This window comes from Bos javanicus, chromosome 5 (assembly GCF_032452875.1).
Source record: "Bos javanicus breed banteng chromosome 5, ARS-OSU_banteng_1.0, whole genome shotgun sequence".
Lineage (NCBI taxonomy): Eukaryota > Metazoa > Chordata > Mammalia > Artiodactyla > Bovidae > Bos > Bos javanicus.
Window position 1 is genome coordinate 76,276,967 of NC_083872.1, and position 70,795 is coordinate 76,347,761.

Below are 70,795 nucleotides of genomic sequence, written 5' to 3' on the forward strand. Positions count from 1 at the left end.
ACGCTTAGTCCTTGGAAGGAAAGTTATGACCAACCTAGATAGCATATTCAAAAGCAGAGACATTACTTTGCCAACAAAGGTTCATCTAGTCAGGGCTATGGTTTTTCCTGTGGTCATGTATGGATGTGAGAGTTGGACTGTGAAGAAGGCTGAGCGCCGAAGAATTGATGCTTTGGAACTGTGGTGTTGGAGAAGACTCTTGAGAGTCCGTTGGACTGCAAGGAGATCCAACCAGTCCATTCTAAAGGAGATCAGTCCTGGGATTTCTTTGGAAGGAATGATGCTAAAGCTGAAACTCCAGTACTTTGGCCACCTCATGTGAAGAGTTGACTCATTGGAAAAGACTCTGATGCTAAGAGGGATTGGGGGCAGGAGGAGAAGGGGACGACAGAGGATGAGATGGCTGGATGGCATCACTGACTCGATGGACGTGAGTCTGGGTGAACTCCAGGAGTTGGTGATGGACAGGGAGGCCTGGCGTGCTGCGATTCATGGGGTCGCAAAGAGTCGGACACGACTGAGTAACTGATCTGATCTGATCTGATCAAATGCATTCAACTTTAAAATTGTTAAATCTTCATAAAAATGTTAACCTTTTATTAGAATAGCAGCCAACATTTTCTAAGTCTTCCTTGTATTCTAATATCTGGCACTGATATGGAACTTAGTAAATTTTTAACAGAAATAAGAATTTTTAAGTTAAAAAACCAAAACAAAGCAATGGGATGAAGTTGCCCTGGGTGTGTCTCTGGCAGGCCCCCTAGAGGCAGCACTAGGAACTGATTTGAGTGGAGCCTCACTCTGCCCTGGTCAGCCCCAGGCTCAGCATCACAATCAAGAAATGTCGGAAAGGGGCGTCCAGGGAAGTCCCTGGCCATCTAGTATATAAGATTCTGCACTTCCACTGCAGGGGGCATGGGTTCAAATCCTGGTCAGGGCACCAAGATCCCACACGCCACGCTGCTGCTAAGTCGCTTCAGTCGTGTCCGACTCTGTGTGACCCCACAGACAGCAGCCCACCAGGCTCCCCCATCCCTGGGATTCTCCAGGCAAGAACACTGGAGTGGGCGCGGTGTGGCCAAAAAAATTTTTTTTTAATTTAAAAAGTAAAAAAAAAGAAAAATGAAAAGGAGGGGTGACTAGCTCCAGGCAGTCCCCATTGATGGTATCTGACCCCCCGCCTGGCATGGTCCTCCCAGAATGACTGGGCTCTGGAGTCAAATTCCTTGAGTTTTGGTTCAAACAGCCGCTGAGGGCTGTTTGCTACCCTCGGCCCCAACCCAGCTTCCTCTGCCGATTGCTTCAGGCCACTTTCCACTTCCAGTCATCTCCCTCCTTTCTGCTAGAGGAGCCTAGAACAGGCCCAGCAGCCTCTAGGGGGCAAGTCCAGGGCACAGGGAGGGGATTTTTGCTTGGGAGTTTCCCCACAAAGCCCTGGACGCAGAGCGCGGACCCCTTTCTTCATCAAGTACTCTCCTTCTGCCCCTGGATCAGGTTTTGTATCCCAGACACATCCAGGACCGAGCACAGCCAGGCCACTCTTGCTCCCCAGCCCTCAGGCCCCAGAGCCCTCCCCTCATACCCTGAGACCACCCTTCGATTGATGGATCACTGAGAACTACCCCTCTAGTCCTGGTTCCCCGGCCAGGTCACCCTCCTCCTCCTCTCGTTCACACATCTGCTCCTGGGGTGCTGTCTTGATCTTTCTCTTACACCCCCTGGAGTCATCTCAGCCCTCTCTGGGTTCTATCACTGTCCCCAAAATACGACTCGTGGATCTCGCTCCCCTGCCCACTGTAGGGGCTACCCCCACCCCCCACAGACGGCCCACTGGTCCCTGCAACTCCACAGCTTTCCACATCTCCCATCCCATTACAACACAACTATCCTAAACTGGAGCCTAGACAGCATCATGGTTAAGCTTTTAAAATTTTTTGTAATTTTAATATTTTGACATTATCTCTGAATGAGTAATAACATTCACATGGTCTAAAACCTAAAAGGCACACAAGAACTGACCATGACAAGTCACAAATAAGCCTATCTTCTAGCCCAGCCACTCAGTCTCCTCCTAGAAAACCACCTTCATTGCTAATTTCCTTTGTGTCCTTCCGGAAGTACCCCAACAGAAAAAGGCGTTCGTTATTTCCTTTATGTCAACCGCAAAGGGAGCACACGATGCCTGTTGTCTCACACGTAGCTGGTTTCCATTTATTATTTACCTTCAAGTTTGTTCCACATTTGCCGATAAAGAGCTTCCTCATTCACTTTTGCCGCTGAACAGAAGTCCATTGTTTCACATGCTGGAATTGATCTGATTACTTCCTACTGAAGGATGGCTTGGTTTTCCTCAGCCCGTTTCTCCTCCAGCTGTGCTGCCGTGTATTACAGCGTGCACACACCGTTTGGTCAGGTGTGAGTGTCTGAAGACTGCTGGGTGCTAGAGCTGTCGTTTGTCTCAAATCCCCTCCTGGGCTGTGTCAGCCATCCTCCCACCAGCGGGGCATGAAAGTTCTTTTCTCCTCATTCTCATCAACAGTCTTCTAGGTGACTTTCTTACGTTTGATATTCCAAGAAGCCAAAAAAAGAGAAAGCAATGGCATCTTAATTTGCATTTGTTTTAACATGAGCGAGCGGGCATTTTTTCATAGTGTTGAAAGCCATCTGCATTTCCCTTTTCTGGGCACTGTGTTTTCATGCCCTTTGCCCATTTTCTTATTCTGGCTTGGTCTTTTTCATTGATTTTCATTTTAGGAAAATTAATTCTTTGTCACATGGGTTACAACCACATTTACCCAGATTGTCACCATGTTATTAATAGTGGCTTGAACCAAGCAGACTTCTTCAGAAGCATGTCATTCATCTCTCTGTCTTTTCTTGTCTGGCTTCTAGTTTCTTTGTAATTCTTAGAAAGGCCTCTGCCATCCTGAAATTGCATTTCTAGAGCCTTCTATGATTTCTCCTTGCTGTCATGATCTCGGTTTTACGTTTGGCTAGTTGACACATCTGATACTATCACACTGTACCATATAAGGTACCACTCCTACCTTATTCTTTCCAAATGGCTACCCCCCTTTTTTCTTTTTCTTTTTTTGGCTGTGCTGGGTCTTCACTGCGGCATGCAGGCTTCTCTTTGCAGAACACAAGCTCCAGAGCACGCAGGCTCAATAGTTGTGGCTCACAGGCTTAGTTGTCCCAGCATGTGGGATCTTAGTTCCTCGACCAGGGATTGAACCCATGTCCCCTGCATTGGAAGGCAGATTCTTAACCACTGAACCACCAGGAAAGTCCTAGATGGCTGCCCCTTGACCAACACCATCTACCCCAAGAGTGTACCTTCTCCTCGCTGCCTGAAGCGACCTTCATCTCATGCTACCTTCATACATGGGTTTAGCTAGCCTTGAACTGAGCAGCATTTCTGGGCTTTCCCTCCTCTCTGTCCAGCATCCAGGGCCTTGAGGGTTCTCCCTCCTGAATAGTTCCACCTCCTTCTCTCACAGCCCATCTCACAGCCTGGCTCAGAACTCACCGTTTCTCTCCAGAGGTGTTCCGATGTGTCAGTATCAGTGCTGGGGGAGGTTTCCAACATGTCAGTGGGATCCTGTTTTCCCAGAGAAGGCACACTCCCATCTGGTTAGGGCAGGAAGGTCTCGATGCTTGTCCCCATCCACCTTCACCCTCTATCACCACCAGGCCAGACCCCAGAGGCCCTCCATTGCCCGCTCAGAGTGGTCTTGCACCTGCCATTCTTCCTCCCAGAAATCTGTGCTCCTCCTCCTGCCAGGCCAGATGTTACTTCTCCCCAAGACTCCGCATTGGGTGTACCACCCCCAGCTCCCACCACTCACCTCTCCACTCCTCAGCACAGCCCCTACCTTCACCCTGAGCAGGTAGGAGCAGAGACCACCCCCATCCTCCAGTCAGCCTTCCTGTCAGCCTTCAGGCCCCACATGAACCACACAGGACAAACCAAGGCACAGAGACTCCCTGGCTCCAGCGGCCAGAGGCCAGGAGTCTTGGGGCAGCTTCTACTCCATCCACTCTTAGTGTGCCCTCCTCCCACACGGACCCCCAGCCATTTAACCCCGTCACTCTCACCTTTTCCCTTGTGCCCTTGCTACGGTCAGTTGTCCAGCTCTGCCTGCTCTCATGTGGGTGAGCTGGAGCCCTAACCCTAAGCAGGGAGAGGGAGGGAAGACACCTTCAACAGGACCTGGCCTGGGGGGTGGGAGGACACTCCCGGACTACGGGTCACCTGTGCCACTCCAGGCTGACATGCGCTATTCAGTGCATACTCAACAACTTGTCCTGGGCACCGGGCCCTGGGGATATGGCAGTGGAAAAGGCCAAGACTCTGCCCAGGAGAGCTCAGAGCCGGCAGGGACACGGACTATAAAGAATATAACAAATAGAATGAAATACAGGTGGTGAAAGTGCCCTGAAAAAATAACAAAGGAGGCTGGGGAGAAGAGAATGACACAGAAGGGCAGAGGCAGACTTAGTGTGACTAGAAACCAGGCTGAGTTCTCAAAGATCGAAGGCTGAGCACTGCAGGAGGGACCTGCCAAGGGCAAAGGTGGGGAGGAGCTCGAAGTGTTCTCAGGCGCAGCAAAAAGGCCCGTGGAGCTTGAATGAAGTGCACTAGGCCAAGTGGCCAGCAGGCCTACAGGTGCCAGGCACCACTGTGCACTCAATCTGTGAACAGGGAAGCCACAGGAGCCACATCAATATGGCACCCTCTGGTGGCCATGTGAGGAATAGACCATTGTGGAACAAGGGCAGAAGCTGGGAGACCCTGTCATCACAGAAATGTCCAGGGGAGAGGGGACTGAGGCTAGGACCACCAAAGTAGTGGTGGAGGAGGTACAAAGTGGCTGGACCCAAGATATGCTGTGTGGTCTACAGGCTGATGGAGTCAAGGATGATGCCAGTTTCATTCTTAGCAACTTGGCAGGTAGACGTGCCGTTTAACCAGGAGGGGGTGATGGTGGGAGGAGAGGGTTTGCAGGATAGGAATTCAGGCTTCCGTTCTGGAAATTTCGGTTGAGAAGACTGTTGGACATGAGAGTGTCAAGTATGGAGTTGGATGATGTGTCTGGAGCCAGGGAAGGAGCCAGACTAGAAATATAAGCATGACTGGGACGACCCAGAGGGATGGTATGGGGAGGGAGGAGGGAGGAGGGTTCAGGATGGATTTTCTTTTAAAAATTTAGGAAAAAATAATTAATAAAAAAAAATTCATTGAGAACAAAAAAAAAAAAACAAAACAAAAGAAATATAAGCATGGAAAATCCCTCTTACCGTATACTTGTCACTGAGTATGAAATATCTTGGGAGGGGGAGAGATTCTGTCCCCTTTCCAGGCTTTTCCAGATCCACCCTCACCCAGCTTCGGCCTCCTGCCCTGGCCCCCTTCTCATCCTCCCCTCCACACCCCAGACAGCAGCTCATTCTCAGATTGCTCTTCCTGCCCAAGTTACCCAAAGCACCCTTAATTTCTCCCTACTTTGTTCTTCCAACCACACACTGGCTGCCTGCCTACCTCCCTACCCTCCAGCCCCTACCTAGCCCATTCATGGGCTGCACACAGTGGTTGGAGAAAGCCCATTGGGGCAAACTCCAGCTTCAGTCTTGGCAAGGCACTGAGGTCTCAGCCATCCTCTTACTGAGCCCTTGAGGGCGCTCTTTCACACACGCCCCAGGCCCTCTGACCATCACCTATTCAGGAACCACAAACCTTCTCCTTCAGTAGACCTCAACTCCCATCTCACTCTAACCCAGCCAGAGATGGGTCCTCCTCCAACTTCCTTCTCCCCTGACTCACGGACCTGGAGTCAGCTGTGTGGTCACGCCCACCCCCTTCACTAGCTGGAGAGCCGTGAGCACATGGCCAGTAATGTGCGAGCCAAAAACACTCCTAAGTGTCTGGGAGGCTGAGGCCACTGGGCCAGGTTTCCCGTTCATCATCTGTCCCTCTCCTCTCCTCTAGGATGCTGCTCTGTTCTTTCTGCAACATCTCCAACTGCTTTTCCACATTCACCCCTTCCCATACCGAGCCGCCCATCTTACAGAGGAACAGTCCTGGGAATTCGTCTGTGTTCCCCCAAGCTTCTACCCACCTATCCAAGCCATCTCTTGGCTTACCTCTTAGGAAACCCCTCACCCACTGCAATCTGGTTTTTCTGTGGCACAACTGTAGCAGGATCAGACCCAGATGTCAATACACAAAGATGAGGGGTCCAGGGACTAGGCCTAGAAGGGCTGGAGACTAGGGACCCCAGTGGAGATTGGCCTGTATCTATGTATTAGGCCATGTTCTTCGAAGGCACCAATGGAGCTCCAAAACGGATTGCCCCTCACCACCATTGAAAACACTCTCTTAAAGGTCATTTGGGACTTCCAGATTCCTAGACCCAAGGGCCACTTCTTGATCCTGAATCAGTCATATTTTTGTGCAGGAACTAAAACCACCCTAGTTATCTTCAGTAGAGAGGGATTTAAGGTGGAGAGTTTGGTGCTTTAAAAATCACAGGAAGTACTCTGTGAGTGGGTGGGCCTCCAGGAACGACTCCTAGAACACCACAGAACTGACCAAGAGGAGCTGCAGCCAAGGCCACGAGCAGGACAGAAAAGCACAGTGAGGGAAGGGTAAGAGAAGGCAAGTGAGCTCACCCAGGGCTCCATTACAGGCTCCGTTCTCCTAGCCTGACTGCATCACTCGGCTGCACTCCCTGCCCTTTTAAGCATACTTGCTTTGCATTTGCTTGGCTTCCTTTGCCCGAGGTCCAGGTGTCTACAGAGTCCACTCTGCTGCAGGTAACAGAAACCCAGCAGCAGGGGTTTGATCAGGTCAGTCAGTCAGTTCAGTCGCTCAGTCGTGTCTGACTCTTTGCGGCCCCATGGACCGCAGCACGGGCCTCCCTGTCAATCACCAACTCCCGGAGTTTACTCAAACTCATGTCCACTGAGTCAGTGATGCCATCCAACCATCTCATCCTCTGGCATCCCCTTCTCCTCCAGCCTTCAGTCTTTCCCAGCATCAGGGTCTTTTCAAATGTGTTAGTTCAATCAGGCAGGGGGCCTTATAGCCTATTCAGCAAAACAGGAGGAGGCCACCCAGGCCTGAAGCAGCAGTCAGTCTTGTGATGCCTGGGTTCTGCTGGTGTCTTGATACCATCATCCTTGGCACTTGTCCTGCATCTCCAGCTTGTTGCTGTGTATCTGCCAGATGGTGGCCACACACTCACCCCCCTGCCCCAGCCTCACAGTCACATTTCAAGCAGCAAGAAGGCGGAAGGGCAAAGGACCCCAAATTGCATTCTCTTAATGAGAATTTCTTTTTACTCAGGAAGGAGCACTCTTCCCCAGGGACTTCCTTATTGGTCATAAAGTGTCACATGGCCACCTTTGGCTGTAAGGGAGGCTCAGAAATAATAATTTAGCTTTCCAGACTTTGTCGCAGAGGAAGGAAAGGAGAAGATGGATTGGGAATAGTGTTGAGTGAGACAATTTTTAATGTTTGCCATAGCCAAAAAGGGAATTATTAATGGTTATCCAGGCTTCAGGCAAGGATGGATCCAGAAGCTCATATCATGTTGTTCGTGGGGCCATGCTCAGTCGTATCTCTTTTTGACCATTTGGACTGTAGCCTGTCAGTTTCCTCTCTCCATGGGATTTTCCAGGCAAGAATACTGGAGTGAGCTTTTCTGCCTCCAGGGGATCTTCCTGACCCAAGGATTGAACCCACATCTTCTGTGTCTCCTGCATTGGCAGGTGGGTTCTTTACCACTGCATCACCTGGAAGCCCTTATAAGATGTCATCCAGACTCAGTCTCTCTTGCTCTGCATCTCCCACTCACCATCCTCTGCTTTGGCTTAATTCTCAGGCTTCTTCTGGTGGTACAGGAGGCTGCAGATCTGTATCATTTACCCAGCTAGAAATCACACCTGAAAGTTTTGTTTTCTCCTTGTTCTGGCAGAAGTCCCAGGATTGAATCTCACTGGCCCTACTTCAGTCATGGGACTCCTGCTGAACCAGTCACCACAGCCAGGGGATGGAATATTATTAGCTGCACCTGGGTCATGCCTTCTCCACCTGCTTCCTGGAGCTACAGATGAGGTCAGCCTCATAAATCACCTGGACTGAAAGTGGAGGTGTGCTGGTCCCAAAAGAAAGCTAAGACCCTCTCTGGCTAAGGAAGAGCAGATGCCAGGTAAACATGAACAGCTGATGTCTCTAACTCCTGCCCTCGCCTTCCCTGACCTCTCTCCTGCAGGCCTTCTGCCTGTCTAACCTCATTCTCATCTCTGGGGCCCTCATCCAGCTTGGAACCTTTAGCACAGTGCTCCAAGGGGATCTGAGCTCAGTCCTATTCTCACTCCAAAGCCACCGTGACCTCATGCAGTTCCGTGACCCTGTGGTCATCTACATGGTGATGATGCCCAGACGCATACAGCAAGCTAGATCTCGCTGTGGAGTTCCAGATGTGTCAACCCACGATACTATGTCATGTATAAACACATATAATATACACGTACATTTGTAATATGTAAATACATACCACAAATACACATAACATAAAAATCACCGTCTTAACCGTCTTGAAGTGTACAGTTCCGTGGTATTAAATGCACTCATAATGTGCATCCAGCAACCACCCATAGCTCTTTTCACCTTGTAAAACTGAAACTCTGTCCCCATTAAACAGTGACTCCCCACCCCCTCCCCCAACCCCTAGCAACTGCTGTCCTACTTTCTGTCTCTATGATCTTTACTACTCAAAGGACCTCATATAAGTGGAATCATACAGTATTTGTCCCTTTGGGACTTTTTTCACTTAGCATAATGTCTTCAAGTTCCATGTTGCGTGGATGGAGCTTGCAGACATTCTTCATTTTGCAGAATTACTTCAAAAAATTCTTCATTTTGCAGAATTTCCTCTTCTTTAAGGCTGAATCATATTCCATCACATGTATAGACCACATTTTGCTTATCCATGCAACCATCAATGGCTACATGGGTTGCTTCCACATTTCAGCTATTGTGAATAATGCTGCCACAAATGTGGGTACATTTGAGGCTCTGTTTTCAATCCTTTGGGGTCTATACACAGAAGTGGAATTTCTGGATCAAATGGTAATTCCATTTTTAATTTCTTGAGGACCACCCTGTCATTTTCTACAGCAATTGTACCATTTTACGTTCCCACCAACCGTGCACAAGGGATCCAATTTCTCCACATCCTTACCATCCTTACCTTACTTGTTTCCTGTTTGTCTGCTTTTGTAAAACAATAGTCATCCTAATGGATATAAGATTGTATCTCACTGTAGTTCTATATTTCTCTGGTGATCAATGATGTTGAGCATCTTATTATGTGTTTATTGACCATTTGTATATCTTCTTTGGAAAAAATGTGTGTTCAAGTCATTTGCCCATTTTTTAATTGGGCTGTATGTTTATCTCTTGTTGAGTTTTAGAAGTTCAGTATATATTCTGTATACTAATCCCTTATCCTAAAGGAAATCAACCCTGAATATTCATTGGAAGGACTGATGCCGAAGCTGAAGTTCCAATACTTTGGCCACCTGATGCGAAGAGACAGCTCATTGGAAAAGACCCTGATGCTGGAAAAGATTGAAGGCAGGAGGAGAAGGGGACAACAGAGGATAAAATGGTTGGATGGCATCACTGATTCAATGGACATGAGTTTGAGCAAACTCCAGGACATGGTGAAGGACAGGGAAGCCTGGTGCGCTGCAGTATATGGGGTCACAGAATCGGACTTGACTTAGCAACTGAACAACAATAATCCTTTATCAGATATGTGATTTGCAAATATTTTCTCCCATTCCCTGGGTTGCATTTTTACTCTGTTGATAGTGTGTTTCTGCGCTAATTTTTAAAATTTTCATGAACTCCAATTTATGTATTTTTTTCCTTTTGTCACCTGTGCTTTTGATGTCTTATCCAAGAAATCATTGCCAAATCCAATGCCATGAAAACTCTGTTCTATGTTTTCTTTAAAGAAGTTTCTTGTTGTACATCTTACATTTAGGCCTTTGGTCCATTTTGAGTTAATGTTTGTAGATGGTATTAGGTAAGGGACCAGCTTCATTCTCTTGCATGTGGATATCCAGATTTCCCAGCACCTGTTGTTGAAAATCATACTTTTCTCTATTGAATGGTCTGGGCCTCTTTGTTGAAAATCATTTCTGTCTGTCTACTTTTAATCTGTTTTATCAAGTCCTTTTTTTAAAAAAAAATATAACTGTCAGAGCAACCTTTCTAAACTGTAAATTAGAGGTAGTCTTGGCTCCCAGCTCTTCACATCTGGTTGTGTGATCCACGGGGGACTCAGCCTCACTCATCTATGAAACAAGATCACAATGGCTGTCTCAAAGGGATGTGGTGAGGAGCTCTGGAGACAAAAGACATGAACACCCTCTATGGTGTCTGGCACAAGAGAGGTTTCCTACCAAGGGTGGTTCCTTCCTGATTTATTATCAGTCTGGTAAGATAAGAAATATATGCTGTGTTCTGGCATGCAAAACCTCCCACAGTCTAGCGACCATTTTCCTTTGAAAGCTCATCTCCCCGGCCCCTACTAAAGCCACAAGCACAGATTCTCTCACCTAACAGCGTGCGTTCCGACCTACAGATGCGCCTAGAGGTCACCTGCTCAGCCTCACCTCTGTGGTCCGCATATGCTCTTCCCACCACTCGATCCCCCTCCTTCTTCTGCCTTCTCTCCTCCAAGCCAGTCCACATAACCTCCCCTCTGGTCCCTTCACTGGTTATCCCCACCCAGAATCCATAATGACCTGCGTACCTGTTCCAAGAACTCATCACGTGCCCATAGAACCATCAGGGGATGGACTGCCCCATCTGACTGGCTGTCCAGGGCTCGGCTGGACCTCACTCTGTCTTGAGCAGAGGCAGTGACATGAAAAGACAGATGTGGCCATTGTGGGATCTCACATCCCTACCACTCACAGACCCTGGGACCCTGGACAATACACTTCACCCTGGGGACCTCAGTTTCTCCTCTGTAAAATGAGGATAATCATAACTATTTCACTGAACGTTTGTAAACATCGGAGATCAACGGATTGTTTAATGATGTATTCAAATATTACTGGAATGATTTTTAAATGTAAAACTCTATCAAATGGGACCTGTAGATGTTGAATGGACACCTAGGTCACCCAGGATGGGAAGCCAGGATGCAGATGCAGGCTGTCTAAATGCAGAATGCAAGTTCTCAACCACCCTGGCAGATGGACAGGTGGTGAAGGGATGGAGGAAAGAACGGCTGGTGGATGATGGATGGAGGCCGGGAGGGTGGGCCAGTCACTGGATGGAGTCAAGAGGCCGCCTGTGAGGCTTTTCCAGCTGAAGTCCAGCCTCCCCCCACTTACCCCCACTATTCCCCAAAAGGGGCTGGACTAAGGTGAGACACTTTGAGGCAGTCATCTCTGGTGCAGAATCTAAAGGGAAGCCAAAGTCACTAATCAGATAAATTAACCTTTAGGTGATAGCTTTGGAAATCAAGTGCCAAAAAGTCATGGTGAACAAAATATCAAAGTAATGTTAATTTTTTACCTTTGAAATAAAGATCAAATCTCACCCAGCAGTTGTATGACCTTGTCTGTCTCCCTTGGTCCTGGCCTTACCTACCACCCCAGCACCTCCTTACCCCTCACCCATCTCCCCCAAGACATCATTTCACTACCATCCCCATCCCCACCCTGAGCCAGCCTGGAGAGTCAGGGAGGGAAGTGATGGAGAATGAAAGAGAAGGCAGGTTGGGGGCGACTCTGCCACGCTATTCCCAGCGCCCAGCCCTGAGCCCCACACAGACCCCCTCAGAGGAGCTCCAGGCCATGGCTTCTCTGAGTGGTATCCCCTCAGCCACCACAGGGTGGAGCCCGTGGGCTGGTTTTGGTCTCAGAGGAACCAGAGGAAGAGGGAAGGGAAGAGGGTGGTCAGAACATTCTGGGTCCCCCATGGCTGGGTGTTGGCTGCTTTTTGTGGATTCTTTCATGAAATTCCTCACACCTTCCCTCGAGGGAGGTGCTGACATGATCCTAGGTTTTAGAGAGAAGGAAAAAGAGGCCCAGGAAGGGAAAGTGGGCCATAGCTGGTGGGGATCTGGCCATGTCTGCCAGGCTCCAACCACTTACTGGGAGCCCAGAGCCCTTGAGCCTCGAAGAGCGCACTCTGGGTTGGTCTTGGGAGGGCAAACGGGCCCATTCTATAGAGTTGGAGACTGGGGCTGATGTGACTAAGGCCTTTAGCTCCTGTCACACAGCCAAGGGGGACAGAGGAAGCAAGGGAAGCTTGACTGCCTGGCATCATCCCATGCCTTCCACCCCCTGCCCAGAGTGACCCCCAGCCGTGAGGCCCCCTGTCCTGGCCTGCAGACCCAGGCCCAGAGAGAAAGTTCTAGCAGGTGGGGGTCAGAAGTCTTTGTCCGTCCCTACTCAGTGACGATTTTAGCCAATTCACATGCCCCATCGGTCCCAGGACCATCTCAGGGCCCTGTGGGCCTGGGGTCATGTGAAGAAACCAAACGGGGCCTCCTCACAGCACTCCCAACAGCCTGGTGACCCGAACAGCAGGGTCTGAGGGGCAACCAAGGCAATCGGACAGGAGATAAAGAATAAAAAGCCTCGCCACCATTTTTTCCTCTATAACCATAAGGGGCCTTTGAGCAGAACATTCTGGGATTTCAGGATTGCAGGCCCATTGCCATCACAAACTGATCTATATCACCATCCCTGGACATGAGTCCTATGGCCCAGCCTGGCCTAGGGGCCTGGCTTCCTGATGACCGAAGGTTCTGGTTACCAGAGCTGCCATGATCATATGGGGATGACCAACCTCAGAGAGAAATAATGGCTCTCATTTCATCCCAGGGCCCCATTGGGAGCATTACCATCTCTGAAACCACGGTTAGCAGATGGAGAAGAGTTGCCGGCTGGCCACCTGCCTTTTGGTTAGAAGGGACTTTACAGTTGTAAAACGTAGAAGGTCGGGGATCAAAAAGTCCTGAGAACAGATTTGGTCAAACCCTGACACCCACCCCAGCCATTTATTCATTCAACAAATTCTTAACATCACCATGTTCCTCAGGCTAATGAATTAGAACCAGCCTCCTAGAGTTTATGATCCAGCAATGAAAACAAATATTACTGTCCTGAAGGCAAAAGGGAGCCAACTAAATGTTCTTAGGCAGAAGAGTGACGTGACCAGATTTATGTCTTAGAAAAATCAGTCTGAGTACTATGAGGGCAAAGGGTCAGGGTAAGGGTGGGGCGAGGCTTGAGGCCAAAGGACCTACTTGGCCTGTCACAAGAGGAAGGACAATGGTGGCCAGAATAGGGAGGTGGCAGCGAGGAGGCAGGACTCCTGAATAGGGAGTCCATGGCTCTGAGAGTCATTCCAGACACCAGGCTCTAGGGAACATTGATTGTCCTGGCAGGGAGGAGGGAAGAGAAGGGGTCAAAATTGACACTTGGGATCCCACCTGAGTGACTGGGGATGGAGTGGGAGCAGGAAAGCAGTACTGCCCTTTGCTGAGCTGGAAAACATGCAAGGAGCCAGTTTTGAGACCCACTGAGCTGAGAAAGCACCCAAATGGAGCTGTCAAGTGGGAAACTGGAAATGTAGGTCAGGAGTCAGAACAGAGCGGAATGTCGGTGTGGGGGTGCAGGCCTTGAACGATAAAGAAAAGGTTGCTAGCCTGCTACACACCACTGTGTCCATGTCTGCAGGGCCCAATGTGTTGATTGGCATGAGGAAGAGTGGCAGCTGGTGTTTTCCAAAGAGGGCACCACCGATCTCCCATCCACATACCTTCTCCCAGTGTGACCCTGTGACCGTGGTGGAAGTGACGCTGAGAGACTTCCAAGGCCAGCTCATAAAAGGCTCTTCCATGAGCCACACCCCTTGGCTCCCAAAGCTACTGGCTACCCTGGAACTGCCGTGTTGGAGGGGCCGTGTGGAGAGGCCACAGAGAGCAAGAGAGAGATGCCAAGGAGTTCTAGATGTTCAAGCCCACAGACCTGTCACCAAACATGCAAGACAGAGAGTCGCCAGATATCCCAGGGCCAGTCTTGGGCTGCCCCAGTTGATACCAACTGGGGTAGAGACCAGCTGTCCCCACTGAGCCCTGCCTACATTACAGATGTGTGAGCAAAATCAACGTCTTTTAGATCCACCAGGAAGTTTTGGAGTGATTTGTTTCATAGCAGAGCAGATTGGTGCTTCATAAATATGTATGGACAAACACTTCAGGACACGTGGAGAAAGAGAGCCTGCAGAGGAGACTGAGAGATGGTCAGGAGGTCAGAAGGGATCAGAGAGTGTGAGTGAGCGGCCCAAAGATACACAGCAGGCTGGTGGCCAAAACTTTAAGTTTGGTCTCCCCTGACCACTACACTTGAGTAGTGGTTTTGCCTGAGATTTTTATTCCATCTTCTTCCCTTTCTTTCATGTTGAGAATCTATATCTCCCAGACTCCCATGTATACAAAAATCCAGGAATATGAAAGTAGAAAATCAGGTTCAGGAGAAAAGAAGAAGGCAAATATGGCAAATGATGCTAAAATTGAGCTTCAGATTTGCCTGAGTTTCCTGGCAGCTGGAGTAAAAAGGGAAACAGGGCAAGTTACTCAGTTCTCCTTACTGGAAAGGCGGAAACAGGTGAGTTCCTCGGTGAGTTGCATTTTCCTAACACCCTGCTAGAAGAAAGCTCTGTGTACTCTTGATGTAAGGACCACTGAGTGACATCATGCCTTCAACAGCAAACACAGAAGTGGTTTCCTTATTTCCTGTAATAACCACTTTGCTAAAGGCTGACCCCAGAGCTCTGAAGCCCGGAATATACGCTGACATCATTTCAGAGAGGAGGACAACGTCTCCCTTGCTGAGGTCTCAAGCATCTGAACATATGTTGATTTTTACATTTTTATTTATTTTTGGCTATGCTGGGTCTTCACTGCTGCTTGAGGGATTTCTCTAGCTGCAGCAAGCAGCGGCTCCTCTCCAGTTGTGGTGTGCGGGCTTCTCATTGAGGTGAATTCTCTTGCTGCAGAGCACAGGCTCAGTAGATGTGGTGCACAGGCTTATTTCCCCCATGGCATGTGGGATCTTCCCAGACCAGTGATTGCAGAAAAGGGGACTGGGGGACCCTCGAGGACATGTGTAAACTGAACGTTTTATTAAAGCTCTATAATCAGACTTTTGAGAAAAAATAAGACTGTGGTAAACCGAGGCTGACTCAAATTTACATACTGAAGTACTGGGTTTCCATCTTTTGAAGACTGACAGAAACTTATTTTTGAGGAGCGGCCTCCAAAATAAGAACTGATATCCCAGGGAGATGACCCAACCTCAACCAGAGTAACCCAAAAGTCAGAATCAAACTTCGGGCTGAATCCCTGCCTGCTGGTGGCGAACAGGGGGCGAGGTGGGGGTGAGACATCTCTGAGCCAGGGAGCTGAGGGACCTGGGGGCCTCCTCTGGCCGCCCCCTCAGCTGCCCTCCACTCTGGTACATCCTCTCCTCCTTCCTGGGACCCTCTCCAGTCACAAACACCCTGAGTCCCTAGCCTGGCTCAAGTAAAGTCACTCCCTTCTTTAAAGTGCCCTCCTCCTCCCACCAGCAGACCCTACTCTCACTCTTTCCTCTCCAGCAACCCCACACTGCCTCCACTTCCTCAGCTCCCCTGCCTGCTGCCCTTGCCTGGCTGCTTCCCACTCGAGCCACCCAGCCATAATGCAATGGACACTCAGGGACCTTCAACTCTGCCGCCTGACTCTGCTGGGGACACCCTCATCTCAGGGTCTCTGACCACATCCAGGTTTCCTTCTGTCTCTCCAGCTGCTGCTCTTCCATCCCCATGGTGACCTCTCCCTCCAAGGCCCCACAGGCCAACACCTTGGTTCCTACTAACAGTCCCTCCCTGGCTGGGAGAGCCCATCAACTACCTAGATGCTGCAGATACCAGGGGCTCTGTTTACCAGGATCCCTGGCATTCCAGGTGCAAGCATGGGTCTGCCCTGGCCACAGGGGATGAACAGAGCCCTGGTGGGCACAGTCGAGTAAATATGAGATGCTTGGAGCTGCTGCAGCCATCTGGTGACCACAAGGGAGAGAGGACACGGGGATACAAGGCCTCTGGCTTGTCTCAGACCTCAGCCCCATCCCACCCCACAATGCAGCCACCCAGGCCCACTGGAGACCTTCTGCTTCTTTCCTGTCCCCGCTCCAGTGAGCTTGGGAGGAGGGTTCACCTGGGTCACCTTCTGCATGTGCATTATACACACAGTGCCCTTGGTTTGTGCACGTGTGTGTTCCTGTGCCCAGCAGAAACTTCTGTCCCCAAACTGCTGCAGCCCAAAAGGAGAAATCAGAGAAAATTATGAAGGATTGGAAAGGGGAAGTGGGAGTCAGGGAACCGCCAAGTGGAGGGCAGAGGCCTAGGAAGAGGAAGAGGTTCAGGGGAGGCAGAGAGCTCAGGCAAAACCAGATCCAGGCCTGGATTCATCCCAAGCCCCACTCTCCATTTCACCTCAAGCCTCCAAGCCTTGGCTTGTGCTGTTTCTTCAACATCCTTCCTTCACCTTCTCTGAAGCACAGACTCTTGCTTGAACTTCCAGAGGATTCTTTCCTTCTGTGTACACATACCAAGACTCCAGACCAGCATCCCTGCTCTGGGAAGCCCTCACTGAGTGGTGTGGCAGTGATTGGTCCAGGGATGGGCACATGACCTAGGCCTAGCCAATCAAAGTCATTCCCTGAAAATCTTTTCAGGTACGTCCTCTTTCTGAACTCAAAGGTGACTTGATATGAACCTGGAGCTTTTGGTGGCCAGATCAGCTGCCCCATGGAAAAAACTCATGAGACAGAAACAGCTAAGACAGACAGAGAATGAGGGAAAGACAGAGAGAGAACAAGGATATTTTGAATTTCTGGCCCAAAGCCAATCACATCCCTGACTCTCCAGGAACTGAGTCAGTATATTCCAGTTGAATCCAGACTGAGTTATGCTTACTTACAAACAAAAGATGCTTGAATTCTGCATTATCCTCACTCTTTTTAATGACTCACACTGACCCATCATCTGGGCACAAAATAATGTATTAAGCGTTTAGTCCCTGATTTGCATTTTGACTCATCCCCAATTCCCTGATTATCAGTGATACTGGGAGGAGCCTCTGTGAGCTCACTCACCCATTTCCACATATGTGCAGTTATCTCACTAGAGCCACTTTCTAGATGTGACCTTGAATATGAAAGTGTGCTTCACTGCCCATACACCTATCCATCCAACCCTGTCTTTGGCTGAGCCATGGACCCTCCCACAAGTCTAGGTTCCTCTGTCCCTCTGTCCTACAGGCTCCCAGGAAGTCTTGTGGTCAAACCTAGATGAGGAGTGATAGGTCTGGTGGAAATCAGGCTTGTTTGGTGAGCCCATGGACTTCGAGAGCCCTGCTGCTCAGGTCTCACAGGGCAGACCCCTGGCAGCCCCCAAATGCAGGACTGCCCCACCCACCAGACCAATGCTATCTCCAGCTACGAGTCATGAGAAAAATGAGAAGTCAGAGAAAATTGTGCAGGGGAGGGACTTCAGAGATGACTCATCCCAGATACTCACCCTACCCACTGCATCCCACCTAGTCCAGCTGACTTAACCATGTGCCCCATGAAGGCCAAGATTTTTGTCATGTGCCAGTGCCAAAAACAGCACAACACATAGCAAGTCTTTGATAAACACCAACTGAATGAGTGGACAAATGGATGGATGGGTGGGTGGGTGGATGGTGGATGGATAGATGGTGGGTGGATGATTGGATGGATGGGTGGGTAGATGAATGAATGGATGGATGGATGGGTGGATGGGTGGATGGATGGATGGATATATGGATGGATGGATGGAGGGTGGGTAGATGGGTGTGTAGGTGGGTGGATGGATGGGTGGGTGGGTGGCTGGCTGGATGGGTGGTTGGATGGTGCATCAGTGGGAGGATAGAACACTCTAACTGTACAGCATAAAGGGTTTCAAGGGCAGGTTCTGCCCCTTCCTCAGTCTAAGTCCCCTCCCTCTTCAGGTCTCAGTTACCTTATATGTAAAATGAGGTCATTGAATTAAACCACCTCTAAGCTCCTTCCAGGTCTCTTTCCCTGAGCCAACTGTGTTCAAATGAGGAATTCTGAGTGTTGTGGCAAACAAAGGTGTTATCCACATAGTTTTGCTACAATTTGATTCAACTGCTTTTTGTCTCTCCCTTAAGGTGTGGACAGGCTGCTGAATTTCTTTCTAAATGTTCAAAATGATGCTCGCATAAATTCAGAGTGGCAGTGAAGTCAGCACAGGGCTTGAATCTGAGTTTTGCCTCTTCCTGGCTGCATGACCTTGGACAATTAACTTAACCTCTCTGAGCTCAGTTTCCCCCTGTATAAAACAGGGATTGTATCACACTTCAGTGAGTTGTAAAAAGGATTAAATGAGGTGATGTGCACTTGGCACATCGCCTGACAGGTAGTGAGCCTTCTAGAAATGGTTGTGGTGGTTGTTTGGGGATTGTTGTGTGTTGTCCCATAACCAACTATGAACCTTCACCTAGTGTACATGAAGGAAACAGAGACTCCTAACATCAGGTCAGAAAGAGCTTCAGGAACAGCCCTTTAAGGGAAGCCCTTCTCATCTTCACTCTTCTTCCTAATCTCATATTCAAGCATAACAGCTAGAGATCATGCAGCCACTTTGGACCATGAGGAAACCCCAAGGACAGAAGCAGTAAGTTAGAAGGAGCCTGCATCACTGATTACCAGGCCTCCATGAGGGTAGTCCTGTATTACCTACCTTGGGCTTCTTTCTTGTAAAAGATATATACCGCTGCTGCTGCTGCTGCTAAGTTGCTTCAGTCGTGTCTGACTCTGTGAGACTCCAGAGATGGCAGCCCACCAGGCTCCCCCATCCCTGGGATTCTCCAGGCAAGAACACTGGAGTGGGTTGCCACTTCCTTCTCCAATGCATGAAAGTGAAAAGTGAAAGTGAAGTCGCTCAGTCGTGTCTGACTCTTAGCAGCCCCATGGACTGCAGCCCACCAGGCTCCTCCATCCACGGGATTTTCCAGGCAAGAGTACTGGAGTGGGGTGCCATTGCTATACCTCTAGTTTCTTTAAACCATTGTTATTTGGGTTTTCTGTTTCATGTAAACAAACTTAGTCTTATCTGTCCCCACTTTGCCGATGACTAAAAACAAGGCTCAAAACAAGGGAGAAGTTCACACAAGTGGCAGATGTTGAGTCAGGATTTGAGTCCATGTCTCCATAGCTCCCCTACTCTTGGCTCTACCAAACCCTTTGCCACTCATAGTAAGAGTACCTGAGATGCAAGAGACGTGGGTTCAATCCCTGTGTCAGGAAGATCCCTTGGAGTAGGAAATGGCACCCCACTCCAGTACTCCAGCCTGGGAAATGCCATGGACTGAGGAGCCCGAGAGTCAGACATGACTGAGCGACTGAGCACACACACTCCACCATTTCCCCTTTTGTAGCCATATGTTTGTTTTCTGTGTCTATGAGTCTTCTTCTGTTTTGTAAATGAGTCCATTTGTAGCAATTTTTTTAGATTCTACATATAAGTGATTGCATATGGCATTAGTCTTTCTCTGACTTACTCCATTTAGTATGATAATCTCTAGGTCCATCCATGTTGCTATAAATGGCATTATTTCATCCTTTTTTATGGCTGAGTAATATTCCTCTGTGTGTGTGTGTGTGTGTGTGTGTGTATCACATCTTCTTTATCCATTCATCTGTTGATGGACACTTGTATTGTTTCGATACCTTAACTACTGTAATAATACAAGCAGGTCTTTTAAAGGATAACATTTTCAGCCCCATTGTTAACACTTTTCTGCGCAGAGAACGGTACCTTTCTCCCCATTTCTCTTTTTGAAGTGACCCAGGAAATTTTTTTTTGTGCCTGAGGCCCAGATTTGTTGAGAAAGTTCTAGTTTACCATGAATATAATTCAAAAAGTTTTCTGAGAGACAACCTTGAGTTAGGCAAGAACCAGTGGGCAAGGGGTTATGGCATGGGGGCAGCTTTGAAGAGTCCTGAGAGTTCTAGACCAGTAGTGAAAAGGCCCAGCCACTGGTCCTGAGCTGGCCACTCACTCAAATTCCAACTTGGTCAAGCATCTCCCAGAAAGGAGCCCCAGCTTTCTCTTTTCCGCATGTCTCCATCCTCAACAGGCCACCCAGGGTAGCTGGGCCACAAGGTTTCTTAAAACCTTGCCTCGAAAATCATGTAACATCACTTTTGCCACATTCTAGTGGTTGAAGAAAGACATAGCCCAGCCTAGATTCAAGGGGAAGAGAAGCAGACACCGCCTCCTAATGGGAAGAACGGCAGTGTCACAATGCAAAGGGGTGTAGAGACAGCAAATGGTGGAAATCTTAGCCAGCTTTCACATCAACCAGGCCGTCTCAACTGTGTGCCCTTCACTCATCCATTCACTCATCCATCCATCCATTCATTGTATCCATGACCACCTACTAGGCTCCCAGCATTTCCCAGACATGGAATACAGAGGGGACCTTGTTGTCATGGGGCCTCAAGACTGATGGGGAAACAGATAAGTAAGCCAACATGTGCCACAAAGTTACAAGGAATGAGTGTTTATAGATCTTTATTTACACCGTAATTTTTTCTGATAAAGGATTGAATCAGCCTGCCCAAAAAGGCACATGCAATAAAATTATGCATTTTAACCCCTAAAGAAAACTGAAACCAAAGGGAGAAAGAAGATAGTGTTTACTGAATAGCCAAGCACCTCACACATATTCTCTCCCTCCATCTTTTTCACAAGCTGAGGAGAGGATTAGTATACCCCTTTTATAGTTAGGTAAACCGAGGTTCCCACCCAAGACGAGCAGGTCATGGTGGAGAGGTCTGACAGAATGTGGTCCACTGGAGAAGGGAATGGCAAACCACTTCAGTATTCTTGCCTTGAGAACCCCATGAACAGTATGAAAAGGCAAAATGATAGGATACTGAAAGAGGAACTCCCCAGGTCAGTAGGTGCCCAATATGCTACTGGAGATCAGTGGAGACGATGGATATGAGTTTGAGTGAACTCCAGGAGTTGGTGATGGACAGGGAGGCTTGGCATGCTGCGATCGTGGGGTTGCAAAGAGTTGGACACGACTGAGCAACTGAACTGAACTGAAACTGAGGTTCATGGTAGACAAATGACTCACTCAAGTTCACAAGGGTCCTGAATGGCAGGGCTAAGTCTCACTGCTGAGTCTGGCCTCAAAGTCTGCGTGCGACAACAGAACAGCTGTAAAAGAGCTTTGGATTTGGTGGAGCTTCCTAGTAGCCTGGGGGAAAAGGGAAACTGAACATATTGCCCAGTGGATAACTAGATGAGAAAAACCTAGGTATTTCATTGAGGGGAAGCAAAGCCCTGCTTAGCATTGAATTAATTTTTCTTTGCTCAAGAAAGAGTTGGTGAAAGAGAGTTTATGGGGTGGAATTAATGGGGCTCAGCTTGGACCATCTAAGTTGGATGATCCTTTAAAAAAAAATGTATATATTTGGCTGTGCTAGGTCTTAGTTGCTGCTCACAGAATCTTTGTTCTTCATTGGAGCATGCAGAATCTTTAGTTGCAGCATGTGGGATCTAGTTCCCTGGCCAGGGATTGAACCCGGGCCCCCTGCATTGGGAGTGTGGAATCTTAGCCACTGGACCACCAGGGAAACCCCCTGAATGGCCCCTAAGTTTATAGGCAGGGAGGTTCTGTTCTCCAGTAATCATCTTCGTCTGTGTGTGTTTCTCTGTGTCACTGTCTTTCTCTTTTTACCCACCCTCTCATCCCTCTTTCTGTCTCCCTTTGCCTCTATTCCTCCCTTGCCTACACTCGAAATGCAAAGAATCCCCACCACTCAAACTCCGCTGGTTTTAGGAAGTGCTACTACGTCAAGAGCCTGCGCACTAGACCCCAGCAAGACAGGACTTCCTCCCCAGGCTGTGCTGGGCGGAGCAAACGGGAAGGGGCCTGGTGTGTCTGAGGTGACACATCCCTGCCTGAGCAGCCCGAGTGGCAGCGGGGTCAGCGGGCTGCAGGAGTGCAGGCCACTCTCCCCCGGGGGCTTCAGAATGGACTTGTGCCACCCAGGTAAGCACCTGGGCTGACCTGTCTGGGCCTCAGTTTCCTATTCTGTAGAATGGGGGTAATAGTGCCTGCCTCACAGGAAGCAGCATGTATAAATAGATATAACACAGGTGGGACATGCAGAAACAGGCGACAGACGTTGATGAGCTCAGGCTAGGTGCCAAGCTGTGTTGTAAGTACTGGGAGTCCAGCAAACAAAGCAGGCATGGCCCCTGCCCTAATGAGCTTACACTCCAGAGAAGGAGACAGACAGTAAATATATAAATGTGCTATCAGATGGTGAGAAGCAGGATGAAGAACAGTAAAGTGAGATAAGGAAGATGGGAGAGAGTGGCCAAGAAGGCCTCAAGAGGAGGCACTGTTTGAGCAGAGACTTGTAGCAGAGAAAGGAGTGATCCATGTGGGTTTCTGGGAAAAGAACTTTCCAGGCAAAGGAATCGTCAGTGCAAAGGCCCTGAGGTGGGATTGAGAAAGGTGGTTTGTGCTGAAGATGATGATGTTGCTGAGGAGGATAACTGTCTGGGTGACATAATAACCCTGCAGCCCGTTTGGCCTCTGGTGGGTGACGATGGCCTTTGGGGAGGCTAAGGACACCAGCTTTGCCAGGGAAGGGACTGGCAGGGGATGAGCAGCAGGGGCTGTGGCTGAGAGTCTGCCTGGTAAGCAGGCAAGGAGGCTGGGCAGCTGGGATGAGAGCAGGACCAGGCTGTGTTGTGTTGTGTATCTGTGATGCAGAAAGGACTGGGACTAAGCCTCTGTGCCCTGCATCTCAGAATGTTCCAGCATGGCCTGGAACTCCAGAAGACATAGGCTGCCTGGAGCTGTCCATTTCCCCAGGTCCAGATGACATGAACCCTGTTAGCAACAGAACCCTTTCTTCAAACAAAACCTAAGACAGAGCATTCTGACCCCACCCACTGGGACTCCCCTTGCCCCAAGGGTTCTGGGGAACACAGTTAGAGAACCACTGATCTGTTTCAACCGCCCTCATTTACTTGTGTGCTCAGTTGCTAAGTCATGTCTGAGTCTTTTGTGACCCCATGGACTGTAGTCCGCCAGGCTCCTCTCTGTCAATGGGATTTTCCCAGGCAAGAATACTGGAGTGGGCTACCATTTCCTCCTCCAGGGGATCTTCCAACCCAGGGATTGAACCCATGTCTCCTGAGTCTCCTGCATTGGCAGGCGGTTCTTTACCCCTGAGCCACCTGGGAAGCCCTCATTTACAAATGGAACAAAAGGAGGGACACAGTCTTGCTGAGGTGACTCCACACCCCCTGGCTGCCTGTTCAGCACTCTCACCACAACCGCTGTGCTTCTCCTGGGGGCTTTTGGGGCCAGGTGGCAACTAGGGGGGCAAGAGGAGCCCCAGGAGGAGCAGTGCCAGGCTCAAGGTCACTCAGCAAGGGTGACAGAAGACAGTGAAGTAATTCCCGCCCCCCAACTACCTGTCTTTGCACCATTATTCTTGGGGTCTTCAGATACAAAAATCTTTAGGATGGTTTGTCCCCACCATGCAAGGAGGTTGTCCTCAGGAGACTGAAGCTCACAGAGGTGAACTGGAGGACAGGATGGAATTGCCCAAAGTCAGGCAGCCAATAAGTGGCAGAATAGGGACAAGATCTGAGAGGAGCGAGAGCCCCAGTTTAGCCTGGGCTGTGGGGGAGGTGCGGGAGGGGTGGGGCCTCCCAGGGAGGCCAAGGGGTGAGTCTCTGCTTCAGGCTGGTCCCGGGAGGACAGGGATCCAGCGGAGTCACTGCAGGCAGTCTCTTGGGAGATCTGAGGATTCCATTGATCAGTTCGCCTATTCATTCATTCATACAATAAGCAGTCCTCTGGTGTGCAGGTCCTGGGCTGTGTGATGCTGGAGACAGCAATGACCAGGCCACAAGCCCAGCCCTGAGGGAGCTGCTGGTCTGGGATGTGGGGCAGGGGAAGAAAAAATCCTGCAGGACAGTGACCCAGGGCAGATGTGCAGAGGGGCACAGACCTGCAGCCTGGGAGGGAGACACTTTCCACCCAGGGCAAGGGAGATCTGGGAGGACTTCCTGGAGAAAATGAAGGGAAGGAAGGTCATTTCTCTGCTATCCAAACTGGGTCTTTATTGGAGCTCCTTCACAACGTGGTGACTTTCCCTCTCTGAGCTCAGGTGTGTCATTTCTAAGTGGGCACCGTCATCCCAGCAAGACCTAGGAAAGCGACCTGATTCAGGTCCCACCTCTGCACCAACCTGCCAGTGGTCACAATGGGCCTCTTCCTTCTGTGGGTTTCAGTTTCCTCACTTGTACAATGGACGGGATGGTGGTGAAGGGGCTGCCTCCCTACCTCCAGCTGTGGGTGTCTGATACCCGCAGGTCTCCTCCCCCGGGTCTGCTGAAATGCTGAGCGGTCTGGGCAACAAAGCCCCGGTGTGACCAAAGGCAGCCGTGGGGCTGGTGCAGCAAGACTGCAGGTTAAAAATAGAGGCAGCTGGGCTGGGGGAGGAAGCCACACGATGCGATGGGCGCACAGGGCCTGGGGGGCTGGGGCGAGTGTAGCTAGTTGGCCGCCCCCCACCCCAGATCCCCTTGCTGGATTCTGAGGAGCCTCTGCCTTCAAGGCCCCTGGATCGCACCCCCTCCTGCCCTAGAAAGGGGAAGCTGGTCCAGCTGTCCTGGAAGTGGGGCTATGAGCAGATTTCTAAAAATATGCTGGGAAAGAGGAAGGACAAAGGGGAAGTAGAGAGGAGCTGGGGAGCTGGCTGGGGCGGCACCTGGGCACACTCAGCCGGCCTGGGCCTGGGGCGCAAGAGGTGGGGCAGGGGTAGGGTGAACAGCCCAGCTTGATGAGGGGGAGTCGTTGGCGAAGGCGGCCTTCTAGAGGTGTGGATTTACAGCCCAGTGAGGAGTAAACAGATCTCATGGCAGCGGCAGTTGTTACTAATATTTTAATATTCTTGTATTTTTTATCATTATTATCACTATTTTTATTATTGTTAAAAATCCATCTCCCACGAGCCGCACCAGTGCCTGAAACTTCATCATCACTTGAATTGGAATCAGCAGTGACCCCTCTCAGGCTGTGCCCTGGTCACCCTCTCTGAACCTCAGTGCCCTCAGCTCTGAAATGGGGAGAAATCCCCAGTTTTAAGCAAACAGGTGAAGGGTCGGAAGGCCCCTGTCCACCATGTGAGGAGAGCAGCAGGTTCGGGGTGGTCAGCACTGTTTCGGGGTTGGAGGAGGGTTAGATGTACTTGGCCAGCTGCCAGCTGTTTGGGTCAGGACCTGACAGAAGGGGACAGTGGCCTGAGAGGGTTCAGGAACACACCTGCCAAACCATGAAAGGAGCTACATGAATAAAAAGGCAGGACTTCCTGGCGGTCCAGTAGTTAAGACTCTGCACTTCCAAAGCAGGAAGCACGGGTTCGATCCCTGGTTGGGGAACTGAGATCCCACTTTTTGGCCACGTGGCCAAAAAGTTTAAATCATTAAAATAAAATTGAGCCTTAAAAGAAAAAAATTTTTAATAAATAACCTCTCACTACCCCCTTGTCATTCCACTCTCCCAGGTAGAAAAAAATAGCACTTTCCCCAGCTCTATGATGTTGGCCTCGTTTTATTTTTTTACCCCAAAAGAGAAGGGGGCTCAGACTGTGGACATCACCCTGCACCTTGTCTTCATCCTCCTTGGTGGTCAGCAGTTCTGGGTAGAAGATCCACACTTAGCATCTTGTGGGGGTTTTGACGATCTGTACAGAGATGCCTGGCTGCAGAAGATGGGTGTCAAGATGGGTATCAAAGCTGTGGCCTCAGAGCCCCAGATGGGCCAGGGTGTGAGCCACAACTCTGCCACCTTCCAGCTGTGTCCCCTTGGGCACGTCACTTTACCTCTCTGAGCCCCTGGTGCCTCATCTATAGAATGAGATTTAGAAATACCTGACTCCAGAGTCGGGGTCAGGATCAAACAAGATAGTGGATGGCAAGAGCCTGGAGTGCCCAGGGCCTGCAACACAGTAGGTGCTCAACCAGCATGTCTTTCCTTTGCCAGCAGCTTGGCTTGTTCATAGAGCAAGATCCCAGATTTGCTGCAGGGATAGAGGGGGTTGGTGGTGCACAGATGGAGCACAGGAGGGCCCCAGACGATATGGAGAGAATGAGTAGGAACTGCTAGGCAGGGAGGAGAAGGAAGGGCATTCCTGACCCAAGGAACAGAATGTGCAAAGGCCTGTGGAGGGAAAGAGCAGCCAGGAGGCCCTCAGGCCAAGGGCAGGGGTGGGTGCAGTGTGAGATGAGCATCGGCCAGGTAAAACTTGGGGTCTTCTTTGTAATTTTGATTGTTTGGCTATGCCAGATATTAGTTGCTGCATGAGGGATGTTCAGCTGCAGCATGCGAACGCTTCATTGCAGCATATGGGATCTAGTTCCCTAACCAGGGATCAAACCTGGGCCCCCTGCATTGGGAGTGCGGAGTCTTAGCCACTGGACAATGGGGACATCATGGGAGACTGGATGGGAGGGACAGAGTGGAGGCAGGGAGGCTTCAGGAGGCTCTGAGTTATCTGGAGAGAGTAGCCCAAGGTCTGGGTGAGGATGGAGGCTGTGGAAACAGAAAGAAGATAAACAGGGCTTGGTGATGAAGGAGACACAAGGCTGAGAGTGAGGTATGTGTCAAGGTGCCTCCTGGGGTTCTGGCCAGGGTATCTGAGGGGCCATTCCCACAGCTTCAGAACTCAGGAAGAAGGCCAGGTTGAGGGGACATTCTAGGAGTTCTGCTTCAGTTGCAGTGACAAACGAGCTGATGGTCAGGACACAAGAGGGGTGGAAGGGTCTGAAGCTCAGGGCAAAGAGTTGGAGCTGAGGGTATGGGTGTGATTCCTTGACCCAGAAGGAGAGGGGGTAATAATGAGACCCCACAGGAAGAGAGGAGACGTCAGCCTGGGCCCCAGATATGGGATCTCCTTGGCTCATCCTTGACCATCTACCTTGGGGAGCATCCGCAGAAACATGGAATTCCTACCTGGCTTCTATCCAACAAGCAGCCAGTCGGGAATTTACTTGGCCTCCACCAGCAGGTATACCCTGGGCGAGAAACGGGCCTTCAGGATAAACCCCTGCCAACGGGAAAACAATGAAAAGCAAACAAACACAAAAGTTTGATCTTTCACTCCAAAGTCAACTAGAAGTGACTGGGTTTTTCCACTGTGGAATTCAGCCTCCCTCCACTCCTGACAGAGGAGTTCCAGGTCCCAGTCTCTAGCACCGCCTCCCCTGCTATGGCCCTGCTCCAGTCCCCGTGAAGATGGCCCCTCACTCTGTCCATCCCTGCATGTTTCCAAAGGCATGCAGAATCTACCTCTCCTGGGATGGAGGCTTAGGTGTGGGAAAACCAGGGTTCTGATGCCAGCACTGCCACTTCCTGGCTGTGTGACTCAGAGCAAGTCACTTCACCTGTCTGAGTCTCAGTGTCTTAAACTGAGAAAGATCCATTTAGAGGTTAATGAGACGCTTACTTTGTCCCTTGGTATAAGTGCTACCTCCCCTCACCTCCACTTCACTCCCACTTGGAAACCAGGATCTCTAGACCTCATAGTTGCAGGGAGAGAAAGGAAAACTCCCAAGTGGGTCACTAGAAGGATGGTACCACTCCTGGTTCCTGAATCCCAGTAGATTACCTCCTGGGAACAAAGCACCATCTAATGGTCGTTGATTTAAGGTGTGTAGTACATCTTCAAGGATGGTGCCCCATCCGAGCAGTTTAACACCTGCAACTGACAGCTCAGCTGCATCTTCAACAGGCTGCTCTGTCACTCCATCAGGCCAGCATCTTCCAGTGGTAAAATGCGTGAGAGCACCATTGAGTCCTTAGGCCGCATGCTCCTCCCACGCCTTCTTCAGTGTAAAGAGGGCGCCTTAGTCCAGTGGGATGTTTTGCTGTATTCTGGGTCAGCAGATTGAGCCCCTGGATAGTGGTGCTGGCCCAGGCTCTGTGGGCAGGAAAAGCCACCATAAGCAGAATGAGGGATCCAATGTAATAGATTTGCTGCCAAGTTGCTGGCTGCTCTTGTCGAAAAACAGTGGGTCTCTGTTGCTGGCAGGTCTGATGTGGAAAAGTGGCAGTAGCTTGGGGACCCAGGATGAGTGGATCCCCACAGAGCCTCCAAAGAGGTCACATGGCTGCTTCATCATGTACCATGCAGCATTGGGCTAGCCAAGCAGAGACTGGCTGATGTCAACTGGTTGAGTCATTCTCTCTGCCTGGTGATTTAGTGACTCTTCTGTGGTGGCTGTTTCCTGGGGAACATCAGTGTGTTTACAAAAATCTTCACACTCTGCACACTGCCATAGGGCCACCCACTTGCCTCTTCCCCAGGCCTTTTTGTTCTCAGTCTTCTTTCTTTCTGACCAGTCAAGGCACCTTCTTCTACTCATGAATGCAAGTATATTCTCACTTCACACTGCTTCTCTTTCCACATGAAATAAATGCCTTTCCCAAAGCTCTGCCTACTGGAAGGACTTCTCGCCATTGTCCTTCCGGAACACCTTGAGCAGGGTTGTAGTTCAGTAGCTATTCAGTTTTACTTGTAACCAAACCCTGAGCCATCCATCCCAGAACAAAGTGCAGCGTTTTTCTCCTTTGTCATCAGGTCACAAGGGACCCATCTGTGAAGACATACTATGAGCTGAAGGACCTGGTGTAACAGCAGTGGGTGACATGGGGGTCTGGGTCATCTGTCCCTGGGGCTTCCTGGATCCTTCTGTCTCTAAGGATTGCTGTTGGGCTCACTTGACTTTATCACTTGGTGGGTCAGACAGACCCATCTTGGCTGCTTGATGAGGGGGTCATTACCATATATACTTGATACAATGTTGCAGAAGCCTTCCTTCTCTGGGCTTGGCCTCTCCTTCAGTCAATAGGGCTTGGGTCTAAAAACTGGCTTGGTCCACAAACCAGGCAAGGGGCCTTGACTTTTTATATAGTGCCTGCCCAGTGGGAGCAGTGTATCCTTGGGTGAGGCAGCTCCACTTGGGCTGAGGTAATTTCTGAGGACAGACTCAGCTGTGAGTCCTCAGCAGGTTACACACGCCCACAGCCGCCACTGAGCGGGTGGGTGCCTTGGTCCTGCAAGGGAGAGCTAGGAGGCACAACGTGGCACCCATCATATGTGTGTTGTGCCCTTACCATATGTCACATACTCACAGAGTGTTTGGCAAAAGTCAGCATTTTTAATCCTGACGACCACCCTCTAGGTTATGGTTCATGTTTCAGAGACAAGAACACTGTATTAGTTGTTTCATGTTTGGCTGATGTAACAAAAAGGCTCAGAATAACAGAGAGTGAGACATCCTCAAAACTTATCTCTCTCATTGAAAAATGACTCTTCTCCATATGGATGCCTGGAGCCCAGACTCCTTCTAGCCCGATGCCCTGCCATCTTAATACCCAGCTGACATCTCAAAGTCCAAGACAGCTGCTCAGTCGACAGCAGAAGGACGTAGGGAAAGGGACCCCTTGATAGTCTCTCTGCTTTTATTTGGAAGAGATCATGTCTGTATTTGCAAAACCTTTAAGAAATGTGATCAGGCGCTTCCTGAAGCGAAGCCTTGAGAGTCGAGAGAATTTGGATGAGCAGACGAGAAGAGGCATCCTAGGGTGGAGGAGCTATAGAGGCCAAGGTGGGAAAGTAAGACTGTTAGGCCATTTGAGGGCAGGCTGCACTGGTGGGCTCTTGTTGAGAATGGTGGGGAACAAGGCTGGCTGGAGAGGCCTGGGAGACTGTGGAGGCCCCAGGACCAAGACGAGAACTTTCTCCTCTAAGGAATCAAGATTCCATGGAGATTTTGACCAGGAGAGTGTTATGGGACAGGAAGCACAGCAGGGTGAATAGCGATGGGTCAGCTGACCCAGGTGGGGAAACGGTCACAGTGCCTCGCACAGGACACTGGCACACTCGCGTCTCCTTTCGTTCATTTCCAGGTGAATTGTAGTCATCCCAACCCAAGTCCCACCCTGGCAGCAACTTGCCCCTTTGGAACCCTGGCCAGCCCACCTCACCTCTCTGAGCTTGACTGAAATGTCCCCCCAAATCCAGTTTCCTCATCTTTATAGTAAGGATATCAGGGCCACCCTACTAAAGGCTCATTACCTCGCCTCTCTTGAAGGTAGCTGTGGCCATGTGACAACAGGTGGCCAACAGGATGTCAGGGAAAATGATTGCCACTTCCTGGTCACACAAATATATGAATAGATGAGAGATACATGATCCAATGAAGAAATAAAGTTACAGCGAAGGATGAATGCCTCTGGCAAGTATGGCACTGAGTACTTGCTATGTCAGCCTCTTTCTAGGTGCTGTGTGTGTGTGTGCTCAGTCATGTCCAATGTTTTGCGGCCCAATGGACTGTAGCCCACCAGATTCCTCTGCCTGTGGAATGTTCCAGGCAGGACTGGAGTAGGGTGTCATTTCCTCCTCCAAGGGATCTTTCCAACCTGGGAATCGAAACCTCATCTCCTGCATTGGCTGGTGGACTCTTTCCTTTTATTTTTTTAATGTATTTATTTTTTGGCTCCGCTGAGCCTTGGTTGCTGTGCAGGCTTTTCACTGGTTGTGGTGAGCGGGGCTGCTCTCTAGCGGTGGGGCTCAGGCTCCTCACCGCGGTGACGTCTCTTATTGTGGAAGGGTACAGGCTCAATAGTTGTGACACACAGACCTAGTTGTTCCGTGGCATGTGAGATCTTCCCAGATCAAGGATTGAATGTATGTCTCCTGCAATGGCAAGTGGATTCTTTGTCACTAGTGCCACCTAGGAAGCCCCTTACTTGGTGCTGAGGATATAGCAATAGCAAAATTATTGAAGCGCCTGTTCTCATGGGGTTGAGTGGAATGAGTAGAACACAAATGATGCAAGTAAACAGATGGCTGAGCGAGTCTGTACCCAGAAGGGCAAAAGAAACAAAAACCTGGTGGAAGGCGAGGGTGGGGCAAGAACTGCTTTAGACAGAGCAGTCAGGGAAGGCCTCGTGGAGGAGGTGGCATCTCAGCCATGGCCTGAGTGAAGAGGGCAAGCAAGTCATGGGTTTCTGGAGGGAGGAGAGCCCTGGGGAAATGAGAGATAGCCAGGTGGCTAAGGATGGAGCTGAGGGATGGAGGGGAGGGCTGGGAAAGAGCCAGGGAACCACCAATTCTTCTCTCTCCAGACCCAGGGGAGCTGAGTAGCGGGGAGGCGGAGGAGCTGCAGCAGATCAAATGGCACCGGAAGCAGCTTCTGGAGGATATCCAGGTGTGCTCACACTCAGCTCACAATACACACGCTTTTGTCCACACTCGTGTTCATGCCCTCGAACCGCACCCACACATGAGCAAACACTCTTACTCGCTCCTGAGCCAGCCAGGACCAAGAGCAGGCGTAGATTCCTGCCCACTCGGAGCCTTGGCCTTGGCCCTTAGGAGTGGGAAGGACAGAATTCCCAAGGGGACTCCCCACTCCTGGCTCACTTCCAGGGCCTAGAGAGAGCCACGAGAGCAAGGCAGAGAAAGGGAGCAATTAATTAAGCACCTACTATGTGCAGAACCCCACCTTCATGGCCTCCATCTGGTCTCATCCCCACCCTGGGCCTCAACTTCCACCCTCCTAACATGTAGACCATTTAGTCAAGACAACGCCAATATCTGCCTAGCACTTTGCCACCTCATCAGCTCTCAGACGTTAGCTCATCTGATTCCCAGAAACCTTCTGAGACAGGCTCCGCTTCTGCTCCTGGAATGAGCCACGCAGCTCGGTCCTGCCCCTGGGCCTTTGCACTCACAGTTCCCTCTGCCTGAGACTCTCCAAGCCCTCCTTAGAGCTCCTCCTTCTAGTTCATTCTTGGCTCAAATGTCTCTCCTCTTAGGGACCACCCTGTCCACCCTGGCTGTAGTTGCTGGAACCCCACCTTCCACCCCACCACGCATATACCTAGGATTCCAGAGAAAGCCAAAGGCACAGGATCATTCCCACAGCAAGTACCTACCACCTGACAGGCTCTTTCTAGACCACTGCTCTGACCATGTTCTGTGTGGTCATTTCAATTGTCCCAAGATCCCAACCCCACTGGACCGTGAGCTCCATGTAAGGGGAGCCTGGGTCTGTTTCCCACCACTGCATCCCCAGCCCAATGGTCAGAGCATAGTAGGTGTTCAATTAATAATTTTGCATGAACCCACCCCCCATTTTATTTGTTGAGAATTCACTCAGTGACTGGGCCAAGATCACATGGACAGGAGCTGAGTGGGCTTAAAAGCTCTAGGTTCTACGCTGCCCCTAGGTCCCAGGACAAAGCCCTAGGAATCACCCGCCCCCTTCCAAGGTCTTGGTGGAGGAGAGGGAGGGCTGGGGTGCCTTCAGGGGCTCTTGCCAGGTGCGCATGCTGCTGCCCTGCAGAGGGATGCTGGACAAGCTGCCACCCCTCCCCATCTACCCAGTGGTGGTTGTTGGCAGAGTTAGGGGGTCTCCTGGAGACATGTTGGACACATGATCTCACCTCTCTGGGCCTCAGTGTCCTCTTCTGTAAATTCCACTGGAATTGCAAAGTCCCCGAGAAGAGAGCCTAGGCTGTTTTGTACCATGGTGCACCCAGAGAATCTGGCTTGTAGTGGCCACAGAGCCTAGGGTGGGGCAAATGGATGGAAGGAGGGAAATCAGAGAGGAATTGGGCCCTGATCACAGGGCAGGAATTTGTCCTTCTTGATGCGGAGGTAGTAGGGAGCCATGGACAGAGTTTGAGCAGAAGAAGGGCCAGCACCAAGCTGTGCTTCAGAAAAATGGCAGCTGGGTGGAGGAGGGCTTGTGGGGAAGGTTTGACTCAGGGCAGGACACCTTACAGCGGCAGAGGCAAGAGATGGGAAGACTGGAAATAGAGTGTAGACTGGGGACTCCCTCACCCTGAGACAGGAGCCCAGGGAGAATTAGATATAAGAGACATCTGGAAAAGGGATCTTCCTGGGGAGGGACCCTTAGTGACAGCTCAAGACAGAGGTCTGGGAGTCATGCCCAGGGAGGGAGTGGTTGTGTTGTGTGGAGAGGGCTATGAAGCCCATTTTGTCCTGGCCTCCACCCCCTGACTCTCCCTCTTTGTAACACCCCTGCCACTCCACAGAAGCTGAAGGATGAGATCGCAGATGTGTTTGCACAAATCGACTGCTTCGAGACAGCAGAGGAGAGGTGAGGGGCCGGCCGGGGACCCAGGGAAGCTGCCACAGTGGTTTCTCGAGGATATCACATGTCAGGAGTGAGAGTGAATGAGCCCAGGCTCTGGTGAAATCGGGGATCAGACCCCCAGATGGGAGGCTTCAGGGTGAAATAGGAACACGGCAGCTCTGACGGTCCATCCTCTGGTCTGGTCTGGTCCTTGCTTCCAGACTGCCCCCTCTCTTCAGTACCAATCCCCGTTCTCCTGCCTCCTCCACCCTAAGTCTCTCCCAGCCCACCTGACCCCACCCCTGACCAATCACTGGCCAGGAGTATCCTGGGAAAGGTCAGGGAGAAGGAAAATTCAGCCCCAAGGATGAGGACTAGGAAGCCAAAGGCCTTATGGGAACAAAAGCCATGCCTGTGGTCAGGCCAAAGCTGGTCCACCCCACCCCACTCATGAGTGTCATCCACTCCGCCCCTTCTGTGGGAAGATGCCCTCTGGCTCTGAAACCTGCGGTTGGTCCTCTCCCTTCTCTGGGCTTCAGTTCCCTACTTGTGCAATGAGAAGTTTGGTCCATACATAACCCCTAGGGCCCCAGGGCACTGACTCCTACGTTTGGTGTCTCAGAAGATCCCCACCCTGCCCCTGCCAGCCTCAGTTCTCTGATGCCTCTAATCTCCACCTTCCAAGCAGGACACACACACGCACACATGCACGCACACTGATGCGCACACACACTGTTACACACACACACACACACACACGTGCACGGCCCCCATGTCTCTAGATCCCCTGCTCCAGCCCCAACAAAGACAATAACATAATATTTACACAGCTCCTACCACCCATTGTTTTCAATGCTTTAACCTCTCAACAATGATTGGAGTGTTGGAGGTGGAGTCACCCCCCATTTTACAGAAGAGGAAACTGAGTCCCAGAGAGATGAAGTGACTCCCCCTGAGTCACTTCAGGAATTTGCACCTGAGTGGAATTTGCACCAGGAGTCTGGCTCCAGATCTTATGCTCTCCTCACCCTCCCCCACCCTACCCACCAGCCTCCTTGTTATGTTGCTTCCACTCCAAGCCCTTCTAAATCCTCTCCCTGGGAGCATCTCTGGCTCCCGAGGTCACAGCTTCAGAGCTGGTTAAAATGCTGGTGCTGAGCCCATTGGAAATTGGGTTTCCTGGCTCAGGAAGGGGTCCAGACCCTGCATTTCTCACATTCTCCCAGGTGACTCTGACCCCACTTGGAGGTCCTTAAGGAATACTGGCTCTAGCCAAGGAAAGCGTCCTTGGGGATTGGAGGGGTGCCCTGGGGTCCAGGGGTGTCCAGCCTGATGTCTTTCCATCTACAGCCGCATGGCCCAGAGGGAGAAAGAGCTGTGCATTGGACGCAAGAAATTCAACATGGACCCCATGAAGGTGAGCGGTGCGGGGGCTCGGGTTGGGGGGCCAAGGGAGCTGCATGCTGGGCACCTCCACAGTGTCCCCTTCTTCCCCTCAACCGACACAATTACCTACTTTCCAGAGGAGGAAACTGAGGCCCCGCTGGGCTCAGCATCTTGTCCAGTGCCCCATGCCATTAGGGCTGGGGGCTCCGCCACCCCACAGCCAAGTAGCCCCAGGGCCTGAGGTGGGAGCCAGGAGGATGATGGGGGCTCTGTGATGTCTATGAACTTGGGGTCCCGTGACTTTAGGCCCCTGTCTCCCACTCTGTGAGTAGGACTTTGGTTGGTCGGGCCTTTGGACTCTGGGGCTCAGTCTCCAGAAGGGTCTTTTAGTTGCTCAGCTTAGGCAGCCTGTCCTGAGACGCTGGCATAGAGCCCTGACTGCTCAGATCTCAGCTATGGTCTAACCCCCACCCCCACTGGCCTCAGAGGAACCCCAGCCCCCACCCCTCGCCCACCTAAGTGGTAGCTGGGCTCCTTTCCTGCAGGAACCGAGACAGGAGGAAGCCACAGCTGACACACGGAAGTGCGGTCAGGGCAGCCACGGGGTCCCTGGAAATTTACTGCTCTGGTTTAGAAGGCTGTCTCTTCTGCATCACAGATCTCCTGTGTTCCCAGACACAGAAATGGACCCCTGCTCCCATCCACATGGACCACACAGACCACACACACACACAGACACTCACATTCCTGCCTAAGTGCCCCTCAGGGAGGGGGCCTCTGAGGGGCCCCGGGGCCATCTGCCTGTCACACAGAGCCTTCCACAGTCTATCCCCACTCTTCCAAGCAGCCTCTTCTCCAAAAGGAACAGGGATGCAAAGGCATCATCACAGAAAACCGGAGCCCAACCCCTCCAACTCCTAAAATTAGAATGACAGACTTTGAGTGCCTGGGTTGTGAGGTGAGATGTTTTGATATTGTCACATCTGAAAAGCGGGGCAAGGCACACTCCCATTTTCATGCAGAAAGGGGAGGAAAGGCACTACCGGCGAAAAGTGTCTACCTCCAAGCCGTAGCAATTTCCTCTCCTTTTGATTGAGCTGGGTTTTTTTTCTAATTTTTATACAATGGACATAGATTACTCATGAGAAAAAAATGAAACACTATTTTAAAATAATACAAATATTAAGGGGACAAAAGGAATAGCTGAATCATTCAATCTTAAAATTATAAATTCATTGAATCATCAAAGCATATGATCAGAGAGTGGCAGACTGAGGGGGACCTGGGGGAGCAGCTGGCATGAACCTGGTTCATGGCAGGAACCCATGTCTGTTTGCATACCTCTGCTGATGGGGAGCTCATCACCTTAAAAAGGCAACTTCAATTAAGGAGGGTCACAAATTCCCAGAACAAGCTGTGCCAGTGCTAGAATTCCAGGCCCCAGGGCTCTGGCCACAGGTGCTCCCTCTCTCCCCCTTCCCAGGCCAGCTGCTGGGTGGGGGCTGCTTACAGGCTCTGTGTACCACCTCCAGGGCATCCAGTATCTCATTGAGCACAAGCTGCTGACCCCCGACGCCCAGGACATCGCCCAGTTCTTGTACAAGGGTGAGGGCCTCAACAAGACAGCCATCGGCACCTACTTGGGGGAGAGGTAAGGAGGGTGGGGCCTTAGGAAGGCAGGGAATGAGGATGTGCAGCTGTGCACAGGTATGTGTGAGGGGTGGGTTGTGTGTGCAGGTAACTAAGGAATGAAGCATTTAGGAAAGTCGTAACTCCTGAGGCTTGAGCAGGTTAAGTCATCACTCTCCTTCCAGACCTTGAACCAAAGCATGTCTGCCTTCATTCCTTCCTTCACTCATTTAGAAAACAAGTAGATATTTTTAATATCTACTGTGCTTCCTGCATAGCTCAGTTGGTAAAGCATCTGCCTGCAATGTGGGAGACCTGGGTTCAGTTCCTGGGTCAGGAAGTTCCCCTGGAGAAGAAAACGGCAACTCACTCCAGTATTCTTGCCTGGAGAATCCCATGGATGGAGGAGCCTGGCGGGCTACAGTTCACGGGATCCCAAGAGTCAGACAAGACTTAAGGCTATCTTTACTAGGTTTACAAGGTGCACCAGGCAGTGCTCTAAGCCCTGGATTTATACCAGTGAAGAAGACAAAACTGCGGGGCAGGGAGTGGGGATAAATTGGGAGAATGGGATTAACAGATGCAATACAATACATAGCAGATTAACAACAAAGAATTACTATGTGGCACAGAGAACTATATTCAATATCTTGTAGTAAACTACAGTGAAAAAGAATTGAAAATAAAGAATATATATATATACATACAAATCATTTTGCTGTACACCTGAAAATAACACAGTTATAAATCAACTATACTTCAACTAAAAAGAAAAAAAACTTCTGCCATCAGGGAAGGTACATTCTAATGGGGAAGACAGGTACCAAAATATGTAAAATAAGTTAGAAAAAATTAAAAGTTCTTTGGAATACAAACAAATCAAGAAAGGGAGATGAGAAAGTTCTGGGAACTGTGCTTCAAAGGCTGTGACTTTAAATAGTGTGGACACAAAGGGTCTCACAGAGAAGGTGAAATTTAGAGGAGGTAAGCAGTGTGGCTCTAGGGGAATAGCATTTCGGGTCGAGGGAATAGAACATGAAAAGGCCCTGGGGCAGAAGCCTGCTGAAGGACCAACGAGCCAGTGAGACAGGGGCAGAGGGATGGAGCGTGGGAGGAAGTAGTCGGCGACAGGCGGGGACACCTGAGAGGGCCCTGGGCCGAGGGGTACTCTGAGGGGATCCCTCTGGCTGCTGGGGGAGGGCACAGACTGTAGGGGACAGGTGTGGAGCTGGGCCAGCAAGCCAGCACCCCCTCTCCCAGGCACCTCAGAGAACACTCTCCTTCTCCTAAGCAAGTTGGGAATGCAGCTGGCAAGAAGGGCAGGGCTTTCTGATTTCAGATCTGAGAAGACAGAGGAAGTGGGGGTGGACATGGTTCTCTCCATTTTACAGATGAGAATACTGGGGCTTGGGGAGGTCTGGTGGTTTGTGAGGGGTCACCCAGACAGGAAGTGACTCAGGACAGGCCACTCCGAAGCCAGAGCCCCCCTCCTGACTGAGGTCAGTGCTGGTAAGCCAGGAGAGTGGGGCGGGGGGGTGTCTGCTGTGAGTGGGAGGACATGGGTGTGCAGATAGCGGTGGGAGGATGGTGATGCAGGTCAGACATGTGAGCAGACCAGAGGGTGGCTGGATTCAGAAGGAGGATGTCTCTCCCCTCCTCGGCCTCCCCCACCTCAACCCGCTCTAGAAGGGGGTACAGATGCTCAAATGTGTCCCACCCTCCCTTCTGTCTCCTCTCCAGAGACCCCATCAACCTGCAGGTCCTCCAGGCCTTTGTAGATTGCCATGAGTTTGCTAACCTCAACCTCGTCCAGGCCCTCAGGTGAGTGGTCCAGGAGGCAGGGGCCTGACTCCCAAGGGGCTGGAGGGGTGTTGGGGGCACCATCATCCACATGGCTAACAGCACAAACAAAGCATCAGGAATTAATTAATGAGGGAATTCCCTGGGGATCCAGTGGTTCAGACTCAGTTCTTTCACTGCTGAGGGCTTGAGTTCAATCCCTGGTCAGGGAACTAAGATCCTGCAAGCTGTGCAGTGTGGCCAAAAAATGGTTTTTAATAAATAAATAGAAGTAATTGATGACAGTATCCCCAAAGAGAGCTGAGGTTAGATGAGATAACAGGCATGGACTGCCTGTATCAGCACCTGGCTTGTTACTACTACTACTACTACTGCTACTACTAATTACTATATTACATCATTATTATAATAATATTTAATCATTTTAATCACTATTACTATTATTATGACTGCTATTCCCACTGCTTTTTAAATTAGTGCTTATTTTATTTAATTAATATAGCTTAGTGTGTACTACATTTATTATTACTTATTATTTTCTAATTAGGATATTATTTTTGCTACTCATTTTTACAATGATGGGAGGCATTAATATATATGGGTAAGGAACACAAACTCTGGAGCTAGACTGCACAGTTCATATCCTATATCTGCTACTCACCCCTGGGGAAAGTCACCAAAAAAAAACCCAAAAAAACCCTCTCTGTGCCTCAGTTTCTTTATCTGTAAAATGGGGTTAATAACAGTACCAACCTCATAGGGTGGTGAGAACTAAGTAAGAAAATGCTTAGAACTGATCCATAGTAAGGGCTTAGTAAGTCTTGCTGCTGCAGATGAAGTCTGGAAAATCATCTCCTGAGTAGGGGCATTTGATCTGGGTTTTGACAGATGATTAGGAGTTTGCAAGGGAGAGAAGGAAAAAGTCACCACTATCTAAGCAATGTGGCCTTCCCTCCAACTCTCACGCTTTTTAAAGGAGAGGGGTAGGTTGGGAGTCTCCAAAATTCATTCGTTCATTTATTCATTTGTTCATTTTCTCACTCATTTAACAAGCCTTTACTAAGCAGGCCCTGGCTCAGTAAACACAGTCCCAGTGTTCAAGGCTCAGTGGGAGATGTGAGAGGAGCAGGCATGGCCCTTGACCTTGGTGAATCCAGTTGGAAGATGTGGATATCATTCAGTTCCAAGAAAAGGAAGCTCAGCCAAGGAAAGACAACCTCCCCCGGGTCCCACGGATCCCAGGGCCCAGTGGCCAGGTGGAGAGGGGCCTTAGAATCTGAGAATCTGCATTGGTCCCCTCATGGGCTGGAGTGGACTGGGCCACAAATCTGGGCCACAGATGGGCAGAGAAGAGTGTCCACTAAGCTCCTGTATTGTAGAAGAAAAGGCATTTCTTGGCTCCCTCCTGCAGACTTGGTGCTCACAGCACAAATTCCACTGACCCTTCCCATGAGTCTAGATGTCAAGTGCAGAGTCTCCCATTTACAAGATAAAAAGACTAAGCATGAGAGAGGCAGAGCAGTTTATTGAAGGGGAGGAATGGGGGGCCCTCTTGCTCCCCTCCGAGAGCCCTCCACCTCCACTGCCCATGGCTCTGTTCCCTGTCCCCAGACAATTCCTGTGGAGCTTCCGGCTGCCAGGTGAGGCCCAGAAGATCGACCGCATGATGGAGACCTTCGCCTCCCGATACTGCCTCTGCAACCCCGGCGTCTTCCAGTCCACAGGTGCCTATGTGGGAGGGGACCCTGCCAGGTGCAAATCTACCTCCTGAGGCACCAGGTCTCTCCCAAGCACCCAGACCCTGGGAGCCAGATCCTGTCATCAATGCTCACTGAGCACCATATCCGTGCCAGACCCTCTGCTGGGTGTGTGTCAGGCAGAGCTGCCTACATATACATCTCCCAAGGGCATGATCCTTGGGAGAGAAGGCAGGAAATAATGGCATGGGGTGCTAAGGTATCAGTGTCTCATCTGGGGGTGGGGATGGGGGATTCAGCATGTCCAGGCTGGCTTCCCTGAGAACCTGATTTCTGAATGGGGTTTTGAAGGATGAATAGGAGCTCTTCAGGAGGTGAGGGCCTCCAAACGGAGGAGGAAGAAAGGGGGAGAAAGGGCCTTTGGGACTGGGGTTCTAGTTTGAGCAAAGGTACAGAAGCATGAAACAGACTGGGCAGGAAGCATAGGGCCAGGGTGGATAAGAAGGATATCAGCAAAAATCAGTCCTCCACACTTCGCAACAGGATGGGAGAGAAATGATGGCAGGCTTGTCCTGGCCTCTTCTCTGGATCTGAAGGTACCATAGCAATAACCAAGTCCAAGTACTAAGCACTCTCCATATGCTAAGTGCTTTACCTATGCAAGTCATGTAATCCTTACATCTACTCTATGAGATCAGCAGTGTTCTTATCCTTCCAGATACAGACTCAGAGAAGCGAAAGGGGCTTCTCAGCAGTGCATCTATGGACAAGTCCTACAGAGCATTTGCCTACTTTGTGGTTATACATAAATTAGGGATTTGCTTGCTTAATATCTATCAGCCCCACAATTTTAAACAACCCACAAGGGTGGGGACCATACAGATTTTTTCACCAGTGAATCCCCATTCTGTAGCATTTATTAGTTACTCAATAAATATTTTTAGGAAGGAAGGAATTTTAAAGCACCAGATTTGAATCACAGTTGAACTATTTAATCTTGTGACCTGGGACATGTAACTTACTCTCCCTGTGCCTCAGTTTCCTAATCTGTAAAATGGGTGGGGGCAGTAACAGTGCCGGCCTCATTAGTGTTGTCAGGGGATGTAAAGAGCTTAGCATAGGGCAAGCAACAGCAACATTAGAGCCACTGTTATCAGAGGTAAAATCGTTAATGAACATGAAGCTTTTTCAAAGTTAAACCTTCTAAAATATTGCAGGGGCTTCCCATGTGGCACTAGTGGTAAAGAACCCGCCTACCAATGCAGGTTAGACATAAGAGACGCAGATTCTATCCCTGGGTTGGGAAGATCCCTGGAGGAGGGCATGGCAACCCACTCCAGTATTCTTGCCTGGAGAATCCCATAGACAGAGGAGTCTGGCGGCCTACAGTCCATGGGGTCACAAAGAGTCGGACACAACTAAAGCGACTTGACACATCTCATACTGCAGATGGGGAAGCTGAGGCTCTGGGAACTCAAGTACTTTTCAAGGTCAACCAGAGAGCTGGGGTCACAGCTGAACTTCCCTGGCTCTGGACTCAGGGCTTTAAAACATCACAGAGTAGCGATCATCTCCCTCCCAAACGCTCAGCCCAGCCTGGCTCCTGAGCACAAGCACGTGAAAGTCTGAATAATAGAACAGGAGCTCGGCTCTGGGAGCCCCACAATGCCAGCAAGATTACCAAGCAGCACGTGACCAAGCCCTGAACAGGGTAGCAAACAATAAGCATCCTCTGAGTTCCAAGGAGGCAGAGAACAGAGTGGGCAGGGGGGCAGGAAGGGCTCGGCGGGGAGGAGGGCTGGAGCAGGAGACTAAAGAGCAGGAGGGTTTAAATGGGTAGAAAAGGGGAGAAAAGGGCGTGCTAGGCAGGGGGCCCAGCAGGAGCAGAAGTGCCGGGTGTGAGGCACACAAGGGCTCGGGCAACTGACAGTTGAAGCTTGTTTGCAGCAGAGAGCTCCGGAAGAGTGGGAGGTGAGGCTAGGACTTGAATGCCAAGCCGGGAGGACAGGGTGGACCTTCAGGGCATTGAAACAGCCAACTCTCCGCCCTGAGGGGTTAGGGCGGAGGAGGGGGCGTGGCCAGGGCCAAGACTCTGACCGCTGTCGCGTCCCGCAGACACCTGCTACGTCCTGTCCTTCTCCATCATCATGCTCAACACCAGCCTCCACAACCCCAACGTCCGGGACAGGCCGCCCTTCGAGCGCTTTGTGTCCATGAACCGTGGCATCAACGGCGGCAGTGACCTGCCTGAGGAGCAGCTGCGGGTAAGAGGGCGTGGCCCCACCCAGCAGGTCTCCAGGCATCCAGGAGGAGCCTGCCTTTGGGCGGATGACCCAAGAGGGGCTCATCTAAGAGAGACCTCTCCAGGAGGGGGCCCTCCCAGGTCAATAACTGTCTTGAGATGTGCTAAGTTGCTTCAGCCGTGTCTCTTTTGCGACACTATGGACTGTTGCCAGCCAGGCTCCTCTGTCCAGGGGGTGGACAGTCACAAAAGAGGTTGGTCCTGAAATGGGCTTTTGCAAGCAGTCCCATCTTAAGAAGGAGGTCCAAGACTGAACACCCAGGAGGTCTGCTCAGACCTCAGCCTTTGGGGAGCTCTTGACACCCATCATTCACACCTTCCTCGAAAGGGTGCCTCACACCACCTAGTCTATTTCTTGGAATCCCAGAGTCTTAGACTCTCAGTGGGTCAGAGTAGAAAATTCCCAGTCTCTGCTCAAACCCCTCCCTCTTCCAGAGAGGAAGAAACAGGTCTTCCATAGGCTACACATCAGCTCAAGAGTTGAGTGGAACCCAGGCTTCCTATCCCATCCTAAACAGCCCCCACCCCTGCCACACTGCACCAGGCTCTGGCCTGGCATAGGGCACCCAGGGATGATTCAACCCAAGGTAAGGGTCTGGTGGAAGATAAAATACATGTGAATTCCAGCCCTGCCTGATTCATGTTATGCTGACCATAGGAACCTAGCTATGGAGACCCAGTGGACAATACTATCACTCTCCCAGAGGCAGGGAAAGGGTGCCATCATGGAAGACTTCACAGAGGAGGTGACTTTTGAACTGGCCTTGAAAGTTGAGTGGGAGTTTGCCCAGGGGAGAAGCAGGGAAAGGACATTCCAGAAAGAGGAAGTGGCCAGCACTTGACCTGGTAGGGAAAGGGAGGGGCATCCTGGGTAGCCATCTGGGTACATACAGACAGTGATGGGCACCAAGTCCAGGGCTTTGAACAACAGCCTCCAGAGTTTACCTGCTTCCTATGGGCAAAGTGGAGCTGGGAACTATCTTAGAAAGACAGGAGTGAGATTCAAAGCCTGGCTCAGCAAAAATGAACTGACAATTCATTTCTAGGATTAGAGGTGCCCAGAGCTCTATAGAGTTTCAGTTCCCTCTGGGTCAGAGTCTGGCAGGAGGGGAGGAGACAATGTGAACCCCACCCTGGCAGCTTAGCACCCTGTGTATGTCCCGCAGCAGAAGTATGGTGGGGGTTGGGGAGAGCCTGGATCTGGAATGACTCTGGTGCTCTTCAGTGTTTGACAACAGCCATGCCCTTAGCCCTTCACCCTCCTTGATCCCCAGAGAATATTTATTTTGGAGGGGGGCATGATATAAAATGAGGGCTTGAGAGTAGATTAGAGCTCAGGTCAAGTCCCATCTCCCCGTTGTTCGCCTCCTGGATGACCTTGAGTAATGACTCACCCTCTCGGGGCCACCATTTCCTCAACCAGGAGAATGGGAATAATGACACCTGCGTCACAGAGCTGCTGAGTAGTAATTTTTAAAAACGTAAAGGGCATAGCCCATGCCAGGTACATAGCACAAGCTCTAAATGGTAGCTTAGGTCGCTATTAAGAATCATTAATAATTATTTAAAATCCCCAGCCCTTAGTAAACTGCCTGAAATGTGAAAGGCCTTTGAAAACTCATCTCATTGTGGTACTTGGAGCAGGAAGCTGGGCACACCTGGTCTGGCAGGTAATGAGTTAACAGCCTGCCAGCACCAGTCCTGTTGGATCTCCCAGGTGCCACTTTATTGCTTCTGTCCCAGGAGAGCCTCCTTCAGCGGCTCCCTCCTTAGGCATTTTTCCCAATTCAAGTCTTTTGTTAATAACAATGCGCTGCATTTGTATAGAGCTTGTAACTTTCTTCTCATAGGGCTTTTGGGTCTATTATCTCAATTTAGCTTCAAACTCTGCCTGGGAGGTCTGGAAAGGGTTTATTATCCTCCTTGGCAGCCAAGAGGCAGGGAAAAGAACAGAGCGTTGGAGTCACAGCCACATCCAAGTGCTAGCTCCTCCATTTTCTAGTTGTGTGACTTTAGGTAAGAGGCTTGACCTCTCTGAGCTCCCAGCTTATGGGATTAGTGTAGACATGTAAGGTATTTAGCACAGCACCTATGCCTCTGGGCTGGCTAATTAATCCAGAAGCTTTCAGGGCACAAAGTGAACCACACTGGCCTAGTCCTTGCTCTTCAAGGCTTTTACAGAAAGCTGCTGTGGACTGGGGGGTCTTCTTGCTTTCTTTTCGGGCGTCATCTTCCCCATGTGTAAAGCAAGGACTCAGCTTTAAGTATCTTTAAGTATCAGTTTGTGGCTTTGCAGAAGGATTCTCCAGGACATATAACATTTTTAAGTGACCTGATTTATGAAATTAAATTGACACAGACACATCACCTAAAGAGAGGTCACTCTGTGACCATGAGGGTACGCAGGTGGGAAAGGCTTTGGAGAGGTGCATGATGGGAGCAGGGGCTCAGGCAGGTTGAGTCTTGCCCTGGCCATCCTGATGGGGACAGGGCAGAGTGCCTAAAAGACTCAGGGCAAAGGCACAGGGTGTGGACTCAGAGGACAGGAGATCAAATCCCAGCTCTGCCTTTATGGCTGCATGTCCTTGAGTGTGAGCCTCAGTTTCTCCATCTGCAAAGTGGGCTGATGACACTGACCTTACATTGTTCTCCTGAGAAGCAGACAAAGCACTTCAAGTGCCTGGCTCCACTCACCATGACTGGGCTGCCCAGAGAGGGACCTGGGGTGGAGAAGGGAAAGAAGGAGAGAGGACAGAAGGAGAGCTCATCCACCCTCTGGTGCCACAGGTGAAGAAACCAAGGTCCAGCAAAGGAAACAGTCAGTTCGGGGCATCTTCTGCTGTGGGTAGGGCCAGACCTCCTGGGTTCTTGTCCAAGCATCTCCATCAGAAATGACTGTATATTGGTTCTCCTGACAACCACAGGCATCAGGTACCTTACACCCACCCCCCACCCCCCCAACCCCAGTTTACAGCAGAGGAAACTGAGCTCCAATAGAGGTAGCTGGCCAGGGGGGCTCAGTCTGTGGGGAGTCCAGGTTCAAACCCACGTCCATCTGAGCCCTTCCCTCTGCAGAGACCAGAAAGCAAGATTTGGGAATGCAGATTTTGACTTGTTTCCCAGCTTCCAGTTTCTTCCTTGGTTGGAGGAATTCTCAACTCATGTCAATGAAAAGATGGGGGACTGATATTCACCTTCAGGTTCGGCTAGATCCAGGTGCTTCGTTGAGGTCAGGGCTCAATCTGGTCTTTCCATCTCTGAGCAACCTCCTCTTCCAAGTTGGCTTCCCTCTTAAACAGGCTTCCCCCCAAGTTTCCCAGAGAGGACCTGGGCAACTCCAGGCTTCCATCTTGCTTAACAGTTTAGAGTCCCAGAATGAAGGCTTATTCGCTAGTGTAGGTCACAAGTCCCTCTCTGAATCAGTCACTGTGACCAGTAGGATGAAATGCTCTAATTAGCCAGATAGGAGTCATTCACTGTCTCCTACAGCCATGAGGGAGTGCTGAGTGGGCAGTGTCAAGCCCCTGAGCAACCTGGACAGAAAGTAAGGGGGTGATTCTCCAGAGGAGAACAGAGTGGGTGGGGAAGGATGGACGCAAGGCCAGTACAACCACTGATGAGTGGCTGTTGTCTTTCTGACCACGTCTATCCAGCCAGGAGAAGACAGCCTGATTTGGTGGGGCAGGTGCAAGGGTGTTTTCTTACAGGGGGTGGGGGGAGCCTGGTTTTACAAGATACAGGAAATGTGGGTGAACAGAGCTTCTTTCCTTGTGGGGGCAGAATGTGTAGGCTGTAGAAGGCCCTCAGAAGCTGCCAGGGGGCTCCCCGTGGGTGTCGTGAAGGATGAGGCCCTGTCTGTGCCCCTGCTTCCCGCCTTGGGCCTTCAGAATATTTGTATGGGCTGCCAGCTTTGCTGACAGAGAACAGGCCTTAAAGAACAGAACTCCTTCAACCAGCCGGTGCTACTAGGGAAAGCTCAGGGCCAGGCTGGGCCAGAACGGGAGGGGCAGCAGGGCTTCCTGGCTGCTCTAGGAATGTGGGGGCTCCAAAAAGGGAAGGTGGTCCCTGCCCTTCCCCACTCACCCCACCGCAGCCAGCTGAGTCCTCTCTGTCAAATCCAGGAAAACTTGCTACAGGCCAGCGCCCTCCGCCCCAACCCTTACCCTACCACCACCCCTAGGCTCCTGGATCAGAAAAGACGTTTAAAAACCAGCAAACACCATTTCTAAAACTTTGGGGAATCGAACAGTACTTGTGAAATTTTTCATTTAACATTTCGAGGAAACTGTCTGAACAGCAGCACACGCAAACACAACAGAAGGAAATGATTTCATTATGTCGATGATGGCGACCCAGCATTGTGCCTGGTTTTAATCAGCAGAATTAGACAATTTAGAATGTTTTTCCCAAACAGTTGGAAATCTGGGCAGGTTGTCCGTAGAAGGAAGTGTCCCACAGCAGGGGGTTCAAAACACAGAGGGATGATCATTGCCAACATCTACAACTCTCCCACAGGGAATTCTCAGCCCTGGCTTGCATACCTCTGGTGACAGGGAACTCACTGTCCTACAAAGTTGCTTCTTCCATATTTCAGCAGCTCTAACAGCTAGAAAGTCCTTCACAGAGAACTGAAATCTGCTTTCTGGGAAATTCCCATCCCCGAGAAGAGATCTCTGGTCTCTGCCTAGGAGAGGGGCCTATAAGAGCCAAGATCAGCATCCCACCTTGAGGCACACAGAGTCAGTGATCTGCCCGAGGCCACATAGGCCAGACCCAGGCCCTGGATGAATGTAACAGCGGGTCTTTCCCTCCCTTCTCTTGGGGCAGAACCTCTTTGACAGCATCAAAAGCGAGCCCTTCTCCATCCCCGAGGACGATGGCAATGACCTCACCCACACCTTCTTCAAACCCGACCGCGAGGGCTGGCTGCTCAAACTGGGTGAGATGCACATTCCTGCACTCCGGGGCACATGCACTGATGTGCCTGCAACACTCACGCAACACAGCTGACACATGCACCCATTTGACTTGAAGCCTCGGGTAGTGGAGTTGAGAGTCTCCTGAGCCCCAGGGCAGCAGTCTGCTTGCCCCAACCCTCCCTCCCCAACCCTCCCTCCGTCTGTCCTGGGGATGAGGGGACAGTGGGGGAGGAAACAATGAGCAGGAAGGGAGACAGAAAACTGACAGATTCATAGATAAGGCCTTCAACCGCAGATCTGTCTTTCTGAAGTGATTCTGAGGAAACCCAGGCCCAGTGAGGTTAAGGGACCAGCCCAAGCCACATAGCCAGCCAGTGGCAGAATTCGGTGGGCAGATGGCTGGCTGTCCCTGAAAGATGGGGGGCGGGAGTGTGAGAGGATGTGGCTTGGGGAGCCTCTCCTCAACAGGACTAGGGGCAGGGAGGGCTTTGGGCCTGCAGAGGGGAGCTATGGTGGATGCCACAGCAGCAGCCGCTGCAAGTTCTAGCAGCGGAACTGTAGGACCCAGCCATCTGACCCTGTCACCCCCACACACGCTGGGCACCTCTGGGCAGGGGCAGCCAGCCAGGCACAGAGGCTTTCCAAGCCAGAGGAGGACAGACGCCGTATGTGAGAGCAGGGCCCTGGCCTGGGAGCCTATCCAGACCCTCCATCTCTCCAGGCCCACCTCCCAGTCCATCCACCTGCAGACTGCAGCCTCCTTTTCTTGCCCAGCTGACAGTTCTCAGCCCCAGGGTAGCTCTAAGTCACAGATTCCAGCTCCTCCATCCATCCTTGGCCTCAGTTTCCACAGCTGTGGAATGGTAACAGTCATCCCTGGGAGGATGAAACATGTGGGGAAATGACCATGCACTTGGGCTCTGGGGCTCAGACACTGGGGTTCAAATCCCAGCTCTGCTGCCAGACCTTGAGCTGATGATGTACCCTCTCTGCCCTGCGATCTCCTCATCTGTAAAAGGGGGTTAATAATGGTCCCCTCCTCATAGGTAGTCATAGGGATTAATAAGTGAATGTTTCTTGAATCCTCTTGAACATTGCCTGGCAAATGAAAGATGAACGGCTTAGGCACAACACCAGGCAGGGAGCCAGCCAAGGGATGAACAGAGTGGTGAGGGCAGGAGGAAAGTATAGGAATGGCCAGCCTGCCCCTGGGGCCGGACCAGGGAGGAGCTCTGGTGCAGCCTGGAGGTGATGGAACCCCTCAGGTTTTTAAGTGGGGGAGAGATAGATAAGGGGGAGGTGTGGGAAGCTAGGGGTTAGGGGGCTAGGGTGGGGGCACAGAGGTGGGCATCGGAGGCCCTGCTCTTCCATGGAGAGAAGTGCTGGAGCCCAGGGCAGAGGAGGGCTAACTGACTCCATCACTGGCTCTTGTAGGTGGCCGCGTGAAGACCTGGAAACGACGCTGGTTCATCCTGACAGACAGCTGCCTCTACTACTTCGAGTTCACCACTGTGAGCCTTACCCTACCCTGTCCCTCCCCTCAAACCCTTTCCAGATTCTCACTAAGCAGTCCATTGTAGAGCTGGGGCCTCTTTGAGATCATTTGGTCCTCCTCCACACCCATCTTACAGATGGGGGAAACAGCTACAAAGAGGTGAAGGGGCTGGGCCAAGGTGCAAGGCAGAGCTGGGGCTTAATGTCCGGCCTCCTAACTCCCAGCCAGGGCTCTTCCCATGCTGCTCCCTTGCGCTCTCCAGGGCTGGTCAGAGTCTAGGGAAGATGGGCACACTCCTCTTTGGGTATGGGGTGCTGCTGAGTTCAGACAGAGGAGCCTGGCAGGCTATAGTCCACAGGGTCAAAAGAGTTGAAGGCGACTTAGTGACTAAACAACAAAACTTCCAAGTTCACTCCCTGCCCTTGACTCGAGACTCCCTTTGCTGATCCTGATCTTTCTTCTTATTCTCCTGCAGGACAAGGAGCCCCGGGGAATCATACCCCTTGAGAATCTCTCAGTGCAGAAGGTGGACGACCCCAAGAAGCCAGTAGGTGTCAGTGAGGTGGCCTCAGGCCAGAACAGCTGTAGGAATTTCCAAAACAGAGTGCAGGGAGAGGGCGGCTGGGCTGGGCTCTCCAGGAGGCGAGGCCATGCCTGTGACACCTTCCAGTAGCTCAGGCTTGCCTCAGCCTCCCTCTTAGGGACGGGGATCCTGGCGTCAAGAGGCATCAAGAGGGCCTGGCCACACTGTCTCTCAGAGCCTGGCCCCTAATACTGGCTCTGGGACCTTCAATAAGTCTCTGCTGCTTTCTGAGCCTCTATTTCCCCATCTGTCAACTGGGGATTTTAAGAGGAATCATGGATTTAAGTCAAGTCAGGCACATAGTAAGTTCTCAACATGAGAAGCTGCCTGTTCTCTCACAGGAGGGCCTGGCAGTCAGGTGTGTCCTGCTGCTCTTCCAGATGCTGGTCTTGCCCAAGTGTCTAGGCCTCTCCAACCTCTCCGAGCCTCCCCAAGAGCCCACACGGCTGCCCTTTCCTCCCACCCCTGCCCTGCCCTCACCTGGCCACTTCCCCACAGTTCTGCCTGGAGCTGTGCAACCCCAGCTGCCGGGGCCAGAAGATAAAGGCCTGCAAGACCGATGGCGATGGTAAAGTGGTGGAGGGCAAGCATGAGTCTTACCGGATCTCAGCCTCCAGCGCCGAGGAGCGGGACCAATGGATCGAAGCCATTCGGTAACGGATGGCTGGGCTGGTGGGGAGGAGTCTCTGTTACCTTTCAGAAGCCCCTGCTCCTCTCAGGGTCCTGTTTCCTTGCCTGCAAAGAGGGCTAACTCCAGAACTTCCCTTCTGTTTCTGGCATGCAAATCCCTTCCACCATGTTCCGTGAGCATCCTCTCTGGGCCAGGCCCAGAACACGGAGGAGCAAGGCACAGAATTCATGGGAATGGTGGAGGATCATGGGAGATGTTACAAGTAAAGCTCTTTGCCCAGTGCCTGTTAGCATCAGAATCCTAAGTGGTCCTGGAAAGGCCTGGTGCAGGTCGGGAGGAAGACTTTCTAGGTGGAAGGAGCAATGCAGGCCAAAACAAAAGGGCAGGTCAGGCATAGGGATGCCTAGACATCTTCCTGGATAGCTGGTGCTGGGCAGCATGGGACCAGGCAATGCCGGGCAGTGCAGGGGTAGGGCTATGTAGACACCAGGCAGCGTGAGGACTAAGCATTGGGAAATGAGGCTGCAAAGGATGGCAAGGCCTTGGTGGCCATGGCAGAGAGCTCAGGTTTCTCCTGAGTATGCTGGAGAGCCACAGACAGGTATGATGAGGGGAGAAAGTCCACCATGCAGGGGCTGGGGTTCGACAGGTGTGATGGTCAGTGGAGGGACAGGAGGCGGAAAGCCAGGTGAGGGGCAGGATAACACCTTGACTCTGAGTCCATGGGGAGATACCAGTGAGGGTGAGTCCTCTTAGACAGAGGGAGACACAGAAGTGGTCAATGGGCCAGGGACCAGGTATGTCCCAGAGACTTGTAGGGTCTTTTCCCTCCAATCTTGCAGCAGCCCTGTGAGGCTGCCAGGCCAAACCCACTCTTACCCTCATTTTACAGATGAGGACTGAGGTCCAGAGAGGGAAAGGACTTGCCCAGGGCTACACAGCCAGAGAGGGGCAGAGCTAGGACTGGCAAGCAGGTCTGCTAGTTCCACTTGGGCTCTTGTCACCTCCTTCCAAGTCTGACGGGGTCTGGGAGGCGTCCAAAGATACGTGGGGGCAGAATTCCCGAGGCTCTCAGGCCTGCCTGTGGCACACCCTGGCTCGGTCCTTGTTGGGGTCATCAGGCTTTACCCCTCCAGGTAAAGGCCAACCTCACCCTGGGAGAAGCACACCCTTATTACAAGCCCTGGGAGATGAGATCCCTTTGCCAGCCCATCCAGCCCTGAAATCTTTTTACTACCCTCACTCCAGAGCCAGCATCACTCGTGTCCCTTTCTATGACCTGGTCTCTGCTCGGAAGAAGAAGATCGCCAGCAAGCAGTGAGCTTCCTTGGAGGTGGTGCCCGGTGTCCTGTGAGCCCCATGACCTGTGGTACCTGGAGACCCACTCCCACCCCAGGGCCCGCACACATCCTCCTTCAACCCCCTTCACTTCGACCTGACAGCGAGGGGCAGGGGTGGGGGAGGCAGGGCTCAAGAGCCAGGATGGGTGGGAACCACCAAGGTCTCAGAGCCCGATCATGAGGCTGCTGGCCCTGGGCATCCAGCAAAGGCCCTACCCCTGCCCCAAGTCCACTACAGGAAGGGGTAAGGAAAGCGGCCACAGCCTGGCATGCTGCCCTCTCTCTGGGCCTCAGTTTCCTCTTTTGTTAGAAGTCTCCTTGCCCTCTGAAATGCCATCAGCCTTCAAAGCAAGAGGGGCCTGAGTGCTTCCTACCCTCCACCATGGCGATGCCTCCTCTTCTGCTCAGGGGATTCTCAGCCAGCCCCTCCCCATCTTCAGTGGGAACTTGGCCCTCCCTGCCCAAGGGACACAGGAAACACATCTCAGATCCATGGACATAACCTTTGGGAGACCCAAGAGCACTGGACTAGGAGCCTGGACATCACAGTCTCAGTCCTAGCTTTGTCTCAACTTACTGTGTGCCCTCGGCCGAGTCACACTCCTTCTCTGGTTCCTGGAAAACTGTGGTGCTTGGCTAGGAATGTCCCAGCCCTTCTGGTTCTGTGCACTTCGCCCCTCAACCTGCCAGCAATGGCCCCTCTCAGACTGCTTTCAGTCCGTGGAAGGATAGGAATGTGCTGGGTCTCCCAAGGAGCTTCTGGCTGGAGATGTCTACACCTGTTTAGTGAGCCGGAAGAGGCTCTGGACTGAAGACTGCTGGGAGGCGGAGAGCAGAGTGGGCCCACCCTCAAGGATGTTCATTTTAGAGAAGGGACACGTGGGACTCCTCAAGCAAATGGCAGAGACATACAGACATACTCAAGCAGAAATGGTGGTACAACCAAGAAGCCAAGAAGAGAGCTTTGTGATCTGTGGTTACCAGGAGGGCTGCCTGGAGGCAGCAGCCATGCCATGAGTGACGTACACCCTTGTAGCAGAGTCTCCGCCACAATTTCCCTGCTAGACCACTGCCCAGGGCCCCTGAGGTGATAAGCAGCTGTCCCAGCAGGGTCCTAGCATCCTGAGACTCTCTGGCATAGCACCATCAAGCATGAAGCTGGCTTCACTACCCACAGGCAGGCAGTTCTGTCTCCAGGGAGGCCCCAGCCTGGAGGAGCATTCCACAAACAGGTTTCTTCTCAGTAGCACGACTTACCCTGCACAGGCCCTGGGGGAGTCCCTAGGGGGAAGTTCCCTTGCAGGAAAACAGGATATGGGGTTACCTTGGCTCGACTGTCAGCCTGCGTAGGTGAGCCAGACAAGGTGAATTCCCCAGGGAGGGGAGGCAACCTCTCTTCCCCCACCTCACAACACACACACAACACAACACACACACTCTCTGTGGGGTCAGGACAGAGTAACTGCCTTGCAAGTGGTGAGGCCACTGTTTCTGGAGGTGTGCAAGCACCTCGTAATGATACTCCACTGAGGAGGATCTGTTTGGGTGTGACAGGAAGAAGATTTACAGGACATCTGAGGTCTTCCACAGGCCCCATGGCAGCATGGGAGCTGAGTGCCACATCTGCTGCCTTTTTTGGCCCTGAAGGGGCAGCCAGGGGTCATGGGCTCTGAGGTCCTCTCCTGCCACTGGCTGTGCAATCTTAGTCCACTCTCTTCCCCTCTCTGGTCCTCGGCTTCCTTCCCTGTCACTGAGAGGGTGGAATGGGGGATTTCTGGGCATGAGTGGCTGTTCTGGGAATCACTCAGAATAGAGAATAAAGCTCATGAGTCAACTCGTGGGTGGGGCTCTGTCCTCTCCATGACCACATCTGCCATCCTTGAGGCCAATGTAGACCCTTCACCCTCATCCCTTTCCCAGGTGGAGACCAGGAGGGCCAGATGGGGAAGAGTGGGCATTCAGCAGACCCTGGACCCTCATCCTCTGGCCACTGGGGGCTGCCACCTGGACAGAAATCTCCAGGAGCTAAATTTTTGAAGCAAGGGTCCCTCTAAGCAGGGGCAAGAGTGCACTGGTTCTGCCAAGGCCAGGGGAAAGCAAAAGAACTTCCCAATAGGCCATGCTGTCTGAAGACAGAAAGGATGCTGCTCAGGAGATAAGTAGTGAGTTCCCTGTCCGAGAAGGGATACAAGTACAGATTGGATCCAAAGATCACTTGGGGAGTCACAGAGGGTCTTGAATTTGTTACTTTTCATTCATACTTTCCACAATCTTATATTAAGTGCCTTGTTTCAAGCACTGGTAGAACAAGACAAAAGCCATGCCTGCATGGGGCCGACGTTCTGGTGGTCCTGAGTTCTAGGCAGCCCCTTCAGTTGTATAGGGCACTGAGATGGCCCCCACACCTTAATCCAGCCCCTTGTCTGAAATGCCACCATTGCGTCATTCTTTGAAGACCTTAAGGCGTTGAACTGATCAACTTTCATTCGGCCCAGGTTTTTGAAGCACCTACTATGTGCCAGGCTCCACACACAGAACCAAGGATCCAAAGATGATCAAGGCAAAGCCCTTGCCCTCAAAAGGAACTCAAGTCTAGTGGAGAAAGACAGCCCATTTCAACTCATGCTGTTACACAGAGTGGAGCACATGGGCCGGTGGAGGGCTGAGCTGGGCAGCGAGGCAATCCGGCGGGCTTCTCGAAGGAGCCGTACTTGAGTGTTGGCAGCCAGATGGGAGAAAAGACACACACCTGATACTGCAGTGAGCTCACTTCAGGTCTGCCCCTCCCCATCACACACATCTTGACTGCGAATTCCTCACAGGCCAGATTGTCACTGCTCGGTGCCTGGCACACAGGATGCGCGATAATTCTTTGACTGAAGTCAACTGAAGACTCTCTGGGCCTCAGCATTAACTAGTGCAAGTATCTAGAGGCGCAGGGAACTGTGGAAACGGTGAAGCCGCTAGGAAGGGGCGTGACTAGAGAGGTGGGCGGGGCCACATCGCAATCTGGTCCCTCTCTGCCTTGCTGGCCAGAGAGACTCACCAGCTCTGGTGGCCTCTGCCCACCTTCCCGTCCTTCTGCCACTCCTCGCTCTGGGCAGCAGGGGGCTCCCACCACTCGTGGATGAGAGGTTCCACGACGCAGTTCAGACAGCTGAACTGGCTGCCCCTTGTAGGAATGAGGCCTCGGCCCAGAGTAGAGCCTTGACGTCGGCCTCCTGGAGAAGGATGCACCCGGTCAACTAGGACCTGTGGGCTCCAGCAGCCCCAGACACCTGAGGGCACAGCTGCCCATCGGCCTCCCCCCTCCCTTCATGTGGGGCACAGTCACCCCTGCTCAGCCAAGGAGTCGGGATACCCTGGCTCTCTGGCTTTCTGGTTGTGTGACCCTGAACTAGTAGCTTGCCCTCTCTAGATGTGATCTTCCTTCCTGAAGGGTTCAGACAGGGGAGTTTCTGGACATAACCTTTAATGAGGACTTCCCTATAAGTGTCAGACACGGGTACCAGGTGGCCCCTGCCCTGAGATGAAGTGAGACTGGTGTGTGTGGTGGGGTTGGGTGGCAAGTGAGAAGGTGCCACAAAAGCTCCTTACTGTAATAGGCCACAGGGGGCAGTGGTGAGGCCATTCGGGGTGGCGGGGCAGGGGCGGGGGTTGGAGGGGGTGCATGGGTTCAAAGCCCAACTCTACCCTGTGTCTTAAGCAAGTTTCCTAGGCGTTCTGAGCCTCAGATTGCCCATCTATAAAATGAAAATAATAGACTATATGCAAAATACTTAGAACAGTGTTGAGTACCTACTCAGGGTTAAGTGCCATTATTATTATTATCACTTCAAGGCAAACTATATACATGCTTTGATGAAGATACAAAACAGTCTGGACCATCGGAGGAGGAAAGATTCATGCGGAGGTTGAGGGGGTTGTAGATCCGGGAAAGCTTCTTGGCAGAGGTGCCCATGAAAGATAAAATAACTGGAGGCCTGGCTTTTCTAGCCAGGAGGAGCCAAAACAAGGATGCTTATTCTGGGACTCCCTTGCGTGTCCCAGAACAAGCCCCCAAAGCAAGAATGTGAAAGGTTGAATGGGGGCTGAGCTGTGTGCCCCAGGATGTAGTCCCTTGCATCTCAAAGGCTATTTTGCCCTTTGTCATGAAACTCTGACTGGGGATTCAATAACATGGCTGCTGAATGAGGCCATCACAGAAAGAGAGAACAAGCTTGGCACAGGATGGCCTGAGGTGGAGTAGGAGTGGGTAAGGAGGACCCCTGCCCAGTGCCTGGAAGCGTAGAGCTGGTCCTGGGGCCCTATGCCCAGATGCCTGGGGCCAGGAAATGGGGAGGGGGCGGGCAGCCAGGAGTCAAGTGACAGGTGTGAGAGACCTGGAGAAATTGATTTATTAGAGACTATGAAAAGAGCTAAATATGTTTGCCAGCTCAGCGATGACTCAGGCATTCCCCAGGGGTCCACAAAATGTGAGCATCAGGGAATCAAAGTCAGGCCTCCTCCCACCCGGGCTCTGCCAGCCTGGAGCCTGTCCTTTGCAATGGAAGGATCACCCAGAGTGCCCTGAGAGAATGGTCCTCAGGGGGCAACAGAGACCTCGCCCCTCTAGCTAGCATCCCCTGTCTGCCCCCTTACCAGCCAGACTTCTCCAGAATGGCTGAAGAATGAAGCTTCAGAGTGAGACATATCTCGGTCGAGGTCCTGGCCTGGCCCCAAATTGCTGCGTGATCTTAGACAAGTGACTGACCCTCTCTGGTCCCACATTCACCAGGAAGGACAGATCCCCACCAAGTCAGGGCCCTTCCTCCATCTCCCTGTCTGGCAGTGTCATTCCTACCCAATTTGGCTTCTTCCAGACAGCTGTGAACACAGCCTTCTCTGCCTAAAATCTACCAACTTCCCTCCAGGAGACAAGCCAGATTCCACAGGGCCTCATTTCCAGAGAACTCGCTCTTCCGGTGCCGGGTTCCGGGCTGGTGCTCTGGGACAAACAAGAATGAATCAGAGTCAGAGGCTGGAGGCAGGGTACACAAAAGAGGGAGGAATGGTCTCCTTGTGGGGCAAAGGGCTGGGGGGCTGCAGTAAGGAGGTGGAAAGAGGACCTGGGAAGACCAAAGGAAGAGGGGCTCTCGGGGGAAAAAAAGGGTCAGTTGAGGGGGCATTGCAGGGATTGCTGGGGGAAAGGCGTGGATCCCCTGCACAGCAGTGAGCATGGATCTGGCAGACCAGGCGCAGTGAACTGTTCATCCAGCATGGAGGGGCCTGCGCCTGGGACAGCAGAACTAGGGAGCCAAACAGAAGCGGGGACGAGACTGGCCAAGGAGCAGTTAGCACCAGGGGCTGGGGAAGGGGTCACGGTAAGAGACAGGGGAGCTAGAGGTTGTTTCCAGGTGGTTCCTCTAGCTGCTAGTAGGGATAGATTAAGGAGGTACATGAAGGCGGGGGCATGGGATGCTGGGGGAAATGACTAAGGGACAGCATGGAACCAAGACCATCTGACCTGAGACCTGTGCAGATTTTAGTCATCAAATTACCAACCAAAATGGGGCCCCTTTTGAGAGTGCTGGAATGCCAGATGAGAGTGGATGCTGGGACAACAGGAGCAAACGAGGACTGTCCCAGGTCCCCAAGACATATGATCCCCCTGGATACTGAACATATCTACTAGGGACCAGCAAGGAAGTGGGGACATACAAGGTGGACCTATGGGCTGGAAGGGACGTGACCCAGGGTTGCTTAATCACGGACAAGCAAAGGCAGCTATTTCATCTAGAGCAGATGGGGCTCTACCACCACCTAATTCCAGGGAACACTTCCCCCTCATGAGTCTTCCCAAGTCCTGTCCCAAAGGGGTGTCATATGGAAGGATCATGAATGTAGCAAGCCTGCATTTGTATACCAGACACCCTCTGCAGAAATTTGCAGCCACTGTCGTATGAGAGTGGAGTCGTTCTTGCAAGACTGAGAATGGGGACTCTGAACAGAACTGCTACAGGTGCCAGGGGCTGCCCATCCCATCCTTCCCGGCCCAGCTGAAGACCCTCCTCCTGCAGAAAGTTGTCCCTGACTACTCCAGCCTTTAGGGCTCCTTCAAGCTTCCCAGAAGTCTCAGAACACAGGCCCCGTAGCCCCAGGACCTACTAAGGGGACTCAGTACCTACTTCTGTCTCAATCTTAAATATTCACAGTTGTGGCTTTTGGAGAGCTGGCTTCATGGTCTGGTTCTTCCAGACTCAAGAGAGGGTATAAGATTTGATTCTGCTGCTGGACTCCAAGACCCACAAGCCCCTTCTCCCCCATCTCTCTACTTCTACACAGAGAGCCTCCAGCTTCATTCACAAATGCCTTGGCCTGTAAAACCATCCTTCTTCTTCATGAGGAAACTGAGGCTCACAGAGGTCAAAGGGCATGTGCTAAGGGGTCACCCACCATTGAGGCTCCATGAGAAAGACAGAGGCAGAAAGTACCAGTATTTACTGAGCATCCTTCATGTCATCTGATCTGGTAGCTCACAGGGTAGACAGGATTATTTCCATTTAACAGATAAGAATGTGGAAGCTCAGTGAGTCTGTGACTAGCCCAGAGTAACATGGCCAGGAAGCAGCATCTGATCAGCTTGTTTGTGTTGAGCTGTTGAGGCTGGGAGGACCCAGGAACCTGCAGGGAGCTTCCAGCAGAAGTAGAGGATTAACTCTGTGACCTTCATAGTCCCCTTGATTCTTTGAAACTAACACTTAACTTTCTTCTCTTCCTGCCTCCTCCAAAAGATCTTCATTTAATAAACAAGAGCCCAGAAAAGACCCAGCTTTGACCCAAGGAAATTATATTTTGAATAAAATGTCTCCTATGAAAAAGGAATAAACATGCTCATTGGAGAAAATTGGGAAATGCAATGATCAAGAAGAAAAAAGCTTAGATCAAGAATTCTTCAACCTGATATCATAAACATTTCAGATTATTTCCAACACACTTATACACTTTATGTGTCACATCTCTGCAATGCTTCTACTGCATAGACAAGTTTGTAAAAGTCCTTAACACGACAGAAGCAATATTTCCCCAGTTGTATCAGTCAGCTCAGGCTAGGTTATGCTGTAATAACAAATAACCCCTAAATCTCAGCACCTTCACACATAAGAGTTTATGCCTTGCTCACACTGTATGCTTAGTGGGGGTTGGACAGGGGCCTCTGTTTATCACAGTCACTCAGGGACCCAGACTGGGGTGGTGCCATCCTAACGCAGTCCATCCAGAGTACTGTCTGGACATGATATCACTTCTGCCTACATTTCACTGGCCAAAGCAAATCACATAGCCACCTAACTTCAAGGAGCCAGTGAGTTACCCTCTACCACCAGCCTACCAAGAAAGGAGAACAGAAATACTTGAATAGCAGCACTAATGCCCATTATAATTAGGATGACCAATTGTCCTCATTTGTCAGGACCAAGGGCTTTCCTGGAATGCAAGACTCTCAGAACCATAACTGAAAAAGTCCAGGGCAGACCAGGACAAGCTGTTCACCCTCCCTGTACCGTGTTACATATTCTTTACAAACTCATTTCTCAATGACTGCACAACAGTCCATCTAGGAGATGAGTCATGGTTTTTCTCCCTAATCCCCTATTGTTGGAGACTTAGATTGTTTCCAGTTTTACACGTTTATAAATCCACTGTCTTAATAGCTTCATGAATAAAATCTTGTTCATATAGCTTCTCAGAAGTGCAATTACTGGCCATTTTTCAGGCTCAGAATACTCACTGTCCCTCCGTATTTCAAAAGAGTTTGGAACAACATGACTTGCCTTTTACAGCAGAAGCAAGGTCCACTCCTGAACACTCACCTGGAGCCCTGGGCAATCATTCTCCAATCTTTGCAGCAGACTCCCCTGGAGGGCTTGTTAAGGAGAGCTTGTTAAAACAAACTGCTGGGCCCTACCCCCAGGGTTTCTGATTCAGTAGTTCTGCTGCTTCTGCTGCTGCTAAGTCGCTTCAGTTGTGTATTTCTAGCAAGTTCCCAGGTGATGATGGGGGTCTGAGACCACACTTTGGGAACCATTGCCCTAGAGGTTCAGTGTCCCTGCTTTGTAATCTGACAGGTGATGCTACTCAACTACACACCATCTGTGTAATTGGGAAGATTGTGTAACTGATCTCCCTCAGCTCAGTTTCCTCATCTGTGAATTGGAGTCATCGTGAGGATGAGCACAAGCAACATTTGGAGAGCTTTTAAAAGCATATCGGGGACTTCCGTGGTGGTCCAGTGGTCAAGACTACAAGCTCCCAATGCAGGAGGCATGGGTTTGATACCTGGTTGGGGAACAAAGATCCTGCATGCCACTCCAAGAGGCCAAAAAAAAAAAAAGCTCTGTTAAAGACAGTTATAGTTTTCAGCAACAGATTGAATAACTTCATGCTTTAAAATATTTGTTAATATGAATAGAATTGCAGTTATTAAAGTTTTCATGCCTTTTATGTCTTGAGTGGGAATGAATTTTTTTCCATGCAGTGATGTAGCATTTGTATTTCCTTTCGAATGTGAATTGTCAGCTCCTGTCCTTTGCCCACTTACCCTCAGGTTTCTCTGTCTTCGTGGTCTGCCCTAGCTCATTATAGAGCAAAGATAACAGGCGGACCCCATGGCTGGGCTTGTTTGCTACAAAAAATTCTCCAAGGTTGCTGCTTGCCTTTCTACTGAGGTCATTTTTCTGGTCATTTTACAGAGTGGCCAAATCCATTTGACTTTTCCGTTTTTATTTCCTCTATCACTTTTAAGCTGAAATTGTCTCCCTTCCCCTGAATGTGAAAAATATAAAGGAACTGGATTGTGAATGATGGAATTTGGTGCACACTGACAGTTGGGGGTGGAGTGGGGAGTGAGAAGAGGGTGCCCTCCTGGCCCATCTCAAACCCTGTGGTTTATGCCTCTGGGCATATTCAGAAATCCAGGGCCTCTCAGCAACACCCACCACCGTGCACCCTCAGCTCTGCCCCAGACATAGCCATGTTGTCCGTCTGCCCAACGCCCCCGCCTAGAGAGGCACTGGACAGTTCAGGTTTGGATGGGGCCACTGAAAACTGTAAACTGGCCATAGGCCTTAGACAGCTTCTGGTTCAGATCTCTCAAGTGTTTGCCCTGTAAGCTTTGCCTAAGTCTCTATTTTCTCACCTTTAAAATGGGATTGATAATACCTGAAATTGATGGTAAATTTCAAATAGATCACCAGCCATGGAGCGCTTAGCACACTGCTGGGTGCAAAGAAAGCGCTCAAATAAATGGAACTCGTGCTGCCCAATTCTGTTTCCAGGGCGGGGGCATGAGCCCCACAGCCTTTCCTCTGTGTGGACTGAAACTACCCAACACTGCGAGCCCCAAGTCCCCAGGTCTCCGCAGAAATGAACCTCAGTGCCTCGAAGCAATCGTGCGCCCAGGCTTCCAAGCGCGACCCCAGACTCTCAGCCCATCAGCCCTGCCCGCGCCCCCGGGCTCCCGGGCTCGGATAGGCCAGGCTGCTGCCGGGAAAGCAGAGGCAGCTGCGCGCCCACCCCTATCTCCCCCGGGCGTCTGAGCGTGTCTCCGGCCCATCCGCCCGCAGATGAGCCTCGCGCGCCTCCTGCTCCCGCGCCACCGCCACCAGGCGCGCTGCTGGGGCCTGATTTCCATAATAATCAGCCACAGATCTTCCGAAAAGGCCGGTAGCGGCAGCCGCCGCCCACCAGGGATGCTCCGGAGGGCGGGTGCCCCCCTCCCAAAAACACCCCACCCCCGCCTCCCCGCCCAGGAGGGAGCCTCATTTTTAAAAGCTTACAAGAAACTGTGCGCTCGGGAGGCAACTGCGAGACACCAGGAACGTCACTCTCTCCATTAAAGGGGGTGGGGGTGGGGGGCAGCAGAGAGGACGTCGAGCTAGTGTAGACCAGCCCCAGGGACAGGAGCAGAGGGGGGAAACTGGGGAGCCAAGGGCGGAGGCAAATATTCACTGCGGCCTCACAGAGCCTCTGAGAGTGGGGTTTTCTGCTGCTGCTGCTAAGTCACTTCAGTCGTGTCCGACTCTGTGCGACCCCATAGACGGCAGCCCACCAGGCTCCCCCGTCCCCGGGATTCTCCAGGCAAGAACATTGGAGTGGGTTGCCATTTCCTCCTCCAATGCACGAAAGTGAAAAGTCAAAGTGAAGTCGCTCAGTCGTGTCCAACTCTTAGCGACCCCATGGACTGCAGCCTAAGAGGCTCCTCTGTTCATGGGATTTTCCAGGCAAGAGTACTGGAGTGGGGTGCCATTGCCTTCTCCGGGGTTCTCTGCTAAGACCCACTTTACAGATGGGGAGACTGAGGCCTGGAGAGGTTTCAGGTCTTCCCCTCGATGAGTGGCTGAGCAAGGACCCACTTCGCGGGTGGTGGATCCAGAGCTAGAGACCTACCACGTGGCCTCCTCCAAAGCAGGGTGTGTGTGCGCTTCCCAAGATGAGCCGACCTTGGAGACAGACTGCACAGAGCCCAAAGGAGGAATGCCGAGGTCCTGCACTGCACCTGGAGCTGATCTGGTCTGGAAGTTCACAGGCTTGCCGAACTGAATCCGAACCTCAGCTCTATCACCTACCAAGCAGGGGTAAGCAAACTGCAGCCCACCAGCCAAATCCTATCCACCACCAGGAACCAAGCATGATATTTACATATTTTAATATTTTTAAAAATCAAAAGAAGAATAAGATTTCCTGACACATGAAAATTATATGAACTCCAAATTTCAATGTTCATATATACAGTGTTATTAGAACACAGCTATCCCCATTAATATTGGCCACTTAAATCACTGCTTTCCACTACCATGGCACAGTTGAATCGTTCTGATGGAGAGACATGGCCCATCAGGTCAAAAATATTTACAACCTCACCCTTTCCAGGAAAAGTTTGCCCATCCTTGTACTAATGGGACAAGTGATGAAGTCTCTGAGCCTCAGTTTCCTTGTCTGAACAAATGAGAACAACATTAATGAGGATTAAATGAAAAGACATCATTAAATGCAAGGCATCAGGCAATTAGTTCCTTTCTAGGCCCACCTTAGAAATACTGGTTTAGCCAAAAAGTTTGTACGTTCAGAATTTTCCATAACATGAAAAACCTGAACGAACTTTCTGGCCAACCCAATATCTTTCATTTTCTTCTAGCCCCTCCCATCCCAAATCTCAGCTACTTGGATGAAGTGAAAGTTGCTCAGTTATGTCTGACTCTTTCCGACCCCATGAACTATACAGTCCATGGAATTCTCCAGACCAAAGTACTGGAGTGGGTAGCCTTTCCCTTCTTCAGGGATCTTCCCAACCCAGGGATCAAACCCAGGTTTCTCGCATCGCAGGCAGATTCTTTACCAGCTGAGCCACCAGGGAAGCCCAAGAATTCTGGAGTGGGTAGCCTGTCCCTTCTCCAGAGGATCTTCCTGACTCAGGAATCGAACCAGGATCTCCTGCATTGCAGGCGGATTCTTTACTTGCTGAGCTATCAGATCAATGCACCCTGAACTCAAAGTGTTCACCACCCACTGCCTAACCCTGCTTGCCCTCTTTCCATTCTTACCAACTGAGCCCCCAGCCCTCATCCAATCAGTGATCAAGCCTGACTGGCTTCCTCTCAGCTCCCAGCACAGTCCCTGGCTTGCAGTAGATGCTCAGCAAACACAGTCTAGATAAATGGATGGGCAGTCTTTCCCTTTTTTCCATTCTCTCTGTTCTGACCTCCATCATCTCCTGCCAGGTCTCCCTGACCCCTTCACGCTCTCTCTGGTATCACACCTCCCCCTGGCTCCTCACTGCTCCCTCTATTCAAGCCATGCTCCCAGTGCAACATACAAGGGGCTGAGTTACCGGCCTTGTTCAGTCTTAACAAACATCTAAACTGCTAGTGTTTCCCAGAACCCCAAAGGTTGGATCTAGCCTCCAGGTAGTTACTCATGCTATTCCTTCTTGCCTGGATTCTTCTTCCTTACCTCCAGTCCAATGGGCCTGGCATCCTCTACTAGACCCTTCCCCAAGACTCAGTTCAGTCCCAAACTCCTCCTGGAAACTTTTCATATCTTTCACCCACCTCCATGGTCTCAGTTTACAAAACTACTTGGGCACCAGTGGGATTTCAGTGCCATTATGAATATGCATGAACATGAATGCATGAATATGCATGCTCCTCATGAGCCCTTGAGTCCCCTGAGGTCTGAGACTGCAACTGGCATTTCTGTATCATCAGTCCTAGCAAAAGCATGGCCCAGAGAAAGTTCTTAGTAAAATTTTTAGTAAATGCAACAATGAAAGCAGGAAGGAATTAAGACATATGGGATCTTGCCCTTCCCTTGCTCAACAACTTTCAGTGGCTCCCCAGTTCTCCTCTATAAAGGCCAGGCACCCAGCCTAGTCTTTAAGTCTTCAAGTCTTATAGGCAGTGACTCTGATCACACACCCTGGTGAGGGGTGGGAAAGGGGGTGGGGGAAGCGGGCAGGAACAGAACTGGATCCCCCAGGTCTGTCTTCCCTAAACAGCCCCAGTCTCCAAGCATTTGCCCGTGCATTTCCTGCTCCCTGTACATCCTCTTGACTCACCCCCATTTGTGCCTATAGGAGCCCAGGCTTCAGGGACGCAGAGGCACCTGAAGTAGGGAAGCCAACTACCGTCACATTGCCCAGATCCCACAGCAAAAGACAGTGAGCAGGAGGCCTTGGGTCCAGGGTGAATCTTGCCTTTACTATGAGGACATGGCTTCACCTCTTGCAATAAAATGGAGAATAACACTTGCCATGTAGGGTTGCTGGAAGGTTAGACAGGTTGTGGTTTAAAGATTCTGGCACACAGTAGGTGTTCAATAAACAGCAGCTCTTCCAGGCCTGGTGGGAGCTTTTCTGCCAGAGAAAAGGCTGGGGGAGCAGACCTAGAGCTCCCCTCAGTCTGCAGACCCAACCTCTCTCTTCCCCTCTCTCCTTCACCCCCGACAGCGCCTGCAGCCAGCGACTGATGCTGCCGTGGACAGAATGACAATGAGGCCAAGGCCTAAGCAAGCCCATCTGGGAACTCAAGGCTCAAGGATGAAGACGAGGCAGGGACAGGCAGGGGTAGGAGAGAGGCAGCCAGTGGGGAAGGAGTTCTGGATGAAGGTGGGGCAGAGGCTGCATAGGAGAGGGCAGAGCAGAGCAGGGCAAGGCAGGGCAGGGGTTGCCAGAAGTACGGGATGGGGCTGGGATGAGGCAGGCCTCGGATAGGAACCAGAATGGCTGGAGCAGGGGTTGGGCTCACTGGAGAGAAGAGGCTGGAACAGGGATCCAAACAAAATCACACCACACCCATGGGGCAGACTGTGAGAGAGTCAGAGGTCCTCCCAGGTCAGGAGTGAGAAAAAAGCACTTTGAGAAAGAGTTGGAGGAAAAGGAATCTAAAAGGGGAGTGTGAGCAGGGAGAGGACAGGAGGAAGCCACCAACACTTGAGTCCTGGGGATAGCCCCATTTGTGCCAACTTCTTCCCTTGTCAGGTGGGGCCAGTGCAACGAGAGAAGGCCAAGGACTCACCTAACCACCACCAACCGCCCTCCCCTACCCCAAAGAGGAAGCTGAATAGAGATTAGCTTATCTCCAGACTCAGAGAGGAGGCAGAGGGAGTGGGTGGGGCTGAAATAGCGGGCAGGGTGGGACCAGCACAGACTTCTGGGACTAACAAACCAGAGAGACCACAGCCATTCCTCTCAGCTGATGCAAGCCCACATCACAGAAGGCTGGTCCAGTTCCTGCCACCTGCCCTGCTCATCCCATCTCCCCACTTTTGCTTAAGTCAGTGGCACCCCCCCAAACCCCTGCCCCAGGGGCGCCTTTATCTCCTCCACTCCAAACACTTCATTCCCTCCAGTCTCAACTCACCGTCCCCTGTCCATGCACCTTGACTCTTCAGGCCCTCAGACAGTGCAGCCCTGATCTCCCTCAACAATGCCTTTCTCTCCCTCACCCTCGGGACTTGATGCTACTGGGGTTACATTCTGGTGATCCAAAGTACATGTTGGTCCCCCATAAATGTGCTTTAGTCCTCACAAACAGTTTGAGATTCTGCCTGGCCAGGTTCAAGTCCCAGCAGCTTCATTTTCTAATTGAATTTGTATGTTATATTGGAAGCACAGTTGAGTTACAATGTTGTGTTAGCTTCAGGTGTATAGCAAAGTGATCCAGTTATGCGTGTGTGCTCAGCTGCTCAGTCATGTCTGACTCTCTGTGACCCCATGGACTGTAGCCCTCCAGGCTCCTCTGTCCATGGAATTTTTCAGTAAAGAATAATGGAGCAGGTTGCCATTTCCTCCTCCAGTGGATCTTCCCCACCCAGCGATCAAACCCCTGTCTCCTGCATTGGCAGGTGGATTCTTTACCATTGTGCCGCCTGGGAAGCCCTGATATGCATATATCCATTCTTTTTCAGATTCTTTTCCCATATAGTTATTACAGAATATTGAGTAGAGTTCTCTGTGCTATACAGTAGGTCCTTGTTGATTATCTATTTTAGATATAGCAGTATGTATATGTTAATCCCAAACTCCTAGTTTATCCCTACCCTCCACATTTCCCCTTTGCAAACCATAAGCTTGTTTTCTAAGTCTGTGAGTCTGTTTTGAAAATAAGTTCATTTGTATCATTTCTTTAGACTCTACATATAAGTGATATCATATGTTATTTGTCCAGCAGTTTCATTTTTGTATAGTAGCTGCTTCATAAGTGCCAGCCCCTCCCCCTTCTCCCAGCCCATTGATAGATCAGGACACACACACCCACACACAGCATGTGACCAGCAGCAGCTCCTGGACTGAGCCTAGGTGCCCTTCTGTTCCCAGAGGATGTCTCCCCTGCCTTGGCCTCTCAGCACTAGCCTAAACTGTTCAGCTTGGGAGAAAGGCCCATTGCTCATTCCCCTTGAGTTTCTGCAGCTCGGGCAATCAATCGGTCGCCATAGCAACCAGCGCTCCAATCAGAAGCAGACACTTCATTGGCTGAGCTAGAACCACCCACTCTCTCATCCACTCAGGCCAGGCCATGCAGGTCCCTTACCTAGGACTACCTGGGCTCTGGCACAGTCTGGGGACACCTGCCAGCATCCTCAAGACCCTGGGATCTCCAAAGAAAGTGCATTTTCTTGGGGGGAAGGGGCAGTGACAGAATGACCACTCCATCTGACCTCTTGATTCCCATATGTTACTGCTCTCAATGCTCAAAAGAGGCCTGAGAGGTGGGCATCATTAGCACCCTGGACAGACAGGAAAGCTGAGCCCAACTAGAGAGATAGTGGTGAAACTGAGTATATATTCCCTCCTTAAGACCCTACCTTCAACCCTTTCCTTCCTGGCCAGAATGGGAGTAGGAAAGGGGAAAACAGAGAAACTCTTGACCCCACTACAGGCACCACCTGCCTTCCCACGAAATCTGTGCTTGATACTTCCAGTGCCCACTAGCACCAGGCCCACCAGGGTTCATTAGCCAAGATCTATGGGCTCACCCACCCATATTCGGCTGTGGCCTCCAGCCCGGATCATCCACCTTTCCCACGGTGCCAGCCAGATGGGACAGAGCCCAGACTCTGAGCCAGAAAGGCCCACGTTTGACAACTGACTCCTTGTTGGTGAGCCTAAGCAAGCCAGGTAACCTCTCTGAACCTCAGTTCCTCTGTTGGGAAAGTAGGAATAACTATCCCTATCTTACAGGGGAGTGGTGGAGTCAAATGAAGTGTGTAGAGACCTCAGCACAAGCCACAGAGTATGCGGCTTGTACTCAGTGAGTGGAGAGAAGCCCCTCTCTCCATCCCCATTGCCCCTCTCAGTGGCCAAAACCATCCCTTGGAGCTGACCTAAGACTCCTTCAGGACACCCTCACTAGGAGGAGGCAGGAGGCAACTGCTGTCATTATTAATAACCAGCTCAGGAAAATGTAAGTTACAGAGGAGATTTAGAAAAGGCAGTTCAAATGCAATCAGAAAGAGGCAGGATTCAAACCTAGGTCTGTCCAATTGAGACCTGAGCTCTCTCTTCTGCAGCCCAGGCTCTCCTGGTCAGTGCAGCTGCAGCCAGAGCCCAGCACCCTGTGCCCCTACTGCCCAGCTCTCCCCAGTGTTCAACACTGACTGAGGACCCATGGTATGCTTGGCTCACTAGGTACCCACCATGATTCACAGGGCTACAGAAGCAAAGTCAAGGGGATGCTGAGATGCACTTGAGGATCCAACCTGTTTTAGGGTGATGGGGAAGACTTCTGGGAGTAGCACCACACAGGCTGCTCCTGCTACCCACTGTTTGGAGTTTTTGCCTCTCTGCCTAGAAGTTTCCCATTACCGTGCTCTGTCTTCCAGGACCCAAAAGGTGCTGCCCAGAGAGCCATCTGGCCCACCATCACAAGCCCAGCCACAAGGGTCAGTTGTCTCAGCCCCACCCAACCTGACTCCAGCTTCCTTCTCCATCCTGCCAGTTGGACTTCAAACCTAAGGTTGTCTCTTGTTCCCTTTCCTGAGCACCTACTATGTGCAGACACTGCAAGGGGCATATTTACAAATGTTAGCCCAGTCACCCTGCTGGGCTGTCACCCTCTTGCAGAAGAGGAAATGGAGGCAAAGAGAGGTAAAGTGGATTTCTCAGGGTCACACAGCTGACATAGTTCTGAATCAGGATTTGAACTCAGGTCTGTGAGACTTCAAAGGTCTATACATCAGTGCAAATAGCTGAAAGAAGAAACCAGGACCCCACCTTTTGGATCTGCCTCTTTTCCCTGCTCCCCTTCCCAAAGACTCTTGTAGGACAGGATGGAGCAACTTGATTCAAATTATCATATTTCTTCTTCCCTCTTTCCTCCTCCAGAAAACAAATTGATTCATCAAATTACACCTTTAATCTGTCCTGGGGAAGGTGAGGAATGAGCCTCAGCCTCCCCAGGAGGAAGCACGGCTGATTATCAGCCCACCCATCCATGTGCTGGGAACGTTTCCCCATGCTCTATCCTCCCATGATTAAACACGAATTGCCACCATGCTCTCAAATTGAGGACTTTAATTTCCCGAAACGAAAAGTACATTTCAATCAGTTCCTCTCTCAAACCATCCCTCCTAAGAGGAGCCAAGACCAGAACACAAGCTCCTCAAGACCACAGACAGATGAACCTACTTCCTATATGCCTGTCTTCCCCTTCCCCCACCAGTGCCACATCCGTCCTTCCCAGGTACCACCCAAGCGTGCGTGCATGCTAAGTCGCCTCAGTCATGTCTGACTTTTGCGACTCCATGGACTATACCCTACCAGGCTCTTCTGTTCTATGGGATTCTCCAGGCAAGAATACTGGAATGTGTTGCCATGCCCTCCTCTAGAGGATCTTCCAGACGCAGGGATCAAACCTGTACCTCTTATGTCTCTTCTGTTGGCAGGTGGGTTCTTTACCACTAGCATCACCCGGGTACCACCCAAGAGATTCCTACAATTGTGGGTTCAAAAAAGTGAGGCAGGGCCCCCAGCGCTGAGGTCAGAATCAGATGACAGGAGCAAAGGAGCGTCAGCCACAAGCAGGATGGTGGTTGCTCCCTCCACTCTCACTCCCCCTTAGATGCTTCAACTCAGCCCAAGAGAATGGAATGAAGGCTGGACAGAGGGCCCAGTAGAAGAAGAGACTGGGAGGAGGGCAGAAGACCTCCCTTCTCTGGGTCTCAGGGTCTTCATCTGTCCCAGAGAGACTGGGGAGGGGCTGAATCAAGAGCTAGAAGGCTCTTTGGTCTGTGCCTCCTAGGGACCAGGACTCAGCTTGCTGCAAATTCTCTCACATCCTGAGGCATGGCACACCAGGTCTGGAAAGGGGTCCAGGAGCTGACATTTTTTTTTTTAAGTTCTTCAAAAGACATTAATATGCTGCTGGAGGATTTGGGTACTGCCAATTGAGGGTAGTCCAGCCCGTTCAGTTGACAGATGTGAATGTGGGCCCAGAGAGGATGAGTGTCTAGCTCATTGTCACACAGCAAACTAGAGGATTAGACAAGATGACCTAATAATTCTTCCAGTTTAAACACTTCAAATAATGTGGCAAAGACAGAGTGAAGGGGGCTCAGGTGTGGCACACACTGCCAGGGAGAGGAAGGGTTGCAGAGAGGTCCAGGGCTGAGAACCCTCGAATTTCCACTTGGAACCATATCCCTTCCCCAGTGTTGGCTATGATCCTGAGCAACTCACTCAACAATCCCTAAATGTAGAGGGGGCTGGGGATTCACATGAGGTCTCTCCAAAGTCCATTGTGGCTCCTCCGGTCAGGCTAGCTGGAGTCATCATCACCACCATCATGGTCATCACCACCACTCATGGTCATCAACCTGGCAGACATGTATTGAGCATTCCCTGAGCCCAGGCACTGAGCTAAGCAATCTGCATGGCATGGAGTTGTCTATCCTTCCCACCATCCTAAGAGGTGTTCTCTTATTCTCTCTTATTCTCCACCCTCTCCCTGCCCCCACCAATCCTTCAGTTCAGTTCAGTTGCTCAGTCGTGTCTGACTCTTTGTGACCCCATGAATCACAGCATGCCAGGCCTCCCTGTCCATCAGCAACTCCCAGAGTTCACTCAGACTCACGTCCATCGAGTCAGTGATGCCATCCAGCCATCTCATCCTCTGTCGTCCCCTTCTCCTCCTGCCCCCAATCCCTCCCAGCATCAGAGTCTTTTCCAATGAGCCAACTCTTCGCATGAGGTGGCCAAAGTACTGGAGTTTCAGCTTTAGCATCATTCCTTCCAAAGAAATCCCAGGGCTGATCTCCTTCAGAATGGACTGGTTGGATCTCCTTGCAGTCCAAGAGACTCTCAAGAGTCTTCTCCAACACCACAGTTCAAAAGGATCAAATCAATTCTTCGGCGCTCAGCCTTCTTCACAGTCCAACTCTCACATCCATACATGACCACAGGAAAAACCATAGCCTTGACTAGACAGACCTTTGTTGGCAAAGTAATGTCTTTGCTTTTCAATATGCTATCTAGGTTGGTCATAACTTTTCTTCCAAGGAGTAAGCGTCTTTTAATTTCATGACTGCAGTCACCATCTGCAGTGATTTTGGAGCCCAAAAAAATAAAGTCTGACACTGTTTCCACTGTTTCCCCATCTATTTCCCATGAAGTGGTGGGACCAGATGCCATGATCTTTGTTTTCTGAATGTTGAGCTTTAAGCCAACTTTTTCACTCTCCACTTTCACTTTCATCAGAGGCTTTTTAGTTCCTCTTCACTTTCTGCCATAAGGGTGGTGTCATCTGCATATCTGAGGTTATTGATATTTCTCCTGGCAATCTTGATTCCAGCTTGTGTTTCTTCCAGTCCAGCGTTTCTCATGATGTACTCTGCATATAAGTTAAATAAGCAGGGTGACAATATACAGCCTTGATGAACTCCTTTTCCTATTTGGAACCAGTCTGTTGTTTTATGTCCAGTTCTAACTGTTGCTTCTTGACCTGCATATAGGTTTCTCAAGAGGCAGGTCAGGTGGTCTGGTATTCCCATCTCTTTCAGAATTTTCCACAGTTTATTGTGATCCACACAGTCAAAGGCTTTGGCATAGTCAATAAAGCAGAAATAGATGTTTTTCTGGAACTCTCTTGCTTTTTCCATGATCCAGCAGATGTTGGCAATTTGATCTCTGGTTC

The 70,795-nt window shown here is 51.1% G+C and overlaps 1 protein-coding gene and 1 long non-coding RNA gene across 2 annotated transcripts; one reads left to right on the forward strand and one right to left on the reverse strand.

Moving 5' to 3' along the window:
* The first annotated feature begins 22,073 nt into the window (after positions 1 to 22,073).
* Positions 22,074 to 57,937, forward strand: CYTH4 (cytohesin 4). Its single transcript, XM_061417395.1, has 13 exons — positions 22,074 to 22,202; positions 31,371 to 31,453; positions 33,309 to 33,373; positions 34,700 to 34,766; positions 36,268 to 36,386; positions 38,105 to 38,185; positions 39,776 to 39,888; positions 41,977 to 42,125; positions 46,991 to 47,102; positions 48,517 to 48,593; positions 49,053 to 49,124; positions 49,659 to 49,813; positions 51,040 to 57,937. The coding sequence occupies exons 1-13, from the start codon at positions 22,184 to 22,186 to the stop codon at positions 51,110 to 51,112; spliced, it is 1,185 nt and encodes a 394-aa protein (XP_061273379.1). The 5' UTR covers positions 22,074 to 22,183; the 3' UTR covers positions 51,113 to 57,937.
* LOC133247935 (uncharacterized) lies at positions 23,826 to 29,738 on the reverse strand. Its single transcript, XR_009736567.1, has 2 exons — positions 27,847 to 29,738; positions 23,826 to 27,285 (listed from the first exon to the last, which is right to left on the reverse strand). It is a non-coding gene; the product is annotated as an uncharacterized LOC133247935 (long non-coding RNA).
* Positions 57,938 to 70,795: the final 12,858 nt, after the last annotated feature.

What these genes read in the sequence shown, in the direction of transcription:
- CYTH4 (XM_061417395.1), top strand. An exon ending in GGCACCTACTTGGGGGAGAG is followed by an intron (nt 36,387 to 38,104) that starts GTAAGGAGGGTG and finishes TCTCCTCTCCAG; the next exon opens with AGACCCCATCAACCTGCAGG. An exon ending in AACCTCGTCCAGGCCCTCAG is followed by an intron (nt 38,186 to 39,775) that starts GTGAGTGGTCCA and finishes CCCTGTCCCCAG; the next exon opens with ACAATTCCTGTGGAGCTTCC.